Source organism: Quercus robur, chromosome 9 (genome assembly GCF_932294415.1).
Source record: "Quercus robur chromosome 9, dhQueRobu3.1, whole genome shotgun sequence".
NCBI lineage: Eukaryota > Viridiplantae > Streptophyta > Magnoliopsida > Fagales > Fagaceae > Quercus > Quercus robur.
The window spans coordinates 40,084,683-40,156,771 of record NC_065542.1 but is presented as its reverse complement, the minus strand read 5'-3'; the positions used below and the strand labels follow the sequence as shown (position 1 = coordinate 40,156,771).

Sequence of the window (72,089 nt, the reverse complement as noted above, 5' to 3'; positions counted from 1 at the left end):
CCCATCTTTATTTTATCTTTTGTATTGTATCCCTAATTTCATTGGACACTTCATTCTTAGAGCACTAGGACTTCTCGGGAGCCTTAATTTATACGGATCATTTATTGGACCTAGTCAAGGAACTGAGTCCCAGGATAAGATTTACTGGATATATATTAGTCAAATTTGGGGGAGAGTAAGTTGGTGGAAAAAAATTTGTGGACAAATCCCACCAGAAAATAACGGCAACTTTTCTAATTTCAAATCATTGGTAGTTTTCAGATAGGTATTCAATGTTTTTCAAAATATGGATCATTTCATTCACAGTGATGAATTTGATATATGCATAATTTCTTTCATACATTACAAGTCTCGTATACTATGAAAATGAGGAAGCATATATTGTCACATACTGTAAGAGGGTGATGTTGTGATACATACATCTAATGTATGAGGAAGGCAAGGACTAAGAAGCTTAGAGGACAACAGGAAAACAATAAAAAAAGTGATTGCAAAATGGTTTAGCCAAAGATTAAAAAAAAAAAAAAAAAAATTATTGCATAAAAAAATTAATGAATTAAATAAATATTGCCTTATTGTGTTTGATGGGGAAAGATAAATGAGAAAAGTAAAGAGTGGATGAATTCACTGTCGCTATCATGGTCAATCGGCCATCTAATTAGTGAATTTTTATTTGTTTTTAAATTCTAGGGAAAATAGTTTCTGTCAGCCATTTATTTTTAATTTGGTGGACTTCTGTTTTTCTAATCTTTTTGCTGTTTAATTTTGATTTTTGTCACTACACATGTTGGAAAAGTGCCATTTTTCACGACTACGTTGCTCGTTTCTTGCTGCACATCACTTGAGAAAATAAGAAGTGATATCAAAGCAACAAAATAATATATATATATATATATATATATATTTATATATAGAAAGAGAGAGAGAGAGAGATTTGCAGGGGAAGGGGAGTCCTTCGGGATAGCCAAAGGAACTGGATTAATGGATTTTCAATGCGTATTGGTTTTGTCACAAATAATGCTGCAGAACTGTTGGGCAGTTAGAAAAGGTTTATTAATTTCCTGGGAACTTGATTACAAATTTATAAACTTGCAAATTGATTATGAAATTGTGATATGCTGGCTAACATCAAATGAGACAATGACTTCGGGCCTCTGGTTATGACTTCATTAATTTGTGATTGCAGAGCCTATTAAGCAAAGCGTGGATCGTCCTTCTATGTCATGTCTTCTATGAAGCTAACAATATTACAGATAGTCTGGTCAAGAGATAAATAATGCAAAAAAGCACTCGAAGAATATGCACAATTTCAAACTTTTGTAACTAATCCCTGTATAGGGATCTTTTGGAAAAAAGCACTTCTAGAAAGTGTTCCTTAATATTTTTGAACACTACTTTCTTTTTCTTTTTTTCTTTTCTTAAGAGAGGATGGTCATCCAAAATTAAAAGTGATTTCTGCAAGATCAATTGGATTAGGCAGGAAGGCCCAATGGTAACGTTACCTGATGCTGATCTAAAAATCTGTTGCAAGCCCTGGCCCAAAAATACAATATAGAATAGAATTTGTCTGGATCCTATATATTTACTCAGGAATTGGACTGGGAAAAGAAAAATAATTCAACCATCGTTTTAGATTGTAACTTGTAACTTTAACCCGTGTTGGGCTCAGGCAGGAATTTGAATTGATTATCGATGTGTCAGCTTCCTTCCTTCAATTACTTCAGGCCTTGAAAGTATCTCCGGTCAGTGCAGCCTGCTAAAACTTGTATTTTCATGAATGGGCTTCAAGCTGCCTAGCCTATTCTGTTGAATCTTTTTAATCACCACAACTATTGGGCAAAGATACAGCACATTCTTGTTGAGCTTTTCTTGTTACTGGCCCAACCCAGATATACTTTTTTTTTTTTTTTAATATTAATTGCCATTTGCCTTGTAATATATATATATATATATATATATATTTTTTTTTTTTTCGCACTTTTTCTTTGAAGGCATATACAATTTGTCCTAACCTTTCACAATTCATGTTAAGAACAACATAACAGATTGTTACATGTTTCTTGTAGATTATTTTGACAGTGATTTAGCAAGTGTTGGAATCAAATGAAAATTACCAATTGTTTCAAAGTTTTAAATAATTAGACTGATAAATTTAATCATTTAATAAATATTTTAACACTAAAGTTTCCTATAATCTGCTGAAGTATTGGGGGAATCAAAATTCAAAATCCAGATAACATCAACCGTTGCAATTAGAAAAAACTTATTCCAACAAGTTGAGGATAAGACTGAATAAGTTATGAGCATAAGAATTAAGAACCTTTTGCTTTTTCCAACTTTATGTCATCACAAAGTAGTCCCAAAAGAATAATGGACATCCCTTTTTTGCTATATTTATGGAAAGATATGAAGGTAAATGCAAGGACAAGATACAGCACATTCTTGTTGAGCTTTTCTTGTTACTGGTCCAACCCAGATATACCTTTTTTTTTTTTTTTTTTATTAATTGCCATTTGCCTTGTAAGATAAATTTTTTTTTTTCGCACTTTTTCTTTGAAGGCATATACAATTTGTCCTAACCTTTCACAATTCATGTTTTTTTTTTGATAAGCTTTCACAATTCATGTTGAGAACAACATAACAGATTGTTTACATGTTTCTTGTAGATTATTTTGGAAGTGATTCAGCTAGTGTTGGAATCAAATGAAAATTACCAATTGTTCCAAAGTTTTAAATAATTAGACTGACAAATTTAATCATTTAATAAATATTTTAAAACTAAATCCATGGGAAGTTTCCTATAATCTGCTTAAGTATTGGGGGAATCAAAATTCAAAATTCAGGTAACATCAATCGCTGCAATCAGAATAAACTTATTCCAACAAGTTGAGGATAAGACTGAATAAGTTATGAGCATAAGAATTAAGAACCTTTTGCTTTTTCCAACTTTATGTCATCACAAAGTAGTCCCAAAAGAATAATGGACATCCCTTTTTTGCTATATTTGTGGAAAGATATGAAGGTAAATGCAAGGACAAGTTCTGCACTATCTTCTTCTCATGAAAAAAAAAGTTCTGCTCTATCTATAACCTTCAATGGCTCAAGTTGGCTCTATATCTGCACAAACTGAGATACTGAGCCATGTTCTAAGTCTAGTGGAAGCATTTAGAGCTTTTGACTCAGACAATGATGGATCAATAACAGTTGCTGAACTCGGTGGCATCATGGGATCACTTGGGTACAATCCAAGTGAACAAGAGGTAAGGGAAATGATGCAGAAAGGAGACACTGACAATAATGGTTTGCTGAGCATGGAGGAGTTCTTGGAGATGAACACCAAGGATTTGCAAATTGGGTCCTTGGGGAATCTCCTTAAAGCGGCCTTTGAAACTTTGAAGGGTGATGAGGATGAGGTTTTGACAGTAGATGAGCTGTTTCAGGTCATGGGGAGTCTGGGCTTTCACTTAACTCGGGAGGATTGTCAGAGTATTGTTGCTTCCATGGATGGAGATGGAGATGGAGCTGTTAGCTTTGAGGATTTCCAGCTCATAGTTACTTCCCTCCTCTAAATACCAAGTCTTTTATGCTTAATATGCAGCAAGTAATAACTTTATAGGCTTAATGGGGTTTTATTGGGTCAGACTCAGATCAGATTACGTTATTAATTTGCTCTGACCCAAATGATCACACATCAATCAACTTAAGTATGCTTATTATATAGACATGAACATGCCTAAGTATGGATCAAATACCAGCCTGGAGCTCCCTTTAAAATAAATTATGCAAAAAGTTCTTGTTGTATTAGTATCATCATTATTTGTTTTTGGATGCAAATTTTATTTTGAAACATTGTAGAGTGTAGGCTATAGCAAATCATACAAACAGGCCAACAAAACAACCCAACTACAATTTTAAAAAAATAGAAAAATCATTTGACCATATGGACCATATAGTCCTATTCACAAGAAAACAGAATGAGGAATACCGACGTTGTTGGAGAATATGGTAAGATTGTTGGCTTTTTGCATGAATAAATTCTTCCACGGATCACTTCGTTAACATATTATACGTAATTAAGTTCTTTTACTTTGACATCTTTAGCGGTATAAATTCTGGAACTCCTTTTCCACTAAACACTTCAGAGGACTAAGAGAGTACGTATACATCAACTAGTTCTTGGCAATTTCTCTTTGCAAATTCCACAGTGAAAACACTTAATTAGTCTTAGGATTAATTCTATGCATGGTGCCTTTACAGAAAACACGAAATGTGTCTCCAATAAAACCCCATTGGAAGTCTATCTCTTTGTGTAATTAGTCAGTTATGAAAAAATTAGGGCATAAGAGCACTAGCAATAGTGATGCTAAATAGCCATATAGCTATTTTTAGCACCACTAAATATCAAAATGTACCTTACAATAGTAGAGCCAAAGCTATATTTTTTGGCTTCACAGTTACTTTTGGCTGAGCATTGTAGCTGAAAGGTAAAAAAAAAAAAAAAAAAATTGCGTTCACACTATTTTTGTCTCTCTCCTCACTACCTCTCTGTGTCTCTCCTAATGCAAATCACACTCAATTTTCACTCACAGAGCTCAGAGACTCTCTCTCTCTCATGGCGTCCATGGCTTCCCTTCTCCATTGAAAGCTCCAACAGCAACACAATCACAAACCTTCCTTCTTCTTCTTCCAATAGCACTTAGTCTCCGACTCTGCTTCTTCTTCTTCATAGAGCATAGAGAAAATTCTCATGTCGAACATTGGCGAAATCGCTTGCTGAATCATGAGGGCCGGGGTGTACAACAACGCAAATTGTGACGCGCTTCATGTCAAATCAGCTAACGAGGCCATCCTTCTTGGGCATGGGTTTCGGCCTCTCTCTTGTGTTTCGAGCATGGGTTTCAGCTTGGGTTTGTGTTTTGGTCTGATTTTTCTGATTTCTTTTTTTGTTCTTCTTCACTGGTTTTGATGGGCATTGGTTACAATGGCGGGGTTGTTGCTGTGCAGTGATTTCTATGGGTTTGATGGTGGTTTTGGTTGTGTTTTGGTGATTGAATGAAATATTATTTTATTGTAGTATTTATATTATTTTATTGTATTAAAAACTAAAATAAAACAACTGCTGTTGGATGTGAGAAGGTATAATAGATAAAGTGACTTTTTGTAGTGCTAAAAAGCTAAAAATTTGGCTCCACTGCTGTGAATGCTCTACCACTAAAATTAGGTATATATTTAAGATATTAGTCTCTATGCACTTGGTTGTGTCCTTAGAGCAATATTCCAAGTAGCAACCAGAGTCCGTAGTTACTTTATCTATCAACCCTGCCCTGATCAAAGGTACATCTGATCAGGCAAAGTGCCTTGAATATGAACAATGTCATCAAACATGGCCAGCAACAAGCCACCCCCAATTTCCATAAATAACACGAGAAACTTTTGCTCGACAATTACTTGCAAAGTCGAATGATTCCATGCAGTGGTGGAGCCACATTGGGGTCGGGGGGGCCATCCCCCCCTTGCTTTTCAAATTCTCCCTTTATTAGTGTTAAATTTACTTACTAAAAAAAAAATATATATATATATATATATATTATAATATAATCTACTTACAGGCCTTCCTTGCAATTTTGAGAAAGAAAAACATACTACTAATTTAATCCCTCTATAAATTTATTTTAAACTTCTCAAATTTTAGAATTGATACATAAAAATCCAAAAAATCAAAATTGATACAAAGAACCCAAAAACAAAACTATTATTTGGGCCCTAGCCCCTCCAAAGTCCAAATACAGACAAAAGTAATAATTTTTACCAATTTCCAAATAAGCAATATCACCAAAAATAAAAATAATAATAATAATAAAAACCCCAAAACAAATCCCTTCTAGATCATGAATCAGAAGTAGAACCTCCTTAAAAACACACAAAAGACTAGAAAAATCCCTTTACACCACAGATCACTAGCACGGTTGTCTAACTTGCTACCTATATTCGCCCAATGTCATCCGCTCTCCCCTTCAGTCGACGATCTAGGACTAGCTCCGCTTAACCAGATTGGTATCTCCTTCTGACCTCTGTGTAGAAGTAGAATTCTATTGAATATTGATTCCTTTTTCTCTCTCTTCGTGTAATACGTTTGCTGATCATGACTTGATGTCAATGGTGTCCAACTTCTAGGCACTTTAAGTTTTATTATTATTTTTTATTCTAAAAAGTTATAGTATTTTATTCTTGATTTAATTTTTTGATAGAATATTTTTTTAATTGAAATTTGGAAATAGTGATTTGTGATTGTTTCGTACTTTGATAACAGTGACATGACCCAGTTTATGTGATTGTCTCCTAGTTATGTGTTTATATAAAAAATTACAAGATCTCATAGAAAATTAGAATTTTTGTAACAATTGTCCATGTTTCTTTTTTTTGAAACTAATTGTCCATGTGATAGATAGTAACTAGCGAAGAAAAAATGATAAGTTTATATGAAAGTGATAGATAGTCAATAATAGTCTATTGTGTAAAACAGTTATGGCAACCTAAACAATGTGTATGACATACCATATATAAAAGAATTACCATATACCACCTCTGAAAAAAGGCATAGCACAACTTTAATTAGAGTAAATTCTTGGCTCTGCCATTGATTCTATGGCCATAGATAGGGAATAAGAGCATTCACATTGGAAATGACATATATCATATGTAGGGAAATTTTAGCATAAAAGCCCAAAACCCCCCACACATCCGAACTTGTAACAACCAACTATTACAAAAAATTTTGCAATAGTGTTACATTGTAATTCTAAAGGTAGAATTGCATTGTAGCTCAATTCTAAAAAAAAAAAAAAAAAACTAATATTTTAGTCACTTACTTTATCAATTTCTCTCTCTCTCTCTCTCTCTCTCACTGGGTTTTGGGTTTTTGTTTTTATTTGGGTTTTGCAATATATTATTTTATTGTATAAAAATATTATTTTAATGTGTTATATTGTAAAATAAAAGTTGGGATGTTGAAAGTATTGTAAAATGGTATGGTATATAATTAATAAAGTAGCTTTTTAATATGGTAAAATAGGGTGGGATAAAATTTTGAAATGTGAATGCTCTAAATGGTCCATCAATATATGCTTTTTTTTTTTTTTTTTGGAAAAGAAGCACTATATCTATATCACTAAAGAATCAAAATTAATTATCTTATAACAAGTTTGCTCTATGAAGCAGGCACACAACATATTTTCTTCACTAGAATCTATTTTCCATGTGAAGCTTCACAAAAGATTTGACCAAATTCCTTAAAAACAAGACCTTTCACTGCGCACTAGTTTTCATAAAAAAAATCAAAATTAAAATAATTTAAAATGAATAGTAAAACTTATTTTAAATTTCCTCAAACTTTTAATTATTGGGTTTTAATTGAAATGATATTTTAATCTGTTGAAAGTTTGCAATAAATTTTCACTTTAAATATAGTGTGTTAACAATATTAATTACTTATGGTGCACCAAATGGTGAAAGCACATCCTGCATCATGTAATATTATATCATGGTAGCACAAACAAGCACGACATATAATATCCAATTTTTATTATTGAAATTGTTGAAAATTGATTCAATTCTTTTTTTTTTTTTTTGGACTTAGTTACCTGTTTAGTTTTTCTTTGCGTTGAAGGAAAATCTATTTATTATCAAACAAATAACTAATACTTCTTGTCTATCAAGAAATAAGATTTAAAGTCTCACAATTATGCAATATAGCAAAGAGTTTGATGGTTTTAATCTAATGAACCTCTCATTTCAAGAAAGGGAAAAACTCTTAAAAGAACAATTCTCCAGAGAAAAAGAGAAGATTCTTAAAAGAAGGGTTCTACTCTTTTTTCCTTTTTTTCGGGGGAGGGGGTGGGTGGGGCGGGAGCGGGAATTCTCAATGAACCAATTTTAGCGCTTCAAGGGCACATAAAATAACACTCATTTTATATGGTAACTCTCCCTCAATGAGAAATCTACAAGAAATCCTCCTACAAAAATAACACTATAAGTCTATAAAAAAAAAAAAGCTTAGGCTTAAAGAAATCTACAAGAAATCCTCCTACAACTCCCCTTCACCCCTCTGTTTCATCTTCGACTAAGGCTACTTTGCAGCCTTGTGTTTTGGAATGATCATTATTTGTTGAACTTAGGCTACATAATCAATATGACATTTTCATCAAGAATTATATTAGATTTCACGGGTCTATGCACTTGATCCTTTCTCTAGCTATGGAATGTGTTCATATGTTGTTTGAAAACTCAACAATCCAAATTCAAATAAAGGAGATGTGCAAAGCTAGTAATCATTGGTGCATTTTATCAAACAGATGGAGTGCAGAAGGAATGAACACAAGTTGTATAATCAAAAGGACATAAATTCCTAAATACTCAATACAAAAATCGTTCAAGATACATAATTCCATCAAAGACTAACCATAATCATCAAAGAGATCAACATGAGGATCAAAGGAATCAAAAGAAAAAAAAAATCATCAAGAAGGCAGAAAATTTCATGGGCCAAAAAAATCTAGGAATTTCAAGAGATCAATCAAATTGAGTGACTAAGCCTATCAATTTGATCTTCTATTTATAATTTTACACAGATATCAACATTAAATTCATGAAAATACATAATTATACAAGTTAGGTGAAAAAAAAAAAAAGAGGAGAAATAGAGATAATAAAAAACTTGTATCTCCAGTCCCCACAGTTAGGGAAAAAATAAAGCTCCGATCGAGTTTTCTAGAGTTATTGTAGAAGATGATGAAAAAAAATGTAAAAGTTGGTATATCTTGGGGAAAAAAATTACTTACAGGTTTAGAGAAAAGGAAGAAGAGGAAGAGTAACAAAGCTCATGGAATGGTTGAAGCAGACACTGGAGAAGTGTGAGGTTTTTAAATTTTTTTCTTAAATTTTTATGGGAGAGATTGTTTATAAAATAGTGGAGATGCGGATTGTAAAAAATATTGGCGGGTTAGGATTTTTTTTTTAGCTTTCACGCGGATTGATGACCTGGCATTTCACAGAGCCATTGGATGGCTTTAGGCATGGCAATTTTTACCTGATCCATGGGTACCCGATCCGACCCGTGAAACAATAAAGTTGGGTTTGGATTTTTAAAATAATACTCAAAGCAGGTTCAGGTTGGGTGAGGGTTTTTTTGATACCCGCCCCAAACCCAACCCATTTAAATGTAATTTACCAAAAAAAAAAACCCATAAATATATAAACTTATTCTAACCTAATTTCCTAAGTCCTAATCCTACTCTTAAACTCTCCTCAACAACTACCCCTCATCTCCTCGCCTCTCAAACTTATTCATTAGACCCTATCTCTCCCTCACAGCTTCCATGGCCGGACCTTGATCACCTTAGTGTCGTTGCCACCATGGTTTTGCTCATAAAGCCCTTTCCAATCTCACCTAATATTGCTCTCTTTATTTGCTTTGCAGCGAGGTTAGCCATAGTTGAACCACAACGGACCACAACCGCCACCAGTGATAGCGATGGTTTACGGCAATGGTTTATTCACTTTCTTCTTCTATTTTTTTTTCTTGGGTTTGGGCATTTAAATTTGGTTTTTAAGATCTGATGTTATTGCTTGCATGTGCTTTGGTTTGGATTTTGATTTCAAATGTATTTGGATTTTGTGAATCAATGGGTATGGTGGATTTTGGTTTGAGATTTCCTTAGATTTTGTTGTTTGTGTTACTGTGGGTGCAAATTTATGATGGCGTAAATACTCTTTTCGTCCTTACATTTTGGGGTCATTTCTATTTTGGTTTTTACATTTCTATTTTATCACTTTTAGTCCCTAATTCAATTAACGCTTGTTATTTTAGTCCTTTCCGTCACTCAACTAATAGAAAAAGCTGACGTGGCAAACAGATTTCCTTAGATTTTGTTGTTTGTGTTACTGTGGGTGCAAATTTATGATGGCGTAAATGCTCTTTTCGTCCCTACATTTTTGGGTCATTTCTATTTTGGTCCCTACATTTCTATTTTATCACTTTTAGTCCCTAATCCAATTAACGCTTGTTATTTTAGTCCTTTCCGTCACTCAACTTACAGAAAAAGCTGACGTGGCAAACGGAGTGCACTGTTGACACAGTAAATGCTGATGTGGCGAATAAAATAATAATAATAAAATTATTTATTATTTAATAAATGCCAAGTCAGCATAAAATAATAATAATAAAAGATTTTTTCATTTTTTTTCTAAATTCTTTTAAAATAAAATAAGATAATTAAATTAAAAAAATTTATTTCTTTCATTATTTTTTTCTGAAGAACATGTTCATGTTCCTTGGGTTCATCCCCATAAATTTTCTTGAGAAACAAACACACAAAGAAACCCAAAAAATTCAACTCAAAAAAGAAATCATAAGCTCAAAAAAGAAATTCAGTCCTCATTTTCAATCCCAGCAAAATCATCAAATCCCTAAGCCATAAGCCCAGAAAGTTCAAAACCAGAAAATCATCAAATCCCAGAAGTCACAACCCACACTTCTTCAATCACCAAACTCACATTGAAACCCAAATCCCGACCAGGACAACTTCGTCACCGCAAAACCTAGAACCTAGCAGCCACTTCAACAACTTCGTCCTCTCGCACACCATCTCCGCCAACACAGGCTTCACCTCCACCAGATTCTCCACCGTCGTGAGCATGCTATACACCGCAGCCATCTCATCGAGATCGGAAGCCATCTCATCGGGATCGAGATGGTGGGTGCTGGGTTCGACTGGGTTTGCTGGGATTTGGCCTTTCTCTTCAGCTTTGATCAGTGATCGTTGGTGGGTTTGATCGGATCTGGGTTTAAAGAAAGAGATGGCTTCTCCGCCTCTCTCACGCAAAGTGAAGCCGATACGATCGGCGAAAACCCTCAGTCCTCACCATGTTCGAGGCCCGCCGTCGCGAGCTTCACACCACTCGGTGTCCTCAGTTTCTTTGATTATGGTTTGGTTTAGGAGTGGATGAGTTGGGTGCTTTGCTGGGTTTCTATTCTTTGGATGGTTTGGTTTGGGTGTGGTTTCATGTGGGTTTTCCTATGTTTGCTCTTATTGATGCTTTTTGATTTGGTGATGTTCATGTTTTTTTTTTTTCTTTCTCCTGTTGGTTTGATGTTCATGCTCTTTGACTCTGGGTTTGCTCTTTGATTCTGGGTTTGATGTCATTTCTGGGTTTATTTATTGATTTAAGAAGAACATTGAAGAACAAGTTCTTATGTTCATCTGTAATTTTTTGTTTTTAATTTTTTTATTTAATTAAAATTAATTTAGATGCTGATATGGCATTTTTTAATGTCAAAATAGTTTTTTTTAATTATTATTTTAATGTGCCGTTAGCCACGTCAGCTTTTTTTGTTAGTTGAGTGACGGAAAGGACTAAAATAACAAGCGTTAATTGGATTAGGGACTAAAAGTGGTAAAAAAGAAATATAGGGACCAAAATAGAAATTACCCCAAAATGTATCAATATGTCTGATATGCTTGGACCCGAACCTGACATGCTTGGATAGGGCCCACGGGGCCCGACGAGGCGGGTATGGGAGTTAAAACAAAACCCATTTATTAAATGGGTTGGGTTCACCTAACAGGGGTAGGCCCATGGGGCGGGTTTGGGCTTAAAGAAACCCACTCGAACCTGACTAGTTGCCACTCTTAGATGGCTTAAACAGCTCAGATTTGTGCTATTGCACACCGTTCAATACCCTAAGTATTGCACCGGATCTTAATCCATGATCTTCCAGCTTCTTTTAGTAATGAAGTCTAAAAATGCTTGGGCTTGTTTTTTTAAAGCTAGAGTTTAAGCATATTTATAGGTGTAAACAAGTTTAGGATCATACATTCCTACCTCCAGAGTCCACCCACTTCACTGATTGGTGCTACCTCTTGTAACTTTACGTGTTCCCCACTCACCAGTTTAATAAAACGATTTTCACCCCACAATAGTTTTATAATAATTTCACGATAAAATTTAAGTAGCAAATTGTTATTCGTTTTAATCTAGACTTAATACTGATATCATTTATTTACCTATCAATAATAGTTTACCCTTTAGGATCTATTACGTAAATATAGTGAAAATATTTGAAACATAGCATTACTCTTGTTTACAGTAATAGGAGATGAATTAGCAAGTTTCTATTGGTTCTTAATTGGGTCTACGATTAACTTTTTTTTTTTAACATATTAATAACAACTTGCTACATTGGCATGATTGTGAATTTTTTGTGTGACTATAGACTTATATATTGAGTTTAATATTCACAAATCCGTGAATGAACCAAGTTGTATATAAATCGTTCGAGTTCGATTCAAGAAAATACTTATTTATGTCGGTTTATTTAGCAAATAAGTCAAGCCTAAGACTAAGTATAGCCGTGACTATTAAAAAAATCTAAGCTCAAATATAATAATGTGTTTGTAAAATAGTTTGTGAATATGAGACTCAATTTAAGTGTGTTTATACACACACTTGGGATTGGATTGTGTAAGTTTGTAAATATGTTTATAAGATATGAGATTATTATTTAAAATTTATTAATAATATAAATAGTCCATGTCGAAGTAAAATTTATATATAATTTTTTAACAATCAAAGTTGATGAATAATTTTTATAAGTTCATAATAGAAAATCATTCTATCCAATTAACTCAAACAATACAACTTCAACTATTTTTTAGTTATTAATTATTAGTATAGATTTGTAAAGAGGTAACAAATTTTCGTTGTGATCGATTATATATGGGCACAGAATAAGTTAATCGGGTAGTTTGAAAACAAACTCAAGTTTGTTCCACACGAAAATGAACCAACATTGAACATGCAATCTAGTTTAGTGATGAATTCGAATTTGACTCATATTCAAAATTAAATTAAATAAACAATTCTGAACTTATAATACAGATACTCAACTCACTTACAACTTTACATACAAAACATCATTGGTTGGAGTGAAACCTAAAACTTTATTAAAGTGATTTTTCTAAAATGTCTCTTTCTTTATGTTAGAGGTGGCATGGTTTTTGAATAAGAATCTTATTTGGCTTTTTTTTTTTTTTTTTAAAAAGAAAAAAGAAAAAAAAAAGCCTATTATAAGAAATTGAATTTCTATTTTTAGAATATTTATTTTATTTTTAAGTCTGTTAAAAGAAAGTATCACTTATTATAGAAGGGAGAGAGTACAAGTACACTAATTACCCTTCTTTGTAATTACTCATTTATAAAGATAGGATTTGTGTTAATTTTCATGAATGTATTTATGCATATTGGCTTAGATATTAGACTTCCATGGCCAAATTTAATACCATTTAATTACAAAATTTTAATAGATATTTGCGATATTGAATAGTTGTCCAGATAATAAATTTTGAAAATTCATGGTAACTGTTCACACAGATATTTGATTTTTATTAATAAGATGGATTTTAAAAAGAAGTGTAGGAAGGATGAAATCTACGGGAGTCTAATCAACCCCAAGACTTCCAAGAGAAAATACTTATAATAATTTAATCATTCACTTTCACTGTTCACTTTACTTGCAAATTCATGTTCATTTCGTGGAACCCTATGGTAATGTTACTATTGTTGTTGCTGTAATGTCCATATATAGAATTTGATCAACATATTGCCTAGGGTTGAAGAAGTCATCTGTGCGTTGCAAATTGAGATTTTTTTTTTTTTTTTGGGCAGAAATTATTAGTGTTTAACTGTTTTCTTGCTTACTTTGTTAAAGAGGGTCCAACAAAAGCCATCCATATCCTTTTTTTTTTTTTTTTCCCCCAATTTATAGCCAAAGTAATCAGTTTGACTTATGAAAAAGAAGAGAGTAATTGGGAGACCATTTGTAAATTTAAGAAAGTGATGGATGTGAAAACTGTGTCCTCATGCATTGGTCCCAAGACAAGAAAAATATCATGGCTTGAGTTGCAAGCAGGGCAGCCCTTCCACTAGGCCAATTAGGCAATAGCCTAAGGCTCCCTGGTGGAAGGAGGGCCCAAAATTTTGGAAAAAAATGGATAGCATATATATAGCCTGAAAAATTAAACTTTGCCCCAACACATCAACAAATTATTTTTGGTGCCTAGTGAATCTTGGAAAAAGAAAATGAAGAAGTAAATAAAATCTGCTCCATTCTTTTGACCCAAGAACAAGAAGAAAATCCTCTAGTCTAAACAAAATCAGTTGTCCCAAAAATAAAGTCATTTAACCTCTAGACAAACCAACATTAACTATAAGCTATGTCTAAAAAAATTTACACACAAAACAATTACAAATCAAAAATTCCAAAATTTTTTACCCCTACCATTTCTCTCTCTGTCTTGCTCTCTTAGCTCTGCCTTAGTCATTTGCATAATCTCATTCTTCCTCTCCACTAATCACTACTGATCTAATTTGAATCCCTTCCTTTGGTGGCTTGGCATCGCACCTCTACTTCTTCTCTATCTGAGCTATTTTCACACTAACACACTAGTGGAATTGGCTGAGGTATGGTCTTCTCCTCTCTAATATGAGTTTATTTTCCTCTCTCTTCTATGATCTAAGATCTGATATCTCTTTCTTTGACACACTCTCTCTGCTGCTGCTAGTCTTGACTCGTGTTTTGGGTTCATTGCTTTTTTCTTTAATGCAGTATTTTAAATATGGGTTGTTGTTGACATTGCTATTAATAAGACTTGTGGGCTGGCATTTTGGTTTTACTTTTACTGTATATATTTTTTAAACTTGGGTTTTATTATAATTTTTTATGGGATGTGTTTTATTTTTATTCCAAATCCTACATTTTGGACATTTTAGTTGTGTATTACTACAACAAAAGACTTCAATCCACACACACACACACACACACAAAAACAAAAAACAAAAACAAAAGGAAATAATAATACTAAACGATTATTAAAAAAAATTGAAAAAACAAAAAGAAAAATTATCCCTTTTGCATCTCAAAAAAGAGATGTTAGAAAAACTTAAATACAAAAATTTAATTAGATATTTTGTCTTTTAAGAAAAAAAATTTTTAAATAAATATATTATGATATAAAAATATTAATTTTTTTAATATCTAAATATAAAAAAGACCCTTTTTAATTGTTTGCCTAAGGCTCCAAAATGTCTAGTACCGCCCTGTTCAAGAGTATGCTGATACCCAAGTGAATGAACGATGGCTAATGACCGAGTTTGGGTCAAGCATACCTAAACTTGACCCAAAACTTTTACCTATAGATACTCAAGTTTTAATACCCATTAAGTACCCATACCTGATTTTTTATCCATGAATATTCATACTCGACTCAAACCCGATTTTTTTGAGGTTTATTTCTTTATAATAATTTTAGAATAATAGTCGTATCTCATAGAGACCACACCGTGTTTGACTACTAAGAACTGTTGTTCCCCAGAGAGTTCTACGGTAAATTAATGGCACTACTTTGCTAATCATCAAAGTAGTACACTGTTATATTATTGTTCATGGTTCTACTATCAAATGGAGTCACTAATCGAAAGAACTAATGCCATTGTGTCTTGAAAATAAATAAATGAAAAGAAAAGGATTTATAGCATATCATATAGTTAAAGAATGAAATAGAGTCGTCTTGATGAAACTTTGACATGTATCAGATTTTAAATGTTCTATGAAACTGAATGGCGTGGGTTTATTTCGATTGGACATATTTAGCTAAAAGATGCAACAAAATACAATATGATGCCTATATAACTCTCTTCATTCTTTTCTTTGTTACCTTCTTTTCTCTCATTCCTCTGACACTTTCTCGTATATGGTTCAGAGATATATACTGTGGACATGTACATGAGTTTTGTGTTTTGATCCGAGGAGGTTTTTTTTTGTGACTGTGATGTTTGGTCAAAATAAAAGATAAGCCAAACATCAATTTGATCTAACATCAACCAGTGACTTGTAGGTGTAGTGGGAATACTGGTTTGGGTAGCATTGAGAGACGATTGAGAGTATTTTGAAACAAGAATTGCGAAAGTAGTCACTTAAAGCATTCACATCAGTGTTACCAATTTAATATTTCAATAAAAATTTATCTAAACTCAACCGAAGCAAGCTTCTATCCTCACTACATTAAATTTTAATGTTGATAAAGTTTTGAGGTTGATGTATGTGTATGAAAATAATAGATAGCTAAATAAGAAAAAGTAGAGTTTTTTGGATTAGTTTAACTAAATATTTGAGAAGACTAATGTGAATACTCTTACATGGTTGAGAGTCTTGAGACCATCTATTCTTCAAGTGTTGGAAAAAATTTTAACCAAAAAAAGTGAAAAAGTGGGGAGGATAGAAAATTGGTGGGAGGATGGAAAAGTAGGAAGATAGAAAATATTTAATTTTCCATTGTGTGTATTTGGTTGGAAGCGTGGTAAAGTGGGAGGGATGAAAAACATTTTGTTTGGTTGAGGAGAAAAATGAGAAGATAGAAAATGTAATTTATATAAATTTACTCTTATACCCTTATTCCATAATATGTAAGAAGTAATTTACTTGTACTAATCAAATAATATAAAAATTAACACATCATATATATAAATTTATATTATTTTTCTTTGTTATTGTAGATATTATATATATATTTGGACATATTGCTACAAAAAAAAAAAAAAAAAAAAAAAAAAACCTGGGTAGCAAAAACAATTTGGAAAACAGAGAGTAACGAAAACTAGAGGAGAAAACCAAAAAAAGAAAGAAAAGAAAAGATGAGATGAATTACTGTTAAGTTGTGCAGATGAGAGCAAAGAGGAGATACAAACAAAATAAGGAAGACATAAAGGTGTGTAGACACTAGACCATGTGGGGAAAGTGGGTGGGATAAGTGAGATTCTTGAGAAGCATTAAAATTTGAGGGCAATTTTGTCATTGTGCTGCAACAAGAGTTTTCACTTTTGTTTTCTCTCCAATTTGAAGAGATGAATTTTTGATAGGCCAGGGGAGAAAATGCTTGAACCCCACCAAAAAATTTCCATAATTTTTCTTTTTACCAAACAACACATAAACCCATTTTCTCTATTTTATTTTCCATCCTCTCTATTTCACCTCCAACCAAACATACCCAAATCTATGGTAGTCATGGGAATTACAAGTTGCCAAGGTTGTCAATTAAGAAAGGTAAAGTGTTTAGGGAACTTTCTAACTGGAAAAATTTGTATTTTATTTTTGTATGGGTCCTTGAAAAGAGTTGAATTTTTTTTATTTAATCACTCACTAACTTTAAGGGGTAAAATTCAAATTCTAAAACGTCAGGGTGTAAAATCCAAGCACCCCTAAATTTTTAAGGGGTAAAATCCAAAATTTGAAACTTTAAAGTGTAGAATGCAAACACCCCCCAAACTTTAGGAGCGTAATTTGCAATTTACCCTAAATTAAACTTCTTTCAATTAATCTTCTTTTAAACGACATAATTTTTAAAGAGGTTGCCACATGTCCATGATTCATTTCAATTGAATAAATAACCTACAAGCAAGCTAAAATATTCCCCCTCCCCTTCACTAACCATTTTGGTTTGCTGTGCTTATGCATGTGAATGATACTTGGAGAATAAATATGCTTATTGCTTTAAAGTGCATAAGGTGACATCTTTCCTCTCCTCTCTTGTTCCTTTTTATGTTGTAAGTATATATTCACATGCTAGATACATGGTAAATAATACTCACATGCTGGCTATATATACTATATGCTTATTGCTTTAAAATGCATAAGGTGACATCTTTCATCTCCTCTCCTTTTCCTTTTTATGTTGTAAGTATATATTCACATGCTAGATACATAATAAATAATCCTCACATGTTGGCTATATGTACTATTTATTGCAATGTAGTAAATAGTTTCACATGATATTTATGTATATATTCACATGCTTTTTGTACATATTTTTTGCAAATAATATCTCATGCTACTTACATATGTGAATAAGATATTCTCATGTTATGTATATGTATTGCTTGTACAAAAACTCTTTCAAAAAAGAAAAAAAGAAAAAAAAAAAGCCTAGTATCTATTTATTTTCCTAAAATGTGAATGTTGTGATTAAATTAAAATGAGGTACTATCATTTGGATAGGTGGTGTGGGTGCCTAACACCTTCCCCACTTGTAACCACACTTCCAAGTTCAAGAATCTTTGGTTTGAGACTTTGGTTACCTTTAATTAAAGTCAGTTTCTAGTTAATTAGATAATTAAAATAAATTAGATAAATATGTGACTAATCACACCTAAAATAAAACTAATGGTTAGTGATGGCTCCTTAAAATAAAATAAGTAAAAAGACACACACACGTCACCCTAATAACACATACACGCACATCACACATCACCAAGCACTCAATGTGGAAGAACTGAGAGAGTAATGATTATTGTTGAAAAATAATAACGGACCGCAACTCTCCCTTCCACATGAGGATTTCCACATTGAGTACATCAATTCAAGCATAGGCCTAATTTATCCAATTGATACCATGTCAAAATTTGTGATAGGAAAAAAAGAAGAGAGAAAACATGAGAGTATGATGAGAGTTTTATGTGGTTTGGCCATATAGCCTATATTCACGAAACATGAGCTCAAAGGATGACATCTTTATTCGCTTAATTCATAACACATTACAAGGAAACACATATTTATAATGAATTTACAAAATTTAAAAAATGGAATACTAAAACTATCACAAATTTTATAACACTACAAATTAAGGTGTCAATGTCTGTGCCCAATGGATTTTAACAATATAATAAAATGATGCCATATTAGTTTGTAAAGATTATGTTCTAAAATTTGTAATATCTCTAGCATCACTCTTTGAAAATGTCATTTTTCAATTTATTACATGAATATTTTAAATTTGATCAATATGGTTGATTGTTGGAACCTTTTCATTTACTCCCAAGCAATTCATGAAAATCATATTTAAGAAGTACCCATTAGGCAACATTCAAAGAGTTGCAAACTTTCATACCTAAAAGAGTAGCAAACTTCCACGATCTGTTGGTTTGAAATTTGAACTTGAACCAAATTGAAAGTGAAACAGGCCCAACCAGGGACGGATGCAGGATTTTAAGTTGGGGGGGGGGGGGGTCGGAGATAAGCGAAAAAAAAAATTTCAAATACGCATCCATATAGTATTAATAAACTATCAACCAAGACAAATACCCAAAAATCATTGTTTCTTAATATATTAAGATACAATCATCTACAAACAAAAACAAAAGGCACAAAACACTATTGTTTCTTTATACAATCATCTATGAAAAGGGAACTCGATGCCCTTTCAAATCTTCATCACGTTGATTAACATGATATTCCCATATTTGTTTGCATGTTCCGGGATCATAATCCAAAGAATCAAGGTCAATTCTTTGAAATTGTGTTTGAGAGATTGGAACATTGACATTTTCCAGAATTGGAACATCCACATTTTCTAGAATTGGAATAGCAACATTAGTTGTTGGCAATTCCACGTTGACTTTGGAAGAATTTGAAGTTGAACCTTTTCTTTAGAAAAAATAAAGCATTGTAGTTGATTTTTTCATGATCTACAAATAAAATAAGAATCATATAAGAATCACCATTATTTTCTTAAATTTGTGTGACAATTTTCTATATTATATGATTTGTTTTTTTCTTTTTGTGTTTGGTCTGCCTTTATTTATGTCTTTGTGTTGTCTCCCTCTTTCTAACACTGACCCACTAACCCAATGAATCCCACTGGCCACTACCGACACTAATTGACCTTACACGAAAAAAAAAAAAAAAAAAAAAAGACTTTAACTTTTGTCCGTTGCCCAACTCCATTTGTCCCTATTATGCCCAACTACCAGTCAACAAAGAAAAAACTAATCTCTACAACTACAAACTCTACTCTCTCTCTCTCTCTCTCTCTCTCTCTCTCTTATCTATATAGAGAGTCGCAAACACAGAGTCACAAAGCCAAAAAAAAAAAAAAAAAAAAAAAAAAAAAAAAAACACCACAGGCAGCATAGATTCAATTCACAATCAGTCAATCACCAACATCAGTTCAGTTCATCAGTAAAAACACAAACATGAAACACCACCAGTCCACAAGGCACAAGCACAATTTCTGTGAATCTCAGATTCTCAGATCAGATCACAAACATTTTATATTTATTAAGTTTTGAAGGAAAAGATAAGAGTAAATACTTGTGAGCGGTGGCGGCAAATGGGTCTCAAGCAACCGACGACGGCGGCAAGTGGGTCTATGGTAGCAAGATCAACTGATCAAGATGGGTCTCGCTCACGCAAGCGTCATGGCGACATGGCGTGGGCGTCGGTGGCGGCGACGACGTCTCGGGGTGGGTCTCTCTGTCTTGCCTCTCTATCTCTGATCTCTTTGTCTCGCCTCTCAGCTCTCAAGTCTCACTTTCCTTTCTTTTCTTTTTTTTTTCCTTTTTTTTCCTTCATTTTTGTGCTTTCTCTGTTTGGTTTGGTTTTGGACTGTTGAGAGCTGAAGTTTTTTTTTTTTTTTTTTTTTTTTTTTTTTTTTTAAGATTTACATGGGTCATGGGCTAGCCGGATGATGGGCAAGGGTTCATATTTTTGGGAGGGGGCCCGAGCTAAAACTAAGGGGGGCCCAAGCTTTTTTCTCTTTTTTTTGGAAAATTTTAGCTGCTAAATTTTTTTTTTTTTTTTTGGGCCCCGGGGGGGCCGAGCCCCCTTTGGCCCCCTCCTAGGTCCGTCCCTAATACCAAACAATAAAATACACCAACTATGAACACACACAGAGGCAAGCACACTTGTAAACTAAAATGCTATGCTCTGTTAAACTATAATGCCCTATAATTCATTAAATACTAATAATTGAAAGAATAATTGATAATAGAAGTTACTAGTGGAGTAGTGGATTGAACTGACTGAAAATTTGAAGGCAAAGAACAAGCACGGATACAGAGCCTTGGCCACTGACCACCGAAGTCCGAAGCAGAGGCGCAGAGAAGGCAAGAAGCAGAGGCAGTGAGTGAGAGTGAGAGGCACGGAATGGGTTTGCAAAAAATAAGAAATAGATAATAAAAATAGCACAATGGTGTGTATATTAAAGGAAAAAGAATTAAAAAAAATATATAGGAGAAAGATTCTGGGAAGAGCGGAATTAAAAAAAATAAAAATCAAATAGCTAAAAAAGTGTAAAAGCTCATACCTGTCTTGGTTGGAGAGGAAATCAAGAAAGACTCCTTGGCTGGAGAAAAAAACAAACGGAAACTAATGAGTACATGGTAGATAAACAAATGAAAAAAAAAATTGAATGTCATAGGAAACCAAAAAATCAAGAAGAAACAATAGATGAATGAGGAGTATAATGAGGACAAGAAACAATAGATCACGTTGAAAAAAAACAAAAAAAAAAAAAAAAGACGGAAGAGAACCTGGACCACGGTATGCTGTGAAGGTAAGATAAAGAAGAGACAAAAAAGTGATAAGCATTTGTGGGCAAAAGACATCAGGTGGGGTAGGCGAGAAAGTCATGAGTGTTTTTTACCCCAAAAAAAAGAGAAAGTCATGAATGAGGACAGTGGGATAGGGCAGTATGGTAAGAGGCTTATGAGAGCACTTTTCTCTCATAACTTTTCCTCCCGGTTTGGGAGGATGAGATTTGCGGACCGGGAGAGAAAATTTTCTCCCGAGTTTTCCATCCTCAATATTTTCCACCCAATGCCAAACAGTAGAAAACACTATTTTCCACTCTATTTTCTTCCCTATGTTTTCCATCCTTCCTAAATTCCCCCCAACCAAACATAGTCTAAGACTAAAAAAAAAAAAAAGAAGTGTTATTTTAATAGGGTAGGAATTAAAAAATTATTTTAAACTTTTAGCGAAGCTGAAGCCAAAAGTAGCTTCGTACAATTTTGGCTTTACATACATTAATGTAGAGATTTTATTTATTTTTATTTTTTGTGTGTGTGTTTTGGTGATAACTATTTTAGCTTCGTTATTGTAAGTGCTCTTTGATATTAAACATGTATGCATTTAGATATCGTTTATTTTACTAAAAATTAAAAATTATTACTGAAAATATTGTAGCGAAATATTTTTTATTACTACAAATTAGTGTTCATCCATTTTTAGCACTTGAATATTTTTTTTTTTGAAAAATAAAAACAAATAAATAATAATAAGTATTACATTATGTCATTTTTTATTCCTTATAATACTTATTCCTATTCTTATATAATTATCGTCACAGTCTTCCAAACGTGCTCTTATAGGTGAAAATTTGTAATTATAAGACAGATATTATTAATCTATCACTTTTTCTTTTTTCTTTTTTGAGAATTTATTAATCTATTACCTTGGTAAAATGAGAAAAAGGAAAAAAGTACCAAACACCTCTCATGTAAATTTTCCCTTTTTCTTTTACCTTAATATAAATTAAGAGAGTGTTATGTTTACAACATTTTTACAATACTTTCACAACAAATTATATGTGGTAAGTTGTTATTGGTTCTAACTTGAATTCACAACTTTAAATTATTTTTTTTACTCACTTGTAACAACAAACAATAATTTGCCATTTAAAATTTGTTGTAAAAATGTTATAAAATGTACATTTCTCATAAATTTCAATCACCTAAGGTTATGCTGAAATTAAATGGGCAACAAAAGTTAATATAATGATGATTATCACCGTTTTAGTCCATATAAATTATCCTTAATGAGTCTTTCCTTAAGATTAATAAACCTCCACTATGCATAAATAAACCATAACCGTGGAAATACAACCAATCAGAATCAACAAAGAGAAACACTATAGTGTCCCCCACACGATGATGGATGAATTACAAAATTTAAAATATATATATATATATATATATATATTGAGGAATTTTCCCATATTCTCTGGAGTGGAGCCATCAAAAATGTTGAAAATTAAAGTCAAATCTCAACCTTCCTCAAACTTCCACTACCAATCCCTGGATGTTTCCAACAACTTAGGAGGTGTTTGGTAAGGTATTTTATACGTTGGTTTTTAGTGTTTAAACAATATTACACATATTTCTACTCACTTTATCATCCACACATATTTTTAAAAAATACAAACAACGTTATTGGAACAACATTACCAAACGCCTCCTTATTTTCACTTATTAGGGCTTCATTGAAAGATGATGGAGAGTAACCTAAGATAATTTGATAAGAATCAAAGTTGCCTCGCGTTTGAGGTAACAAAATTAATATTAGTATAAATAATTAAAAAAATGACAATCAATTAAATAAATAACAATGTAATATCTAGACCTTTAAAAAAAATTCTTGTATAAAAGAGTGGTTTGGTAATTTTAATATACAGGCAAAAATACATTGTTGCTCCCTAAAGTTTGTCTTAAACCCATTTGGTTCCTAAAGTTTCAAAGCACATTTGGTTCTTAAAGTTTCAAGAGGGCATTATTGAAAATCTCTCTCTCTCTCTCTCTCTCTCTCTCTCAAGTTGAAAACTCTAGCCACCCCTAGGCTCAATAGGTGTTTCTAACTCAAATTAACGCCAAAGAGAAGACTACCTAAGGATTTCAATGAGAACATGCTTGAAAATTCTTAAGATTTTTTCAATATGCATTGAAAGATGTTTCACTAGCCTTTTTCATTACTTATGTGGGCAAGTGATGGATTTGACTCCTGAACTTTATATGAATCATCAAGAAAGCTCAATAAATTCACATGACATGATAATTTCAGCTTATGTGCATGGCAAGAGAGCAAAAAGAACCCCAACATATTGACATGAAAAATTCAGCTTTCGTTTTTTTCTTTTTCATTTTTTTGGTAAAAGAGGGTTGCATTAAGAAAACTAAGAAACAAACATAGTCTTAGGACACTTCTCATTTAAATACGGACTAGTAAACTCAACTAAGAAAACATCAACAACATCCACAGGCGGACAACTAAAAATATTAAACTGATTTTCTTGGGCAACTCCTATCCTGGTCAGCTTGTCAGCAGTCTTGTTCGCTTTTCAAAAGCAATGTGTTAAACCAAATCTAGTGAATTTGGGTAGCTAGTAGCCTACAGTCATCCACCATAGGGGAAGCCAAACTATTAGAGCAATTTGAAGTAGACAAAACATCAATAATCGATTTAGCATCTAACTCAACTTCAACAGCATTAAAATTTCAATTTATGTAGAGTAAGAGCCCATCCCGTGTGAGGAGGCTGAAATAATAAAGCTAACCAGAATGTCATAGAGTTGCTGAAGTGTTAGGAGGCTGGTTATCTCTTCTTCTTCTTTTTTGGATTAGTGTCATAATTTTTTATTTATAACCAAATTTTCTGTAACATCTTTCATATATTTCACGCATCACAAAACGTCACAAAGTTACCAATTTACAATATATATAGTTGATAAAATACAATACACAATATAATTCAATTGAGAAAGTAGTATATAAATTTTGTTCATAGACTTACCAATTTTAACATGAAAACGTTTGACCGCTGAAAAGAATTCTGTATATTAAATAGAGAGTGCAGAAAAATACAGTGTTAGTTAGAAATAGGATGAAAGAATGAAGAAGAAACTAAAGGAGTATAGTGGGTTTAAACTTAGAGGGATTTAATATTATTAGAATTTAATGTGATCATCTTTTTTTTTTAGATAGAATGTGAGATACTTATACACACACACTAGCCTTTGAGCACAGCATACTCTGAAACTCTTCTATTTTTTGGATAAAAGTTCATAATTTGCATCTATTATAATTTAGAAATTTTTTTTTTTTCAAACAAATAAGAAGGATAAAATATAAAGATAAATAGTAACTATAATTTCTTTTTTGAACGTGAAGGGAAAAAAAATTATAAATTTTAAGAGTTCTCTTTTTGAATTTAAAATGAAATTTGTTATTTGACATTTATGACCTTATTTTTAAATGAAGTTACCCTTCATTAATGAAGGTATTTTTGAACCACATAAAAAGCCAATTGAAAGAGGGGAATCCTTGTATATATAGTATAGATAAATGCTATATTCATAATATTTTTACAACAAATTCTAAGTGACAGGTTTTTACAAGTTGTTATTAGTGGACAAAAAAATAATTTCAGTAATAGGTTCAAATTAGAGCCAATAACAACTTAGGGCTTGATTGGTTGGAGGATTTTTGTTTTTGTTTTCAAAACAATGTAAAAACAATTTTCAAAAAATTGAACTTGAAACTAGTTTTCAGATAAAAATTTTTATATATTACATGTTTGGCTCCCATTTTTAAGAACAATTTTCAAAATACTAAAAACAAAAATAATTGTTTGAGAGACCATTTCTACTTTTGAGATTTTAAAAAATATATATTTACAAAAAGTAACGTGTAGAATTTGTAGATTGCTTTTTTTTTTTTTTTGTGTGGATAATAATAAGGGAATAGAGCTCATCATTTTTATTTTTTTTTAAATGATAAGTTTCAAATTTGAAGTGTGATAATTCTTTTTGTGATAAAGATAAACTCCTTAATTTAAGAGATAAAAGAGTTTGGACAAATATGTGGAGTCTACTATTTTCAATTTATTTACAACTATGTCATTAAAAACATTTTCTGTATCCTGAAAACACCCCCTTAGCCATTTTCAAAATCTTGTTTTAAATCAAGAAAATAGGATACAATTTTTTGAAAACTATATTTAGAAAATATTAGCAAAATAATAATTCAAATGTGGGACCCACCATTTTATAGTTTGCAAAACAAAAAACTATATTTAAATACTCTTACCAAACAGCCCCTTACCATCTATGATTTTTTGTAGATATAACACTTCTCTTTTTTTTATAGAACATGGGTCAGTTTTTATTATTGTTATTATTATTATTATTATTTTATAGAAACATGGGGTAGTTTTAGTTGTGTACATGGGTAAAGTTTTTTTATTTTTTTATTTTTTGTATTTACTTTTACTCTATAGGTTTTATGTTTTTAATTTTTGTCTATTTATGTTTTTAACTTCATTTTTTATGTTTTAGGAATAAGGATAAGTTAATAAACTAGGAGTATTCCTCTTAATATATATGATGATGATGATTAATTATTGAGTACTCTCAGAGTACCATAAATGTGTACTCCCCTATTTCACATAACTGTAAGTCCCACTAATTAAATTTATGGTGGGACTCACAATTCATGTGAGAAGAGAGAGTATGTATTTATGGTACTTCTGAAATATTTAATAATTTTGCAATATATATAGATAGATAATAGATAATAATGGTGATGATAATTGATGAGACTTGGGATGTTCAACTCTATGCCAATGTTGCATGCAATTAATCATTATAGAAAAATAATAAATAATTTCTTATTTAAATAAATCATTCAACTTCCTGAAAATATGCCAAGATGAGAGGGTACTAGATACCGGTAAGATATTCTGATAGTTATGTTAGATCTTACAAACTACTCATATATTGAAAGGTGTCGCATTTGTTAATAAAAAACTTTAAGAAAGTTTTAATACTAGCATCAGTTGACTTTTCCCAATATTGAATTGTTTTTATGGTAAATTACTTTACTTACCCTCCTTTTAGGGTTGTCTTCCCTTTTAAAGTGATTTTGTCGGTTACTCTTGACCTGAAACTCCCGTTAGGAATGTTGCAAATATGTTAGATGCTTGCTAACAAGTAACAACTCAATCACAACGGTATTTAGTTAGCAGTTAATGCAACGTTATTTTTGACTAGTCAGGTTGTTGACCTCACATTTAACCGGGTGTCTGACTCTGAGTAGGATTTGTCAAGAACATTTAACTGGGTGTTCTGCACATCAATCATTTATTCATCGAACATTTAAATGAATAAATAATAATTAAATGATTGATGTGCATGTGGTAATGCTAACCCTATTGATCTCTGGATACCTTTTTTAAGAATGTTACTTTTTAATATTTGTTATTTTGGTTGATTCACTATAGCTCAATTATATGTATTTAATCCATAACAAAACATTTTACCACTTTTAGGGAATTACATTGAATAAGAATAATAAGGTATTTAGGCTTTTGTTTAAGATCCCACACAAATGATGCTAGACTTAAAAAAATACTCCGATTCGTATCCAAATAATAATAACTAGTCGCTAACCCGTGCGATGCATGGGAATGCTACCAAATTTTAAAATTAAAAATAAATAAAAATTATATCCATAATAAAAGGACATGAAATATCATTGCTATCCTGAAAGATGAGCATCAACTATAGTAGAAACATTAACTCGTATTATTCATTCCAGCCATCACGTTTTTTTTTTTTTTTTTTTTTTTTTTTTTTTGGAGTGCAAAACTACTTACTCAAACAATTAAACTAAATATATGAGATGGATTTTTGTCCATATCATCTTTGTAGCCGAAGCTCCTAAAGTGAGAAGAAATGTTAAAGAGGAGAACACATTAGTTCACATTTTAACTGTGAAGGAAAAAATAGATCACTGGAACATTAAGATGAACCTCCAAATGATGTGACATTAGAATTGTAACAGCCATCAAATAATAACAAAATATACGTTATGGGTGTTCCTAGCCATTTTTCTCCTTCCAAATATCATTCCCATATTTCTAGATTAAAAAAATGACACAAAAGGAGTGTATATAATGGAAAGAATAAGTTCACCTACCACATCCAAAGGCACATAGTAGGCCATTAAATATTTTTATATTCAAACAAATAGGGTTAATTGTAGAAATCCATCATAAACAAAGGGGAACTTTCACTTTGCACTCCAAAATATAAATAACTTTCCATTAGCATCCCAATTGCACCTAAACATGGAAATTGCACCCCATATTTTGAATGATGATTAAAATTAACGGTCACATGTAATTCACGTGACAATAAAATAATTAACGATGATTCAGCTATATCTAAACCTTCAGTATATTTTAACATCATATCTTTTGATATTTCAAGTGATGTCAAAGCCAGGACTCTACCAGGCAATGATCCAACAGCAAAAGTGCCAAAACCTTTATAGAGGCCAAGGATACCATCAGTCCATCAGTCTTCAATTGGTTCTACAAATACAAAATTTGTATTTAAAGCAACACAAAATACAAATTTGTATTAAAGACACAATTTAAAAGCTATAAACACAGTACTTGATCTGATTTAGATAATAAGGAAGTTAAAGCATGAAGTTGGTGGTTTATAATCTATACAAAATTATAATAAACCAAGTGGGCCTTGGCAAATCTCTCACGTATTATAATAACATACCTTAGATCTTTAGAGCTCAAGCATTACACAATACATTATATACATACATACATATATATATAAAAACAGTAAAGGGATTCATACTTTGATCTCAATCAATTATTATTTAATATTGCATCAATTCGAGGGGATCCTAAGGTAGGAAGCAATTTGACACCCAAATAGAAACAGTCCAGTGTAGATTTTTGTGAAACAGTGCAGTGCAGAGCAGATTTTAGTTGTAAAAAAGTGCAGATTTTAGATGTAAAACACAGATTTTATGTTGATTCAGATTTAAACTCACTAAAAATTGAAAATTCAGATTTAATTTTCCTATAATTTTTACAAAACCATCTCAAGCAAGGTAGTTCCAACAATTTTCCTGACTTTCTCATGAATAAAGCTGCTAAGATAGGATGGTATTAGACATCCAATTAAATGAGCAAAAACCCAAAATCAGTGTCATTGTCAACATGAATTACAAAGAATTAAAAAACTCGCCAAAAAATTAAGATTATCTAAATAGGTAGCCTATTGATATAAATCATGCTCTTAATTGCATATGGTCTCCCAATCAATTTAAACACTCTTATACTTCTTACCCCTAATATCTTATTCTTTATTAGAGAGAAGTGTTTTAGTAAGAGGTAATTACCATAAAGCAATCAAACTAAAAAGAATTTGCAACCTCAATCCATGCTTAAAAATCCAAAAAGAAACCTAAGAAATCCAAACTATTCTAAGTCTGAGGATGGAGATCTGCCGTGGGTCTAAACGTTGGGGGAGCTGGTAAAGGAGGAGCTTTGGGTTGAGGGATTGGTAGAAGGAGCTTAAAGCCTGAATTTTGGAGAAAGAAAACGCAGAGTGTATATCGAGTTCGGGTTTTAAGAAGAGCTCTTGCCGTCTTGCATTTAGGTTTTTTTTTTTTTGGTTTTTGAACAGTTTGTCTTGCGTTTAGGTTTTTTTTTTTTTGGTTTTTGAAAAGTTTTTTTTTTGTTGGGTTTATATATTTTTTTTAAATACTGTGCTGACGTGGAAAATTGTGGGAGCTTCAAAAGCTTTGTTTATATATATATATATATATATAGATAATAATAATATTAATACTCCAAGTAAATGTTGTGCAGTTTGACTGCGTGAGAGTAAAAAATGACCATCCTACCTAAAATTTATTGCTAATTGTCACTTTTTAACTATACTTATACTACGGGTGTCATCACGTGTGGTTTGATATGACTTGAGAAAAATATAAGATTCAACAATTAGGAATCAATATATTCATTTTCTTTTCCTTTATTAATGAGGCTTTGATTGTTTTATTATAAAATATTTTCAAAATTTTTTTGGGTGTGTTTTGTTGCAAAACATTTGTCAACCCTAATAATATATATATATATATATATATATATATAGTTCACTGAAAAAACACAATTTTAATTTTTGTAAAATATTTTTCAAATTTGTCTTGCATATAGACTCCATCTCTCTTTTTTCTGCCATTGATTTTTCACTAATATAATTTGGGGGATATTTTTTGTTGGGTCTGTTTGGTTGAAATGATGGAAAAGTAGGAAAATAAAAAACGCAAAGAGGATAGAAAAGTGGGACGATAGAAAAAATTTTAGTTTCTCTCATTTGTGTTTGGTTGGAAGGGTGGAAAATTGGATAAATGGAAAACTTTTTTGTTTTGTTGAAAATAATATTTGTATAAATTGACCATCGTGTCTCTATTAAATAAAATAAAAGGTAATTTATTATTATTATTATTATTTTTTAACTATGTATAGATAGACACTAATTAAAGTGTGAGGTTATTTTATGCTTGGGATTTTTCCGAACTAAGAGTGAGGTTATCCGTTATTATGATCTTTTCTGCCAATCCTCATTTTGCAAACTCAATTGGTATCCTCCAAACCATGGTTGTCAAAATCCCGATCTGGATCCTACGATCCTACGATTTTACGATCCCACCTACCCAAAACGATCTAAATCTTTCAAGGATCTTTGCGATCGTTCAATATCGGTAGGATCGTACGATTCTAATGATCTCAAACGACCTTGGTTTCTTGTAATCTTCTTTAACTTAACAAAAGGCTCAGTTGGACCCAAATTAAAAATAAAATCCCAATAGACCAAGTTTTTCCACTCTAATGTATAGAGAGTGTCAGTTAGACTCAAATAAAAAATATTCTAATAAAGTATCACATTTTGAGGTTTTTGGCATCTTTAAATAATGCTTACAAATGAATGTAGTGATGTATGGTAATTATATCAATAAATGTATAATTTATGTGATTATTTAACATACCAATGTGTATTTTTTGTTTTTTTCTCAAATAATGTAGGATCTTACGATCCACGATCCGATCCTATGATTCACGATCCTACCTACCTCCCACGATCCTACGTAGAATCCCGATTTTGACAACCTTGCTCCAAACCCAATTCCTCACTTGATTGGTCACCATTATTCCTTTCATCGTCCCCATTAATTGCATGTTGTTGTTCATTACCCTCCTTTATTCTTCATTAATGACATTTTAAAAAGATCTCCATCAACTTGCTGCCCTGTACGTCCACCTCAAATAAGCTAAGGAGTCTCAACAAGATGAATTACGTGAAGTGATTGATCCAACTGCTAACATAAATTTACTTCATCAAACAATAACTCATGTCTTCTCAATTAGTAGCGGTCAGGAGGTCTTCAAACTTGATGTGATCAGAGTCCTACTCTCAATTCCAATATGAAACCAACCCATGATCAAACCTAATCCCAAATTTTAGATTATTCATACGTGTATAATAGAAAAAAAAAAAAGTAAAATTTACACAATTCTGCCTAAAAATGACCCACATCTGTTTATGTATAATTATGTAAATTTACAAGTTTGCTACAATAACCATGAAAATTTATGCTGATACTTGTTGTGTATGAAGAAAGAGAAACAATTAAAAAAATTTGATATTTTAATGAAATGTAGTGTAAAATAAATAATCTAATGTGAGGTGTTTTGGAATGTGAGTATCTAAAATAGAAAAAAAAAAAAAAAAAAGGTTCTTATGCTAAAATACACAAGAATTTTTGTACGATCTAATGTGAATGCTCTAAGCAATCAATTAAACGAGCCATTAACAATAAATAAACACACTAAAAGAAGGGTCCGGTTAATTTATGCCCTTAGGGCATACATATAATCATCTATTTTAGAAACTTAAAAATAAAAAAAAGAAAAAAAAAAAAGTTAGTCACATTTTTTTTCTCATAAAAATTTTATAAAATAGTTTATTAATATTCCTCTAACCCTTAAAAGAAATGTATTTTTTTTTTAATATATATACATATACATATACATATATATATATATATATATATATAAAATACACAACATCCAGGGGGATAGCCAGGAATAATTACTTGGGGGAGCCGGGTTGTAGTAAAGATATACTAAAATATAATTCAACCAATTTTCATGTGATTCAAACCACAAAAATTGAAGACTACAACGATAATTTTTTGGTCCTTTGTATGGATATTCTATGTTTCTAGGTTAATATGGACCTATTATGAGAAAAACAGGTCGAATTTCATCTTGTTTGTTGATAGAGAATTCATATATTTATTTACGTGATCTTGGATCATGGTCTATCCCTTTAGATCAAATTTTTGAACATTTGGAGGGACGCTTATCAGACATTGAAGTATCAACATTTGTTTCTACAGATTTCCTAAGTTTTGAATGACATACAACCTTTTCTTAAAAAATGCATTAATTGTTTGTCATTTGCTCATTATTTGGCATCTAATTTCAATCAAAAAAAAAAAAAATCAATTCAAAAAATGATTGTTGAGGTACAAATTTTCGGGCCTTGATTTTATTAGCCCACTCACAAAATACCCACATGAGCCCACACAATATTCTAAACCCACATAAATATTCCCATATATATGTTACCCAAATATTCTCTATGCTATTGGGCCTTCACAAATACTCCGTACACAAGCCCATAAATTGTCATGGATCCTCTCACAAATATTACCCATTATATCCCACATATCATCCAACTTAAATTCTCCACAAATAATGCTCATCATATCACTACCAAAATTGGGCCACAAAATTACATTATCCCCACACAAAGCCCAACATCATTTGGCTTGTGGGCAAAACCCAAAGAAAGCCCAAACTCCCACAATTCCATAAATTGCCATGGGTCCTCTCACAAATATTACCCATTATATCCCACATATCATCCAACTTAAATTCTCCACAAATAATGCTCATCATATCACTACCAAAATTGGGCCACAAAATTACATTATCTCCACACAAAGCCCAACATCATTTGGCTTGTGGGCAAAACCCAAAGAAAGCCCAAACTCCCTAAAGTCCCACTACGATGTAGCTAATTCAAAAGTCCCACTACGATGTGGTTAATTCCAAAGTCTCACTACGATGTGGCTAATTCCAAAGTTCCACAACGATGTGGCTAATTCAATGTCCACTACGATGTGGCTAATTCAATGTCCCACTACGATGTGGCAAATTCAAAGCCCGCTATGGTGCGGCTCTATTTACAAAGCCCGTTGCTACACGGCACTTCTAAAAACCTGTTGCTACACGGCATCTTAAAACCCGTTATTACACGGCACCTCTAAAGCCCGTTGCTACATGGCAATACTTACAAAATCTCAAAATCATTTTACAAAGCCCAAATACTAATTTGGCACTGTTTCTACAAAGCCTAAATACTAATTTGACACTATTTTATAAAGCCCAAATACTAATTTGGCACTATTTCTACAAAGCCCAAATACTAATTTGGCACTATTTTATAAAGCCCAAATATTATTTTGGCAACTATTTCATAAAGCCCAAGTACTAATTTGACAATTCTCTTTACACTATATTTATAAAAGCCTAAATGCTAATTTGGCATCCATTTTACAAAGCCCAAAATAACATTTTGACAAAAACAATTACTTTATACTTAAAGCCCAAATACTAATTTGGTATCCATTTTACAGAGCCCAAAAATAATGTTTTGGCAAAAACAATTACTTTATACTCAAAACCCAAATGCTACTTTGGCACATATTTACTAAATTCAAATATTATTTTAACATTTGTTAAATCCTTAACTCATGAGAAATACAAATTACTCATCTCTCAAAAGAATATCTCTTTCACAAAATTTTATGGGAACTATGTCTATTATTTCCATAATCAACTAACTATAAAGCCCATGAAAATCATCCATGACAAAGCTACTCATCTTGTAGGGTTAACCAAGCCCAAGCAAGCTTATCAACAAAGCCCAACTGGTTCAGGCCAGCCCACACACGAATCTCAGCAATTGGAAAACACGTGAACTAGTCAGCCAAATTTTAGCAACAATTGAACAGTTGGAGCCCCTTCCCATCAAGTCCCAACTTGTTTAATCAGATCAGAAAGCAGACACGTGTCCACCAGGGGATGAATCATTTCTCCACAAGCTGGGATCCCATCATTTCTCAAGTGACATAAAAGGTGATGTGACAAAAAGCTGGGAAAGCTTCAGCTAGCTATTACTTCCTTCTCCTTTAGCTCATTCAGTCAAGAAACCAAAGCTGCCATGACCAGATCAGTGAAGCTCCTGAAACGACACAAAATCAGCTCATTTTCATACTAAAAATATGTATTTTCGGGTTCATGAACCAAGCACATGAACCTCAAATGGGGGAACTTAGGGAAATGTGGTTTGGAGGGCACCAAAGGGGATCCCAGCAGAGTTCTTAGCAAAGGCTCCAAGGTTGACACCTGGCTTGGGGTGGTCCAATCTGCCCTAGGGAACTCTGATTCTAGTTGCAGCATAACCAAGATCATTAGCCTAAAGCATGCTCTAATCCCATTAGCCAAGGCTAATCAGCATTCAATGCTAAAGCCAAAAACCCAGCTGTTATTACCCAAAACAGCAAGAGTCTTCTAAAGTTGAGCTTACTACTCTTAGCTAAAAATTTTAAGAACGATTCTCTAAGGATTTTCTAAACATTGGGGAAGATTTAGCAAGGATTATTTGCTAATCACCCCCTGAAAACCTTGATATAAAGGGAACTCTCCATTAATGCTTCAAAAAAAAAAAAAAAAAAAACCAACAACACACTAAGACATACACCAGAGAGATTCTTCCTTAACCTCTCTACTTAAGCTTTCTCTAAGCTCTGAAAAAGTCTCTGAGTTCTTAGTTTCAAGCCTAGAAACTAAGTTCCCTAGCTCCTAACTCACAAATATTTTCTCATAGCTCTACTCATAAACACTTACTTGTCCCAGCAGAACATTCCAATAGTACTACTATACATTGTTATTCATTACTCATACTACTCACAAATGATTCTCTCTACTCACTACATATATTATATTCATGAGCATGCCATGGTATCATAATGATCTTGCTGCGCTAGCTAGGATCTCTCTCTCTCCCTTCATCTCACACTAAGTCTTCTCCATTATTTGTCATTATGGAACCCATGATATTTACCTACTCATTTAATATCAATGGTTATGATGTAACTGTTATTATAGAGTTTTTCCCTCATATTGTTGTATTAAAAGACTCCTCTCCAGAGCTAACGGATGATAAGTTCGAAAACATAGATATTTCCCTTAGTCTGTATAGTAACTAACGGTTGGAGACTTATCTTGTTTTATTTTACTTTACTGCTGGGCCTTTTTCTACAGAAACATTTTCTACCGTTGGGCTGTTTTCTATAGAAATACTTTACTGCTGGGTTATTCTTACAGTATGTTTTTCAACCGTGTTGACGTGTTCGCTGTAGGGATTGTTTATGGGCCACTCTTGTCAGTTCCAATCTAAGCGCAAGGCATAAAATATAATGAACTTCTTAGATCTTCATTGATAGTCTTTGGGCCGTGCATCAAGCTTATCGTCGAGTTTCGATTTAGACCCTCCGACCCAACATAAATCTTATTTTTCAAGAAGGAAACTTTTTCGCCCCCGACAATGATAAACTAACTTGGAAGAGAGATATAATAAATTATCATATAAAATTCATTCTTACACAATCTCATGGCCCTCACCTCACCTGGACCCACTTAAGAGACAAACAACACAAAAACCAAAAAGGCCGAGTCATAGAGTTAGTGGGTCAAGAATAAAGAATCCAATAACAATAAACACAAAAAGATAAAGTCAAATAAATATAAATTGCTTTAGTAGCAAAAAATATCACATACACATACTTGATATTTCTATTATGCTATTTAGTATTTAGTTCAGTTCTAGAAAAAGAGAGAGAGAACTGAGATGAGAATGATTGAATGAGATACCTTGAGGAATTGAGGTGAGGGCTTTAGGATTTGAGGTTAAGCGATGAAGGATAGGTCAGGTCAGGTAAGTGGCTAGTGGAGCTACAACGTCATGGCGAGCCGAAAAGGCGTGACCGCATGACGTGAGGACTGGGAATTCAGGTAGCATGAATTGAGGCCGTCAAGCAGAGCGTAGAGGCGTGACTGCATGAAGACTAGGAATTTAGGCAGAAGCGTGAGGTGATGACTGAATAGTTTGTTTTGTTTGATTAGGATTAGCGATTTTAGATTTGGGGTTGGGTTAGGCTAGAAGTGCCTCTAGGTTAGAGGAGAAGAATTTTGTATGATTAAGGATTTTGAACTAGTCGGCTGGGCTGAATGTGGACAAATACTTTTGTTTTATTTGAAGTTGTATCGGACTGGTTGTTGAAATTTTTTTTTTATTTTTTTATTTTTTTAAAATACAAATACCCACCTCGTTTTTTGTCCTCTATGTGAAGAAAGAAAAGTTTTTAAGAACCACAGTCCATTACCATTACCATTGCCATTCGCATTCCTATTACCATTACCAACACGCAAACGACAACCTCACCAATCTTCCCATCAACGATAGATTAGGCTAGATTAGATTAAGGTTCCAAGGTTTCGCTCACAACCATGAGAGCCCACGGCGCAGTGGAGGTGGCGAAGACGGTCATAGAGGTTGCCGACGTAGCCTGGATGGCCTTGGAAAAAACCCACCACCACCAACACGAACACGAACACCAGGAACAGAACACCGCAACTCCAGACGAAGAATTGGAGTCTCTGCGATCGGAGAATTGGCGTCTCAAGAACTTGCTGGGGCAGAATCTCAAGCTCCTTCAGAACCTCTCTGAATCCCCTTCTTTATCACATGACTGCCCTCCAGATGTACGTCTTTGTTCTTTTCAAGCTTGATTGATTTCTTTAGTTGTGTGTTTTTATCGTTTGATGTTGAATTTTGTGGAATTCCTCGTGTGGGTTTTTATGGAAGTTGATAATTTGATTACGAAATTAGCTTCCTTCACATACCCTTTACTTGTCTTTTTCCAAGATCCAATATTTTATCAAATGTAATTAGTTGTCTTTGGCTTTTTTCATTAAAGACTTACCAATTTCATTGTTAAATTTTGCTTCCTACTTGTTTTATTTTTGGGCTTTTATCATTTCAAGCCTACTAAGTTAGAGGGAAAATTTAATAAGTTTGCCATAAGACTAGCTATGCTATATTATTTTGGCTGCTAAGAAGCAACATATCCATAAAAATGAGTGTAGTTGAATTGAGACCGTTAAGATGGATAGGTACAAATTTAAGGAAAAATAAGATTCGAAATGAGGAAATTTGCATAAATATAGGGGTGGCCCCTATTGATGAATAGATGAGAAAGAGTCACTTATGATGGTTTTGGTCATAGAGGAGGAGGGTGATTAATGCACCAATGAAGAAGAGTAATTTGATTTAGGTTGAGGGATCGAAAAGGTAGAGGAAGACATAAAATAACATTGTTAGAAGTAGTAAAAAAGGACATGTCCATTAAGGTGGTAATGAAGAGTATAACTTGGGATAGAATAGAATAACAAAAAATAATTCTTGTGGCTAACCCTGATTAGTCTATTGAGGATCTAGCCGACACCACAATTCTAGAGCTAAGACTTGGTTGTTGTTGTTATAATTTCAAAATTCAAATATCTTTATATTGAAAAGTAATGAAATTGGTCGCTCGTGATAGATTCAATTTTTTATTGATGTGCGGTGTTCAATTTCCAATTGCAGTTGTATGCTCGGCTTGTAGCAACTGTGGATTCTGAACACTTCTTGGCTCGCCTTGAATCCCTTCAGCAAGCATCGGTCAATGGAATTAGCTATGAGTTTCCTTTCAAGGAGGCCACAGGTTTTTTAGTTTATTTCATGGGTTTGAAAACTTCAATGCCACATCCTATCTATACCATAAGTAACACAATTTTGATCTTTCACTGGTTTCTTGGGTTTGTTCTTTGATTAGATGCTGATATGCGTTCAGCTGAAATTTTAATCAAAGTTGATGGTGAAGAACCCAGTTGGAGGGTATGGGTCATAGATGAAATGGTCCCAAGCAATGTTGAGGAATGAAGTGGAATTGATGATGAAAAATATGTAGTTGTTAGTGAGGAGCACGTGGTGGATGGGGTTGCCAACTTTATGGCTAGGTGCATTATGTCAAACCCAAAAGCTCAGGTAAATGGCAACCAAAGCCTATTGCTATTTAACTATTTACAGAATTTGACACCAGAAGAATTGCAAAAAAGTAAGTTTTCAGTCTAAAATTTTTGAGCATGCTTTTTCCATCATGATTTCTTAATCCAAAACTTCATAAATTTCATATAATCTGTTATCATTGTAACCTTTTTATTTTGTAGTATAGGGAGTGAGTAAGGGTTTTTTGGTAATAACTGATTTATCTTGTAATCATCTTCTGTTGCTGGATAAGGAAACCAATTTTCATTGGAATCAACTTTGTTATCTGAATCTCTAGCATTTATTAACAGCCACAAAAGAAAATGAATTGGATAGATGTTTGTATGTGCTTTGTTTGTGTACAACATTAAATTAATGGATTAGTTAAATGTCAAATCCATAGAAACGTTCCTTATACCTTGTGTACAAGTGACTCACTTTCTGAGTTTGATGGGGTAACTTTGAACATTTCGCATTTTTCTCAGTGATATAGTGAATGACAGACCTGGCTCTGGCTACTCCCACGGCATGTAGTCTTGTGTGCCAGGAGTGATTGTCAGTGTTACTTATTTTGTGATATTATGAAATTCCAGCTGTTGCAAAGGTGGTAGGTGGTGTCAGCCAACCGGAGAAGGTTTTAGGCATTTGGCATGCTAGGACTCAGTTTTATACCCTGTCCACCTGGGGACTTGCTCTAGCAGGGTGAGTTTAATTTTTTTTTTAAAGTATACAATAAGGATGCTTTGGTGAATGTTATTTTTGATCCTATTCCAACATGCAGTTATGGTATTACAATTCATATATGCTGTAGTTACATAATTTAAAATATTTTACAAAAAATGCATCTTATGCATCACATTTCATGGAAGATCAAAACACAAGACTAGTATTGGCAAGCAAAAAATATATATATATACTGAAATCATTTGTCCTTCCCTCTTCCCCAATACCGCACCAACCCAACTTCCTAAGTACCTATAGGTATGCAATCAGTTACTTGCAAGACCTTTTCGTACAGTTGTACAATCCATCAACCAATTGAGCAAGAGATCACTTTCATCTTTTGTTACATGTTTGAATGCATTACAATGTGTAGACAGTGAATATGATTTTTATGGCATCTTTACATTTAATCATTTAAATTTTAATGAATAGACCCTTTTAAAGCCAATGAGCTATAGCTCAACTGGCACTTCATCCTCCCATACTGGGTGCATGTATAACTTGGAAACTTGCATGATCTGAATTCCAAGTTGTGGTTAGGAGGCAAAGTTTATTATTAGTACCGCAGGTTAAATATCTGTATTTATAGCCCCGGTGTTTGATAAGTTGCAAGGTTTTGTGTATGTGTCCTAATAACAATAGCTCTCAGCTGTGTTCTAATAGAATTCTTAACCTTTGACTCAGCAAAAAGGACTTGAGTATGTGTTGTCTTTGTGACATCTCTTCATTGACAAGGGATTTGTGTTGCAGGTTATATAAGACTCGTGCTGTGTTCAAACTTGCCGCACTGGGCGTTCACACAACCAACAAAGTGGTTATGAGGGCTCTCTAAATATGGCTATTCCATAGCTGTGAACCATATGATTGCAATTGGACATATTAATGCTAGCCTCTTGCGTGTGTGCAGAAAAATCAACTTTATGATTCAACACTTCTGTCAACTGTGGTTATTTTGTTTGTACATAATTGTGAATAGCATTTGCCTTTGAAACTGGTGTACTCCTTCAATGACTTGCTGTTTCCATTGATCTCTAGCGCAACACAACCACCCCCACCCCACCCCCCCTAAAAAAAAAAAAAAAAAAAAAAAAAAAAAATTGCCATCAAGGTATTGGCATCCATAAAGATTTTATGTCTGTTATTTATTTCTTTCTAGCAACACATTGCAACGTGCCAAGAGTTATTCTAATGTGATTTCTTGTATTTGTGAAGTCAAGTTTGCTCAACACCTCCACTTCCGATGTTTTTCCTAAATGATTGTAAAGGCTAGATAAAAGCCATGCGACCATCTCTCAATTTCTCATGCTCTTTATTATTTTTTTGCTTTTCCTTCTGATTGACATGAAAAAGAAAAAGAAAAAATAGAAGTCAGCCGCTCCTGCAAACTTGATACTAACATTTCCTTAACTATAAATTGCATCCCACACTAATGACATTAACTAAGTATAAATATAGCGTTATTGATAAGGTTCAGAAAAACCCATTGAAAAAAAGATGTAGAATTCATACAAATGTTCATATGCGGCAACATACTTGCCAAGATTAAAATAAAAGACAAGGTGCAACATTGTCAATTACCTTTTGGTACAATCGCTAGCTTTTTAGCACAATTTGTTGAATGCAAAATTAATCATTGCTACATCTCAAAACAAAAGTCTGATATGGTCTACTAGCTATAGGGGCCAAAATTGTGATGTATACAGTATACCTAAATTGTCTCAGCAAATATTTTCTGGTTCCCAAACAGCTCAATTGAAAAAAACCAATTGCTAGGAAATTCGAACCAGACATACCAGTTCAACAACACAAATAATTGAACTGTAATATATGGAAGAGCATCAAAAACAGATCATTTTACTTCTGATGAATCATCAAAAATGAATAATTAAAAATACATCTGCTTGTAGAAGAGTAAGATTATGATTCTGGAGTCTTTCTCTTAAGATTGGAAGCAGAGGCAACATCTGTCTGGGCCTGACCAAATACTGACCTGCATGATGTCCAAAGCCACAACTATAATCAAGAGAGGCAAATCAATGATAGAACTAACCTCTCAGAAATGCAGAGCAATTATTGTTTGTTTTTTACAAAATAACTATTTGGCAAATTAATGATGTCCAAGGCAAAAGTAATTTGATTCATCTAGAGAACTATTTTTTTGACACCAAAGATCAAGAGTAGCAATCTACAGTGACTGTTTTCTCTTTTCCATTCATGTTGTTGTCAACCTTACTTTATCATGCAGTTGCACAGTGGCCTAACTAAATAATATACTAACAAATTCTCCTGTCCCCATCTCAAACTCCTGAAAAAAGCTCAACGTAGAAATTCATCACAAACTGTAATAGGCTTCACCATCCAGCTACTGGCAACCCCCATATCCTATTTGGAGAGCAGAAAAGATTTCTCACTCCCTTCAACCCTCAAGTCTGATGATTCAAGACCATATCTCAGGCTTAATCAGAAAGATAGCCTTTTGTGATAGCATTAAGGATATCCTCATAGCAAAAAATTCTTTTAGTTTCTTTGTGATTTTATACTTAGTCCGGTAAACTATCAATTGTCCAAAAAGTTTAGATTGTTAGGAAATGGTGACTTTAATTACTTAACCATTATTCTAACAACTACCAATAGGTTTAGTTTGATTATAAGCGGTGACACTATTGTAAGCAGCATGTCATAAACATCATAATACAACTTAAAAGATGGTATATCTACTCACCCACAGGTTGAACATTTCTTGTGATGCTTACAGAATATGGACAAGCATACAGAACATATGTAGCCCATGTCTATTGTCTTTTTATGGCAAAAGCACCTGCAAGTTTCATAATCTCAATAAGGTGCAAGGAATTCAAAAGGTGGGTGTGTGAGTGTGCATGTATGTTAAATTATTGCTAATACATATTACATATGGGGAAACAAATTAAGATTTTTACTGCTTCAAAGTGATAGCAAATGAGATTGAAGGCTTTGCTTTGATTAAGAAAACAGCCTATCATGACTGATATTAGTAACCCAAGGGTTGTTTCATCACTTCCTATGGTCTTATGGAAGATGTTATATTGTGACAAAACTACATATTGTGACATTCTAGTACGTTAGCTGTATCCACTATTATTAGACACCCAAACAAAATCATCAATCTAGATCCAAAAGTAAAGTTGAGAACTACCCTCTAATGTTTAGCTTTATGTAAAAAATAATACAGATAATCAATTCATTGCACATAAAAACAATATATTTCTAATCGGTTTGAATTTTCTAACCCCCCTCTTCCCCCCACACACAGAATAATTTATCAAATTAAGGTCAGTTGTAGCGCAGGCAGTATATTCAAGGGATAATCACAGTTGCTAAAAAACAGTAATTGATGCAGCTCCCTTCACCAGTATATAGAGTAGATCAGCAATAAAACATAAAGCTGTGACTTTGGTATTTCAAAAAGTAAAAATCCAGAAGAACAGAGGTCATGAAACAACAACATAAAGAGGCACAAATGAAAGACTAAGAGTTTTGACTTACGAGGCACGGAAGTCAACACCAACAGACTTAGGAAGCTGTAGGAAGGTTCGAGAATGCAAATCAGTTGCAAAAACCGTCTGCATGAAACAACAAACAAAAGTTAGCAAGAGTGACATAATAGGAAAAAGGATAATCATATATATATGACAGGCCAAAGAGATCAAATGCAACAAACAAAATTGTCAGAAAATATATATCACTAATAGTAAAGGCAGATCTTCAATAAGACAAAAGAAAGCCAGCTTCATCAATTCCTTTTTATATAAAATCTGAATGAATTTTGCTTTTCAAAAGCAAAATATCTCAAAGTTATTAAAGGTCCACCAAGTTCTTGCTAGATTTTCTGATTCAAACCAAATCAATTATGTTGAACCTAACAATAAATATTCACTTCTAATCTGAAGAGTTCTATAAATTCTGAACCAAATACCGAAACAGCAGAAAAAAAAAATTTGCCATGGTTGATTTAATATGTACAAGAATATCATTGAGGTATAAGACGCTAACAGGGCTTAAATAATGCTTTTGGTCTGTTCTCGTGCCAATATGTTCGAGATGCTTGATAGCTGTAATTTGTGTGCTTAATGTTGGTGTACATTAAGCACATGGGTAAATATTCTCTTTTGTATACATCTTGTATACATGGGTTGTGCCCCTTTGCATTTAATCACTGGACTATTTACTTATCCGGAAAAGATTAATAAATAAAAATCCCAAACTATCCACAGCACTGATAGAAAAGCGCAGCCAACCGCCCCACATCACAACACAAACAGAACCCCAACCACCACCAGCAATCCAAATAGTCCCAAATGTTGTCAATCAATCAGCCACAAATAGTGGGAATGAACTTGCTGCCATAACCCCAATCCTAGGCATTGGTCACAACAAGTCAAGGCCACCTTAGTTGTGATTGCCATGTTTATTCAGTCCACACTGTTGCTGCCAAACCTCCCTAGCCATGAACATGCTCACCAAACCACCAGCTTGAAGCTCTGTCATCAACCCATCGCTCTGCCTTCAACTTTGACCACAAAGGGTCTTTTCGTCACACATCCCAAACCAGCTTGAAGCTTTGTCATCAACCCATTGCTCTGCCATCAAATTTGACCACAAAGGTTCTTTTCGTCACAAATCCCAAACATCTCCAAGCGCTGTTGAGACAAGCTGGCGCCAACAAAGCCTACAGTGGAGGCCAGCTTGCAGCTGCCACCACCAAGCCTTTCAACCTGGTTTTCTAAAGTTTAAAACAACACCACTTGGTTTTCTAAGGATTACAACCCAACCCATTAAAGAACCCCTACAAGCTCTTCAACCTGACACCTTTACTATTAAAAGAGAGAAGAAGAAAAAAGTCCCAGCCAGTCCAAGGTTCACAATCCATATCGTGCCACCATGAGCTACTCTTGACGAGGTTCCCACCTAGGGTGAGTTGGTGCAAACAATTAATTGGACATATTAATTCTAACTGATTTTGTTGGATCTGATTGATTGTGATTGACATTGATTGATGCTATTAGAGGGATTTGATTTTTATTTTCATATCTTATGTATTTTGAGTTTATTTTCTTTCCATGTTGAATCTAACTATAAGAGTTTATTAAAAAACCCTTGGACTCACTATTGTAAATAGTTGATAAATTGATTTATAAAACTTGGGTTGGAAGTTTTCTTCCAGTGCTTGGTAATGATTCCAATCAACCATAGGTGGTGATTTGTAGGTTATATTTTCTTTTTTCATTACTTGGCGGTGATTCCTAGGTCCTATCTTTTTGTTCCCTCAAACACGAGTCCCTTTTCGAGTGATCATTGTCATGACACCATTATCCTTCAACAGCAACAAAAATCTCAAGATCTCACTCTTGTGCGGGCTTCATACCCCATTGTTATTAAGCCAGATATGAGATATTACCTAGAATTCAAATATCGGTTATCCAAACAACCTATGAAGAACCAAAAAAAGAGCAGGCCACATTGAACAAGAAACAATGTCTGTTTTGAAACATTATCTGAACAAACCATGTCCAAGTCTTTCCCGTTGGAGCTACACAAGTTTGGCCAACCTGAGCTTAAGACATGCACAGGCCAAGTGATATGATAGTAAACTCACTAATTCGGCACCGGTATTAGATTTTATTTCAGGTTTCATGAACCAAGTTATTTGAAAATGCAATGGTTCTTTTGAAATGCTCTCAACAATATACACATCAAGATATAAAATTTTTCAAAGCATTACAGAACGTTATAACCAATGCTGATTTTAAGTTAACCTATGACCAGTTAACCATGTGTAGATCATGTAGCCCCGGTTTTTGATAGACAGGAAAATCAACATAAGCAAGGAATTTTTTTCAAAGCATCACAGAACATTATAACTAGTGCCAATTTTAACCTATGACCAGTTAACGATGTGTAGATCGTGTATCCCCATTTTGATAGACAGGAAAATCAACATAAGCAAGGTAACAGAGTTGTAAAGAACACTGTATATTTGTCATATGTCGTGCCTCCCAATTGGTGGAGTCTAATTTGCATTTGCAGTGACTTTTCTGAGTTGTAATCAGCAATATACATAATCAGGAAAGTAAGCTCTTTCAAATGTTCATCAGATTATTGGAAAATTTAGCAACGGACAGACAGAATTGTAGTGTTTATCTTGAAGATAATGCAATTTGAGCTTCCCCTTTATATATTTCATGTTATAGTCCAAATAGTCTTGAAATTTGCCAAGCATATCACATAATATTTTAAAATAAATTATGAAGTTCGTACAGGACAAGCAAGCTCAATCAGCAGAGAACAAGATACAGGACTACAAATTGAAAGAACTTTGCCAAAATTATACACAACCTACCGAGAGATATTGAAAGAGCCCATCCAGTTGCTGGGGTTTCTGATACACACCACCAGTTATGTAAGAAGCCTGTTGTTCACAAACATTAAAAGCAATCACTGAAGTAAACAGAGGGCTGATGCTAATAATAACTCATGTCTGGCAAAAAATTCATTAAGAATGCGTGCTAAAGACAAAGTACCTGCTGTAGGAAGGCAGAATTGTTAGAACCTATATAACAAGAATCTATAGGAACCTGCAAAAGGAGCACATTGATTTCACATGAGACATCTTTAACTTGAAAACAAAAATGATAATTCAATCTATTAAAAGATGTGAAGGATCAAAAATCTTATAAGAGGACCTTTGTACTCTCCCAATGTACCTAAAGTGATCATAATCTACATGCTACTAGTATGCATACAGTTTAAAAAAGATATCTAAACTTGACATCCAATTGGCATGGCAGTAACCTGTTCAACAAAGCTTGAGTTACTTTGATAGACAGACAATTTAATAAGCCATCATATATCTCACACAGCATTGAAAAAACATGAAATTACATACCCTAATGTTGTTGACACATTTCAGCACTCGCTGATAGTAGTTTTTTCCCACTCAGAGTGTTAGAACATGTCAAAAACAGTTTAACAAAACTGAATGATGACCAACATTTTCCTTTAAAGGCTAAATTGTCAGACAAAGAAGCTGAATGTTTAACAATCAATAGGCCCACTTTTCGACTTTTAGACTCCTGGTTCACACAGCCATATTACGAGTGTATATTTATAGGGGATGTCTCAACCATGGGGTACAATCTTATTTGATAAACCCAATATTTCACATGGACCCAAGAGAACATTGTTATGTGTCAAGATTATCCCGTCTCAAATGCCTAAATCAAATTTATGGCCCTTTTATTTATTTTATTTTATTTTTTTCATTTCAAAATAATGATCAAATTCAAGTCTTCACCACATCGTTAAGATGAGATTTGCAGATACTTCACTTACTATTATGACTACGGAAAAGGAAAGAAAAAAAAAAAAAAAAAAAAAAAACTAAATCTTGTAATAAACTACCATTGGCAGTGAACCTTGCATTTTGGTTGCTTAGCTCCATTCAAAATTAAAGGTTTTGAATAGCGCTTGAATTTGTTCAATTCATCAGCACTGTCAACAGAGCCAAGTTGAAAGTACAAACAGGTTACAAAGAAAATGAACAAAAACCTGAGACAAACAGGGAGAAAGTACACGGTGGTCACAAGTTGGAAATTTTTGAAAGGGAATTAATAAGCAGGTGATCCAAAGAGGATAAAGGCAAAAAAATTGACAAGGGGATAAAACAAAGTAGGCTAACAGGAGAGGTTAGATAACTTGGTGAAAACGAGGTGTTTTGAGGAACTCATGTGAGTCGGAGTTTATTACAAAGCAGTTTAAAACAGTGGATGCCATGTTGGCAGGGAGAAGGACGGGAAATTTAACAATCAAGACCTGGGTGGTTGAAGCACAAACAGAAGATTGTCAAACTTATGTTAGATAGTAAACTGGATGCAACTCTTATTGATGATCATTATTCTCGGAACACACGCCAATTTATGGTACTTGGTAACTAAATATTCTTTAACGAGTATGGCAAAAATGCAAATGCATGGTAATCAGCCACAATTCTCATTCCAAAGTAAGATTTACATATGATGGTAAATCACAATTATTTTATAGAACTATGGCAAAATGAACTACATTTGCCAACTAATTCTTGTCCATCTATAGCAAAATGCATAGTATAGCTTTCATGCTCAACAACCAAACAATAATAACAACTTAGGGACTTTGATTTTGATTATTCCTGAATATGCTCCACATATAATAGCCAATTTTTCATATTAAATGTTTGGGGACCCAAAACCAGAGCCATTTATGGTACAAGTTAACATCATAAGATATCAAACTAGAATTCCTAGAAGCATTCTCAACCTTCATTGGAATTGAAGGGAAATTGAATGAAAGACACCGGACTACTTCCAAATACTGATCCAGCCATTCGCAATCCAAAAATTAGATTGTTGTAAAGAGATTGTTAATAAGACATGTTAAAAGCTTAAACTGCATACCATTGAACGCTGTGCTGAGAATATTGAATTCATGATTGCAACATATCTGGAGAAGGGGAGAAAAACTTTCAGAGTAAAAGCTCAACCAAGCAGTACAAAAAATATAACATAATAATAAAATACTTCCAAAGATTATAAAGAACATACTGTTCTGGCCCATCTGACGATCCCTGCACACATAAAATCTGCTCCCATATGTTAGTAACTTTACCAGAGAAATATACCATTAAGTTCATGAAAATCCTATAAGAATGTGATAAAATGATGAAACATCAAATAAAGATAAAAATAGAAATAGAAATACAAAAAAAAACCCACAGAAGGTTGGCTCTAAGAAACAGAAGCAATGCACATGCATATATATAATTGGCCTTGCCAATTGCTCTGATCAGGCCAGCCACATAAATCAATCTGGATGATAATTCACATGAGTTTGGTAAAATATATGTCAACTTTGGATGATAACAAAAGCTGTTTAAGTATCATATCACCACAGGTAAACATTTGTAATAAATCAAGAGTTTGTAGAACCAAAAAAGAAAAAATTCTGTTTAAGATCTTAATGGCGCTCGCATTCATTGTCAATAATTACACTTTTTAGTGCATCAATGACCAGGATCATCTTTATATAAATTTTTGCAAAGGCAGTAAAGAAGGAAACATAACAAAAACACTATAGGAATCACTAACGGATAACTGTAGTTTTTAGTTTTTACAAACCTGAAAAAGGCTGTAGTAGCTATTAACATATCACATATTTTCTAAAGTTGTATTGTCAAATAACAAGATTATTATAGCACATGCATATCATCTTGGAAAACAAAACCCCACAGCTCCACGATACATGGGCAGTTAAATGAACAAAATAAATATCAGCATCCCAACTTAGCAAAAACCGTAAGAATTAAAAATATGAATAGTAATACTCACTCGAGGATGTGGATGGAGTGGTCCTGAACGAAAAACTCTCTGTATATCTATTCATGGAATGAATGAAGCGAAAACACTCCATTTTATTTGTATTTGTATATACAACACATTTTTTTAATTTATACACACAGAATTGACAAAAGCTGCATCATTATAAGGATTAGGATACAACAAAGAGCCATGGACAAGGAGCCCGATAGCAGCGAAGATGTGGTGATGGGTGGTAGAGACTGTGACTGTTGCTTATTCAATTGCTCATCCCTGGTGACAAAGTCTTCCAATTTCTTCAACAACTCAGAGAAGAGAGCCGGGAGCTTTCCGTTCTCGATGCCGGGGTTGGTCGACAAAGAGGAATCGTAGATGTAGTCGCAGGAATTGCATCCCGTAGCGATCACTGCGATTTGGTTGATTTGGTTGAGAAGCAGAATCGAGTTCAAAAACGAGAGCACCTGCAGAAGAAGACCAATCAAAATTATTTTAGAGAGAGAGAGAGAGAGAGTTAGGGTTTAGGAGAGAGAGAGAGAGAGAGAAAGTACGTGAGAAAGGAACTTGGAGAAAGGGAGAGAGGAAGTGCTCCAGAAGAAAGGGTTTGTGTCCAATAGAACCACTAGCAGGCTGACGTCATCTGCAAATTTAACAAAAACATCAATGAGAAGAAGAAGAAAGTAGAGAGAGAGAGAGAGAGAGAGAGAGAGAGACCTGCGTAGAGCTTTGTAGGAGCGGAGGGCATGACTGATTGTGATTGAGTAAGTAGGAGGAGCTAGGAATTGATTTTCGATTTCGCGGGAAGCTTTGAGGCTACAAATGGGGATTCTCTCTCTGCACTGCAGACCACCCCACCGGACACCACTTCCACTGCCAACCCCTTTCCCTTTCCCACTCAGGATGTTTCGGACAATTTATATTTTCACTTATTTCTGCTTCATCGAAGGATGATGGAGAGTAACCTAAGATAATTCGATAAGAATCAGAGTTGCTTCACGTTTGAGGTAACAAAATTAATATTAGTATAAATAATTAAAAAAAAAAAAGACATATCAATTAAATAAATAACGGTATAATATCAAGACCTTTAAAAACATACCGGGTAGGCTATGTACATGATCTCTATTTTAGGCTGTGTTTGGTTGCTGGAAAACGTTTTCCGGAAAATACATATTTTCCGGAAATGCTAATTTCCGGAAAAGGAAAATGTTTTCATGGTGTTTGGTTGCACTTCAAAAAATTTTCCGGAAAATATTTTCTGCTGTTTGGAAAAGAAAGGAAAACACAAATTCAGAAAAACACAACCCACAACCTAGGAAAAAATCGCGATCCACGGCGACAAATTCAGTCCGACGACCGCGCCGTCGATCGCGATCCACGGCGCGATCGCGATCCGAGATCGCGATCCACGGCGCGATCGCGATCCGAGATCGCGATCCGCCGGCGAGATCGCGATGGCGCGATCTGGGTTGTGGCTTGTGTCTGGATCCGCCCACTGGTCTTCTCCCTCGCGCGCGCGCTCTCTCCCTCTCTCTCTCTCTTTTCCGGAAATCCTTTGAAGTGAAAATAGAGCCGGTAATTGATTTCCGTGGTCAAAGGCTAATTTTTTCGGTCAACGGATTTCAATTTCCGGAAAATAGAATTTTCCGGACCAACCAAACACACCTATTTTCCGGAAAATCATTTCCGGAATGCGTTTGAAGTCGATTCAAACGCACCCTTATAAACCATATTTTAATTTAGTCCTTAATTTTTTAATTGTGTCAATTTAGTTCCTAACTTTTCAATACCGTGTCAATTTAGTCCTTATTATTATTTTTGGATGAAAATTGATAACGCGTTTAATGGTCAAAATAAAAAATTAGATTTCGTTGATGTGACAATATGCTATAATTTTATTTTGACCGTTTGACATGTCTTCAATTTTCATCTAAAATATAACAATAAGGACTAAAATGACTCGACACTAAAAGGTTAGGGACCAAATTGACACAATTAAAAGGTTAAGGACCAAATTGAAATATACTATAAAGGATAAGGACCAAATATGTAGTTTACCCAAAAATATTCTTGTATAAAAAGAGTGGTTTGGTAATTTTACTTTGGGTTAGTAACATACAGGCATTATTGCTTCCTAAAGTTTGCCTTAAACCTATTTGGTTCCTAAAGTTTCAAAGTGCATTTGGTTCTTAAAATTTCAAGGGGGCATTATTGAAAAAAAAAAAATATATATATATATATATATATATATCTCTCTCTCTCTCTCTCTCTCTCTCGCTCTCTCTCTCTCTTAAGTTGAAAACTCTAGCCACCCCTAGGCTCAATAGGTGTTTCCAACTCATATTTACACCAAAGAGAAGACAACCTAAGGATTTTACTGAGAACATGCTTGAAAATTCTTAAGATTTTTTCAATATGCATTGAAAGATGCGTCATTGGCCTTTCTTTTTTTTGAGAAACCACGTTATTGGCCTTTCTCATTGCTTATGTGAGCGAGTAGTGGATTTGACTCCTAAACTTTATATGTATCATCAAGAAAGCTCAATAAATTCACATGACATGATAATTTCAGCTTATGTGCATGGCAAGAGAGCAAAAGGAACCCCAACACATTGACATGAAAAATTCAGCTTTCTTTTTTTTATCATTTGATTATATTTCCCTAATCCCCCATTTTTATGCCTCGTTCTAATAGTTCCCACATCAACCATGAGAAGGCAACATGGCCTGTATTCATTAGATGAACATGAGTTCTAATTTCCGGATTTGGATCCCATGCAAATAAGGGGTGTAATAGCATCCAATGGTCTGCAAAAATTTGAAAAAATCTTTGCCATTGGATCATATTTTTCAAATAACTTTTTACTGTATACTTTGTTTTTAAACTTTTCCAATCTGATCCAATGGAAAAGATTTTTTCAGCTTGTTTTGAACTTTTTGGATGCTATTGCACCCTCCCATTTCCAGTCCCACGCCCATAAATTAGAGTAGTTTGGTCGAAGTGTAAGCTCAAAGTCCATTACTGCACAAAATCTTAGATAGAGTCAAATGAAAGAAGAGAATTGATCCCAACTCCTACTTAGCAAGTCTTCCCAATACAATTTCGTGAACATATTCAGGTCACTGTCACTCTCTTCCCACAGCATTGCTGTTTCCTCAAGTACATGCTTTACTTCCTCAATTTGCCAAAAACTAAACTATCATTAAGATGCCAATAAAAGACAAGCTAGCTACAGCAAAAGATCAAGTGTTTGATACCATGTCTGTTCAACAAACATTACACCAAAATAAGTCGATTACATCAAGTGTTAATGCAACAAAATTAGTATAGTGGTATTAGACATAATATCACATTTAAAAATTAAAAGTCGTTGCAATAGTAACTTAAAAATAGTAAATTATTACATTATTAATAATAATTAGTTGTAATAATTTATAATTTTCAATTGCAATAGAAATTTTAATACTAAATTGAATTTAGAAAATTTTTTGCAATAGTTTAAATTGAAGAAATCAATTTTTTTTTTTAATAACTTAAATTGAAGAAATCAATTTTTTTTAATAACTTAAATTGAAGAAACCATTGTAATAACTTGATACCGATTATATATTTTGCGATATATTATAATAGATCGAAATTTCAAAGAGATGGCTTATTGCAACAAATTTAACATTGCAATAACTAAAATATCAATTATTTTACAATCTATTGCAATGACAAATATGAAGCTGCAATGAATATATTATAACAATGATTTAATTCCAATTATTTTACAATCTATTATAAGAAAAAATATGAAAAATTTAACTATTATAATAAATATACCGTTGCAAAATTTGAACCCAAATTATTTTTGTCAATTCTTTACAATCTATTGTAATAAAATTTATGAAATAATAGTCTATTGCTACAAGATATTCAAAGTAATAAATTTTTTATTGCAATAGCAAATATATTATTACATCAAAATTTTAATTAAAATTGTAGGGGCGGTTTTTGGGGCCTAGGCCCAGCAAGTAAGTGGTTCTGGCCCAAAAGTCCCTAGACAATGAATTTGTAGAGAGCGGGTTACAGAACTAGGACTGGACGAAGTGAATGTTAGTTAGTTGTATGCCATGCAACAGTCTGAACGTGAGAATATTCCATTTAAGTTCGCAGGATACCGGTCCAAGGAGACGTATAAGTGCACCTCTTGCTCTGGTTACAGACTACAGAATTCTTTAACCTCTCTCTCTCTCTCTTTTCTCTAAATTTTCTGATCCCCTCTTCATGGGGATTTCCTTCTCTTATATAGCCTCCTTAAATTGATAAAGACCTTACACTTGTTAACCATCTGGACCTTCACTTGAGTGCCTGTCCTATCAGACATCTTCCTTATCTTTCTGTGAGTTGCACTGGCCAATGTAACACTGTTCGCCTGTCTTCTCCACATTAATGCGGCTGAAAAAGTAGCTTCCTTGCATTTAATGCGGCAATTGTGGCTTCTCCCTGGACGTCTTACATTTTCCTCTTTCCTGCTGTGTGAGGCTCATCCTACTACCCACGTTTGTCTGAGATGGTTCTTCACTGTGGAGGGGACGCACATTGGGCCCATATTTGTGTGTCCGAGGAGACATTCCTCCTCGGACGTCTTTTAAAACAAACTGGGCTCAACAGGATTGGGTCAAAAGCCTTTTGGTCCCCCTTTTCCCTTTGGGTCATGGTTGAGCTTCGTGCGGGGTCTCAGGCCCATTGTTGACTTTGGGAATTTTACCCCTACAATAGCCCCTCAAAATTCCGGCTCCTTCTTTCTTGTCCGAGGAGGAAAGGCGGGATTTTGACATTCATAGGATTATTTATTATGGATTCCTGCTTCACCCGTGCGGAGGTATGCTTCTCACGTGCCTCATTAATGATGGAGGTGTTTAATGACCCATGAGGCTCTAATTATTGCTTTTAGCGGTTTTATATCTTTTTAATCCGACGGTTGGATGCTAGATCAACGGTTGGGATCATTTCCGTTTCTCTAGGCAGGAGTATGTCTGTCCAACTTCTCCCGGATACATAAGATTTTCAAAGGCATTTCCTTCTCATTTTTGGACAAGCACTCAAGCACTCAGAGCACTCCAGTACTTTCCCTTTCAAAGTGTTCAAGCCTTCGCAGTCGTCCCCTTGAAGATTTCCTGCAAGTTCCTCACCCGTAAGTGCACATTCCTTTTCCATTGCCTTTTCCGACGTTATTCCTTAAGTAAATCGTCTTTGCGTCACCTAGGATTAGGGGGATGGGTAAGCTTGAGAAAATGGTAGATTCCCCGGCCGGTATGGAAGGCTTCAGGGCTAAATACCGTATTCCGCCGGAGGTAGGTCTAGAGTATTGTTCTCTGGAGGAAGTCTTAATCAAGAGAAGAACGGGGCAGGTTGCCATTTCAGTGATAGCCTTCGTGGAAGGAGGAATGACCATCCCTATGGGGAGGATAACTAGAGATTATTTGCGTGGTCATAGGTTGGCCCCTCACCAATGCGTCGCGAATATGTTCCGAATTCTGGGGTGCGTAGAGGTCTTGAACAATCAGATGAACCTTGGCCTTACATGGCATGACGTGGTTCATCTATATGAATTGCACAACCTCGGCGACTCATATTACTTGAAGTCCAGGTCCGATGAGGTGAGGTTGATATCCTGTCTTCCCAAGTCCAACAAAGGCTTGAAGGACGACCTTTTGATCGTCTCCGGACAATGGCACGACGGTATTCACTGCCCAGTCAGGGCAGGAAAACCAGGTGGGACACCATAGAGTTAGATCCCTTGGAAGGGATCTTAGTTTTGATCTTTCTTTTTCTTCGTTTCAATTTTGACTTTGCATGTTTGCCTTCTCGGACTAACATAACCCTCTCTTTGGGCTTTGCAGACAAGGCGCATACGACTCCTCGGCTAAGTTTGGTCAACATCCAAGCACTCAATTTCCTTCTAAGATCTGAGATTTACGTGAGTGTAGACGGGCAATTGCGGGCTGTACCTCTGATTTTGGACTACGAGCCCCTTACTCGTGCTCTAGTGGAGGCCGGTCAAGCAATCAAGGCTGGCAGTCCGCGATTAGCACGAATCGACGTCTCCATACTAGGTTTTCTCGCTTCGAGAGATTTACCTCCTTTCTAGCTGCCTGCTCAGCGTGCTTTTCCCGCAGTAGTTGTCCCAGCGGAAGAAGCCGGTTCCTCGCACTCGTCTTTGGAAGATCAGATAGACCAGTTCCATTTCGCCGAGGAGGGAGAGGTGTCGGCCAGGCCAGTAGAGCTCTCGGACTCTGATTCAGATTTAGACCGTGCCTTGGCAGCCCTTGATCTTGGATTAGCAATCGCACAAGTTGATACCAGCCAAGAGGTTGAAGAAGAAGGAATGGACCTGAAATAAAGGTCTGGTCTCAGGGCCCTCCTTTCCAATAGGAACAAAGGGCAGTCCCCCAAGGATGTCCTGAAGGAACAGCTGACCTCCAAGGCTCCTCCTCCTCTTCCTCCCACATCAGATGCGGCACTGCAGCCTATGCTCAATTTGAGGCGAAATAGGCATGTGGAGGAATTGGAGGAGGGCGAGGTTGGCCAAGAAAAAGCTAAGCCTCAGAAGAAAGGCAAAGAGACCAAAGAGCCCAAAGAGAAGAGGACCAGGTCCACTGATAGCTGAGACAAGAAGGCTATTCGGAGGGAACAACGAATATGGTCGCCACGGCTCGAACTGGACGGCGCTCCAATTTCCTGGTATGCGACCCTATGGGAATCCCAGCGAGGGCAGGCATCATTCCTGGTTGAGGCCCTGCAGCAGCCTCTTCTTTTGCCTCGCGATATGAAGGGGCTCCGAGATACTCGGCAACCAGACCTCTTCATGTCGCTGAAGAGGGACATGGCTATGGTAAGTGAAAACTTTTACTATCTCATTCTCTTGTTATGTATCTGTTTATTCATCATTCTCTTTTAATTAGGCCTTTACTTTTTCTGGCGCAGGTCACTCAGCAAATCTTTGTTGCTGAGGAATGGGCCAAAAAGGCACGTGAGGACCTTCACAGTGAGGTTCAGTCCCGCTGTGCTGCCGAGAGGACTGCTGGCGACCTCAGGCAGGAAAATGATAGCCTCAGCAATGAAGTAAAGGAGGCAAAGAAGGGCCGTGCGAGCGCGGAAGCCGGCCTTAAAAACGCCACTAAGCAGGCTGAGGATCTACGCCTACAGCTCTGCCAGTCCGAGGAAAATCTCTTGACAGAGAAGCAGACGGTTTCAGATCTCAAGGCCGAGCTTGCGAAGGTCAAGGGGGAGGCCCGTCTGGCCAGGGAGGCGGCTGAGAAAGCAGTTACAGCCTCTTATGATCGCGGAGTCAGGGACACTGAGGTCAGGTTGACCGAGGAGGTGGCCGCTGTATGCAGGGAATACATCACCCTGTCTTGGGGTGTAGCCTTGGATCAGGCAACAGTCCCAGCGGATTCCGATCTCAGGAAAGCTGAGAATGTCTTTTTTTCGGAGGACATTCATGAGGTTCCCGACGTGGTTGCCCCTGAAGAGCCTCTCCCAACAAAGGCCTTAGCCTCGGACCCCCCTATACCTGAAGCTGAGGACGCGCAGCTGGCCGTGAAGGACAAATTTCCCGAGGACAGTCTTTCAATCAGGGAGGTTGTTGCACAGGCTAAGGAGGCTGTTCCGAGACCCCAGGCAGCAGACGGTCAACCCGGGCCTACTCAGGGTTCAGACTTAGGAAAGTAGTGTAGGATTTTATTTGTTTTGCCCTTCATATTCTGTTTTGTTAATGTTTGTAGAAGGATCGCTTTTGGATTTTAATGAGAAGAGTTGTTTTCCTTTAAATCTTGTTGTTTTACTTTCTCTTCTGTTTTCATCATGAATGGATGTCTATTCCGTCATTAACTGTTGAAAACCAATCATAAGTGAATGAATATGTGGAAAAATGATAGTCGATAATTAGACAAAATAGCTGCGAGGTTAATTTCCCCCAAGTCTGTGGTCCGAGGAGCCAGGCAGGACTTAGGTTTTGTTTAACGCTTAGTGAAAATAGCTGCGAGGTTAATTTCCCCCAAGTCTGTGGTCCGAGGAGTCAAGCAGGACTTGGGTTATGTTTAACGCTTAGTGAAAATAGCTGCGAGATTAATTTCCCCCAAGTCTGTGGTCCGAGGAGCCAGGCAGGACTTGGGTTCTGTTTAACGCTTAGTGAAAATAGCCGCGAGGTTAATTTCCCCCAAGTCTGTGGTCCGAGGAGCCAGGCAGGACTTGGGTTCTGTTTAACGCTTAGTGAAAATAGTTGCGAGGTTAATTTCCCCCAAGTCTGTGGTCCGAAAAGTCAGACAGGACTTGGGTTCTGTTTAACGCTTAGTGAAAATAGCTGCGAGGTTAATTTCCCCCAAGTCTGTGGTCCGAGGAGCCAGGCAGGACTTGGGTTCTGTTTAACACTTAGTGAAAATAATTGCGAGATTAATTTCCCCCAAGTTTGTCGTCTGAGGAGTCAGGCAGGACTTGGGTTCTGTTTAACGCTTAGTGAAGATAGCTGTGAGGTTAATTTCCCCCAAGTCTGTGGTCCGAGGAGCCAGGCAGGACTTGGGTTCTGTTTAACGCTTAGTGAAGATAGCTGCAAGGTTAATTTCCCCCAAGTCTGTGGTCCGAGGAGCCAGGCAGGACTTGGGTTCTGTTTAACACTTAATGAAAATAGCTGCGAGGTTAATTTCCCCTAAGTCTGTGGTCCGAGGAGTCAGGCAGGACTTGGGTTTTGTTTAACGCTTAGTGAAGATAGCTGCGAGGTTAATTTCCCCCAAGTCTGTGGTCCGAGGAGTCAGGCAGGACTTGGGTTTTGTTTAACACTTAGTGAAGATAGCTGCGAGGTTAATTTCCCCCAAGTCTATGGTCCGAGGAGCCAGGCAGGACTTGAGTTCTGTTTAACGCTTAGTGAAGATAGCTGCGAGGTTAATTTCCCCCAAGTCTGTAGTCCAAGGAGCCAAGCAGGACTTGGGTTCTGTTTAACACTTAGTGAAGATAGCTAGTGAAAATAGTTGTACAGTAATACGGCGTCAAGAATGATGTCTTTCATTAATAATAGTACCTTTTCAGGTTATTTACATTCCAAGGGCGTGGCACTACATGTTCATCCAAATCTTCCAAAAAGTAGGCTCCTATGCCGGCTACGGAAGTGATCGGTATGGGCCTTCCTAGTTTGGTCCAAGTTTTCCCCATGCAGGGTTCCTCGTGGTGCCCAGGACCTTCCTCAGTACTAGATCCCCGGGTGCCAATGGCCTTGACTTCACCTTGGCGTCGTAACCCTGTTTGAGCTTTTGCTGATAGTATGCTAGGTGGATCATTGCACTTTCCCTTTTTTCTTCGAGGAGGTCCAAGCTTTTTTCCAGAAGTTTGTTATTAGCAATGGGGCTGAAGGCAGTAGTCATCTGTGTTGGGAAGTTTATCTCAGTGGGATGACAGCCTCGGCTCCGTAGGTCATTGAAAACGGGGTTTCTCCCGTGGACCTGCGAGGCGTGGTGCGGTATGTCCATAAGACGTGGGCTAACTCTTCAACCTACCTCCCTTTCACATCGTCCAACCTCTTTTTCAGCCCATTCACTATGGTTTTATTGATGGCTTCCGCCTGTCCATTACCCTGTGGGTAGGCCGGTGTGGAGTACCGATTGATAATTCCCAGCTCATTACAATATTTTCTGAAGGCTTTGCTGTCAAACTAGAGGCCGTTGTCCGAGATCAGGGTGTGCGGGGTCCCGAACCTAGTGATAATATTTTTCCAAACAAACTTCTTGACATCGACGTCCCTAATGTTTGCCAGCACCTCAGCTTCGACCCACTTTGTGAAGTAATCGGTGTCGACGAGAAGAATTTCTTGTTCCCTGCCACTTTGGGGAATGGTCCTAGTATGTCTAGGCCCCATTGTGCGAATGGCTAAGGGCTGGACAGCGGGTTAAGTTCTCCGCCTGGCTGGTGTATGTTCAGGGCGAACCTTTGGCACTGGTCGCACTTCTTCACATATTCCAGAGCCTCTTTATGCATGCTCGGCCACCAATAACCCAGAGTCATGGCCCTGTGGGACAGGGACCTACCCCCCGTATGACTTCCGCAAATCCCTTCATGTAACTCCTCCAGGATGAGTTCAGTAGCCTCTGGGTGCACACACAGCAGGTATGGCCCCGAGAACGAGCGTCGGTAAAGCTTGGAGTCCTCGAACAGCCAGAATCGAGAAGCTTTCCTCCTGATTTTGTCGGCCTTAACCTTATCATCAGGCAAGGTGTCGTGCTTTAAGAACAGCACCAGAGGATCCATCCAGCTAGGTCCTGCCTCAACGTTGTGTACTCGAATTCCGTTGGCCTTCTCTGTTGTTGGGCGGTAGAGATCTTCAACTAAAATAACCCGCAGAAGGGGCTGAGCCGAGGAGGTGGCCAGCATTGCGATAGAATCAGCATGGGTGTTCCCACTCCTGGGTACATGCGTTAAACGGAAGTGATAGAAATGGGTCTGCAGGTGCTTAGCCCGGGCCAAGTACTCTTGCATTCTTTCATCCTTCGCCTCCAACTCCCCGTTTACTTGTCCCACGATGAGTCTCGAATCCGAGAACATATTTACGAATTTTCCACCCAATTTCCGGATCATTGGCATCCCCTCCAATAGCACCTCATACTCGGCTTCATTATTCGTGACTGAGAATCCGAGCCTCAACGAATTTTCTATGGTTATCCCTTCGGGAGAGACTAGAACGAGCCCCACCCCTGAGCCCCTTTGGTTTGCTGCACCGTCGATGTGTGCTTTCCACCAATTGTGTTCATGCTGAGAGATTGTGCTGATCAGTTTCTCACCAGCACTTGGTGATCTCGACACTTCCATTCCTTCTAAGGTGGGCTCCGCAAATTCAGCGACTAGATCGGCGAGGACCTGACCTTTTATGACAGTGCGAGGCATGTATCTAATGTCGAAGGCGCCGAGGATCGTTCCCCATTTTGCAATTCTACTTGTGTAGTCGGTGCTGCGGAGGACGGTTTTCAACGGAAGTTGAGTTAGCACAACTACTGTTTGTGCCTGAAAATAGTGGGGGAGCTTCCGCGTGGCTTGTACGACGGCCAAGATAGCTTTTTCAAGAGGGAGATACCGGGTCTCTGCCTCCTACAGCGATTTTCTCACGTAATAGACGGGTCACTGCGTGCCATTGTCTTCTCGAATTAGCACTAAGCTCACCGCTTGAGAGGCTACTGCGATGTAGGCGAGCAACACCTCGTCGGCATTGGGACTGGACATAATCGGTGGTCGGGCGAGGTATTCCTTGAGCTGTTGGAAAGCTAAAGCACACTCCTCAGTCCACTCGAAGCCCTTCCACTTGTGCAATAGGAGGAAGAAAGGCCTGCATTTGTCCGCTGAGCGGGAGATGAAACGGTTTAAAGCAGCTATTATGCCGGTGAGCTTCTGGCCCTCTTTGGGATTCCGAGGAGGCTGCAGGCTATGAATGGCTCTTATTTGATCAGGGTTAACTTCTATTCCTCTGTGGGTCACCATATAGCCGAATAATTTTCCTGATCCCACCCCAAATGAACATTTGGATGCGTTCAGTCGTAGCTTGTACTTTCTCAGAATTTGAAAGACTTCGCCGAGGTCTCTGATGTGGTCGACCACCAATTTGCTCTTTACCACCATGTCATCTATATACACTTCAACGCTCTTACCCATCTGCTGTTCAAACATCCTAGTCATCATCCTTTGATAGGTCGACCCGACATTCTTCAAGTTGAAGGGCATCACCTTATAATGATAGTTTCCAACTGGGGTGACAAAAGTAGTTTTTTCTTGGTCTTCGACAGCCAGGGATATCTGATGGTAGCCCTAGAAGGCGTCCAAAAAACTCATTCGGGGGTGTCCGACAGTCGCATCTACCAATCAGTCTATCCGCGGCATTGGAAAAGGATCCTTCGGGCAGGCCTTGTTTAAGTCCGTGAAGTCTATGCAGACCCGCCATTTCCTACTCTTCTTTTTTACCATGACTGTGTTGGCTAACCATTCGGGGTAGAATACTTCCTTGATAGCCCCAGCTTTCTTCAATTTTGCGACCTCTTCTCTCACAGCGTCTGCATGTTCTTTTGATGGCCGTCGAGGAGGTTGCTTCTTAGGCGTTATAGCCGAGTTAACATTAAGGTCATGGCATATGAGATCTGAGTCAACCCCGGGGGCCTCATAGGGATCCCAGGCGAATACGTCCACATTCCGTCGAAGAAAATCAATTAGTGTTGACTTCTCCTGTGGTGGTAATTCTGAGCCGATCTGAAAAAACCTCTCAGGGTCTGATCCGACGAGTACTTTCTCTAGCTCCTCACAGCTCACTTCCGTGGCTGATCCTCCACCACCCGCAGTTGGGACCGGGGTCATTGATTGCTATAAGCCGTTCTCGGCTGAAGTGGAAGGTTCACTATTTGGTCGTCGTGAGATTGCCGACACCATGCATTACCTAGCCATTCCTTGGTTCCCTATTATTTCTTTGACTTGACCTCTTGACGGATACTTCACTTTCTGGTGCAGGGTTAATGGCACAGCCCCTAGTGCATGAAGCCACGGCCGGGCCACGATAGCTGTGTAGGGGGAGTACGCATCTACGACAATGAAGTTCACCTCTACCACGTCTGAGTCTGTTTGCACAGGCAGCCTAATCATGCCTTTCGGGGTGACGATTTTTCCTTCAAAGCTGACCAGAGGGGAATCGTATAGCGACAGGTCTTCTGGCTTCAAGTTCAACCCCTTATACAAATCAGGGTACATTACCTCCACGGCGCTGCCTTGATCAACTAACACCCTTTTCACGTCATAACCTCCAATTCTGAGCGTGACGACTAGGGCATTGTCGTGGGGTTGAAGGGTTCCTTGCTTGTCCTCCTCCAAGAACCCGATTAAGGGAGTGGCACTCACTCTAGCTCTTTTGGATTCCCTTTCGTCCGGCTCAGTTGGGAATCTGCTGACATTACTCTAAAAGGGCTGGAACCGGTCCTTCCAGGTGCGGCAAGAATGACATTTATTGTGCCAATGGGTGGCCTCAATGTGCCTTGTCTGGTTTCGATATTTGACTGTTCCTACCATCCTTCAGGGCGGTACAACAGATGCCTCAACTTCCCTTCCCAGATAAGCCGATCCAAATAGTTTTTCAGATTCCTACAATCATCGATGGTGTGACCTGGCTCCTGGTGGTACGCGCAGTACAGATTCTGATTACGTTTTGAGGGGTCCCCTGCCATCCTGTTCGGCCATTGAAAGAAAGGTTCGCACCTCACCTTCTCTAGGATCTTGTGTAATGGTTCTCGGAACATAGCATGGACTGCCTGAGCCCCAGTAGGTCCAGACTGTTCCGCGTAGTCTCTTCTCGGCCTGTTACTGCTGTTAAAGCAGTTCGACTTGAAGTCCCTCCTCTCCTGAGGGACAACCTTCACTTTACCCTTCCCCATCTACTGGTCCTCCTCAACCCTTTTGTACTTGTCAATTCTGTCCATGAGTTGGCGCACGCTGGTGACTGGCTTCCCAGTGAGGGACTTTCTTAAGCCATGTTCTGTCGGCAGGCCCCTTTTGAACGTACTAATGGCGACGTCATCGTAATTTCCTTCTATCTCATTATACATTTCCCAGTACCTGTCTGAGTAGGCCTTCAACGTCTCTCCTTCCTGCATAGACAAGGATAGGAGGGAATCGAGGGGCCGAGGGGCTCTACTGCTGGTGATGAAGCGGGAACCAAAAGCCTGTGTCAGCTGTTTGAAGGAATCTATGGAATTCGGTTGGAGGACATCAAACCATCTCATCGCCATAGGTCCCAAGCTAGACAGAAACACCTTACACATTAACGCCTTATCCCTGGAGTGGACGGCCATCCTCTGATTAAATTGGCTTACATGCTCTACTGGGTCAGTCCGACCATTGTATATGGCAAACGTTGGTTGATGGAACCGCCGAGGAAGCACTGCCCTCTCTATTCTACGCGTAAACGGCGACTGGAAGATGCGATCCAGGGTCTTGCTCATGGCATCGTTGGCTAGACCTTGGTAAGATGGGCTTTTGTGGCCGCGTTTGCGAGGCCGCGCTTCCTCGTAGGAAAAATTCTCGCTCGGAGGGGTTCTTGATCTTCGCCTGTATTCGTTATCCTCATCACTGCTAGTGTCCGAGCCGGGTGAAGGACATTTTCGCTGCGCTCGGCGCAGCTTCTTCTTCAAATCATCAATCTCTTGCTGTAGAGTCTTTCGATCGCTTTGCTTATGGGATGCATGATCTTTCCCTTTTGAGCGGCTTCTACTCGTGTGAGAGGTGTTCACACTGCCCTCTCGTTGCTTATCTTGGTCATTCTCTCGTTTGAGATTCAAAAAATTGTCCCGCCGTTGAGAATCTGCACTTCTGGTTTGGCGCGGACCTGATCCTTCCATTTCTTACAGATTCACTTGTCGAGACACAAGTTCTCCCCACAGACGGCGCCAATTGTAGGGGCGGTTTTTGGGGCCCAGGCCCAGCAAGTAAGTGGTTCTGGCCCAAAAGTCCCTAGACAATGAATTTGTAGAGAGCGGGTTACAGAACTAGGGCTGAACGAAGTGAATGTTAGTTAGTTGTATGCCATGCAACAGTCTGAACGTGAGAATATTCCATTTAAGTTCGCAGGATACCGGTCCGAGGAGACGTATAAGTGCACCTCTTACTCTGGTTACAGACTACAGAATTCTTTAACCTCTCTCTCTCTCTCTCTTTTCTCTAAATTTTCCAATCCCCTCTTCATGGGGATTTCCTTCTCTTATATAGCCTCCTTAAATTGATAAGGACCTTACACTTGTTAACCATCTGGACCTTCACTTGAGTGCCTGTCCCATCGGACATCTTCCTTATCTTTCTATGAGTTGCACTGGCCAATGTAACACTGTTCGCCTGTCTTCTCCACATTAATGCGGCTGAAAAAGTAGTTTCCTTGCATTTAATGCAGCAGTTGTGGCTTCTCCCTGGACGTCTTACATTTTCCTCTTTCCTGCTGTGTAAGGCTCATCCTACTACCCACGTTTGTCTGAGATGGTTCTTCACTGTGGAGGGGACGCACATTGGGCCCATATTTGTGTGTCCGAGGAGACATTCCTCCTCGGACGTCTTTTAAAACAAACTGGGCTCAACAGGATTGGGCCAAAAGCCTTTTGGTCCCCCTTTTCCCTTTGGATCATGGTTGGGCATCGTGCGGGGCCCCAGGCCCATTGTTGACTTTGGGAATTTTACCCCTACAAAAATATTTAAGATTTATTGCAACAAAATTTTTTTTGTAGCACAAACTTATTACCTCAAATTTTATTGCAACACTTTGCATAAACTATTGCAATGACTTTGATGTTATTGCAACAATTTTTTTTGTTGCAATAAACATTTTTTGTTGTAGTGGAATTTGAAAAAAGCTTCATTTATGGAATCATGATAACAGTACATGTCATAAAGGTGTATTAATCTGGTGGAAGGGACTCATGAATTTGGAACTCTGGTGAGCCACCCTTGACAGTTCTTCTTTTGGCACACTTACAAGCACATGAAGTTCCACAACTATGTCCAGAAGCATGGCATGGGCATCTAATTGTTTTGCAAGAAGAGTTTTTACTGCAAGAGCTACAATAGAGTTTTTTTTCTTCTTCTGACTCTGGCACCCAATCATCATCATCCAAATCATCCAAATATTTTGATTCAGATGTATCCATGTCTTCCGATCTAAAGAAGCTCCTGTAGCCCTAAAATCATGTATAGAATAATTCAGCCAGTAAAATACAAAAAATAAAAATAAGCGAACAGTTTTTGGTTGATGGTAAAAAAAGAAAAGAAAAAAAGAACACCAATAGAAACAATTAACCAATAATATGTGACTGGAAATCATGTATAGCATAATTCAGCAAGTAAAATACCCAAAAAAAAAAAAAAAAAAAAAAGCAAACTATTTTTGGCTAATTGTCAAAAAAGAAGAGAAGGGTGCGCGTACCTGGTTGCACGAGTCATTCCTGTGCCCTTCATTGTTTAGGTTCCCATCCATTGCCATTCTCATTTTCTTCGAGGCATTCTATTACAAAGTAGAATAGAAAAAAAAAATGATAAGAATAATAACAGACAACCATGTCCAAGAAAGTCAAAAGGACAGTTTAACAACGTATGATGTCACTTAATAAGTTTAGCTATATAGATCCAAATCCAATAGATGTTATGTATATATGTAGATTGTATCACTATTTTTTTTTCCCTCTCCAAAGATATATTAGTCATGGCCAGATTAGAGGAACCGTAAAAGGCATGGATCACACTGAGCCATGCACTTACCAGTGAATGTATAAGTTCTGCCTTTTCCATCTCCAACTTCACAACCTTTTCCTTCAAATCTCTTATTTCTAAGTCCTTTTCTCTACAGTCTGCTTTTTCCATCTCCAACTTCACAATAAATATACCGTTGCAATAATTTGAACCCAAATTATTTTTGTCAATTCTTTACAATCTATTGTAATAAAATTTATGAAATAATAGTCTATTGCTACAAGATATTCAAAGTAATAAATTGTTTATTGCAATAGCAAATATATTATTACATCAAAATTTTCATTAAAATATTTAAGATTTATTGCAACAAAATTTTTTTGTAGCACAAACTTATTACCTCAAATTTTATTGCAACACTTCGCATAAACTATCACTACAACAAAAAATGTTTAATACAACAAAAAAAATCATTGCAATAACATTGAAGTCATTACAATAGTTTATGTGAAGTGTTGCAATAAAATTTGAGGTAATAAGTTTGTGCTACAAAAAAATTTTGTTGCAATAAATCTTAAATATTTTAATGAAACTTTTGATGTAATAATATATTTGCTATTGCAATAAACAATTTATTATTTGAATATCTTGTAGCAATAGACTATTATTTCATAAATTTTATTACAATAAATTGTAAAGAATTGACAAAAATAATTTGGGTTCAAATTATTGTAACGGTATATTTATTGTGAAGTTGGAGATGGAAAAAGCAGACTGTAGAGAAAAGGACTCAGAAATAAGAGATTTGAAGGAAAAGGTTGTGAAGTTGGAGATGGAAAAAGCAGAACTTATACATTCACTGGTAAGTGCATGGCTCAGTGTGATCTATGCCTTTTACAGTTCCTCTAATCTAGCCATGATTTGGATCTATATAGCTAAACTTATTAAGTGACATCATACGTTGTTAAACTGTCCTTTTGACTTTCTTGGACATGGTTGTCTGTTATTATTCTTATCATTTTTTTTCTATTCTACTTTGCAATAGAATGCCTCGAAGAAAATGAGAATGGCAATGGATGGGGACCTAAACAATGAAGGGCATAAGAATGACTCGTGCAACCAGGTAGGCGCACCCTTCTCTTCTTTTTGACAATCAGCCAAAAATAGTTTGTTTTTTTTTTTTTGGTATTTTACTTGCTGAATTATGCTATACATGATTTCCAGTCACATATTATTGGTTAATTGTTTCTATTGGTGTTCTTTTTTTCTTTTCTTTTTTTACCATCAGCCAAAAACTGTTCACTTATTTTTATTTTTTGTATTTTACTGGCTGAATTATTCTATACATGATTTTAGGGCTACAGGAGCTTCTTTAGATCGGAAGACATGGATACATCTGAATTAGAATATTTGGATGATTCGGATGATGATGATTGGGTGCCAGAGTCAGAAGAAGAAGAAAAACTCTATTGTAGCTCTTGCAGTAAAAACTCTTCTTGCAAAAGAAGATTGCCATGCTTCTGGACATAGTTGTGGGACTTCATGTGCTTGTAAGTGTGCCAAAAGAAGAACTATCAAGGGTGGCTCACCAGAGTTCCAAATTCATGAGTCCCTTCCACCAGATTAATACACCTTTATGACATGTACTGTTATCATGATTCCATGAATGAAGCTTTTTTCAAATTCCACTACAACAAAAAATGTTTATTACAACAAAAAAAATCGTTGCAATAACATCAAAGTCATTGCAATACACTACAACAAAAAATGTTTATTACAACAAAAAAAATTGTTGCAATAACATTGAAGTCATTGCAATAGTTTATGCGAAATGTTGCAATAAAACTTGAGATAATAAGTTTGTGCTACAAAAAAATTTTATTGCAATAAATCTTAAATATTTTAATGAAAATTTTGATGTAATAATATATTTGCTATTGCAATAAACAATTTATTACTTTGAATATCTTGTAGCAATAGGCTATTATTTCATAAATTTTATTACAATAGATTGTAAAGAATTGACAAAAATAATTTGGGTTCAAATTATTGCAACGGTATATTTATTGTAATAGTTAAATTTTTCATATTTTTTCTTACAATAGATTGTAAAATAATTGGAATTAGTTCATTGTAATAATATATTCATTGCAATTTCATATTTGTCATTACAATAGATTGTAAAATAATTGATATTTAAGTTATTGCAATGTTAAATTTGTTGCAATAAGCTATACAAAATTTTAGTTATTGCAAAGTTAAATTTCCTTTTTTTTTTTTTTGTTGCAACAAAATTTGTTGCAATAAGCAATAAGCTATACAAATTTGTTGCAATAATTGATATTTTAGTCATACAAAATTCTTCTCCTCTAACCTAAAGGCACTTCCAGCCCAACCCAACCCCAAATCTAAAATCCCTAATCCTAATCAAACAAAACAAAATCTTCAGTCATCACCTCACGCTTTTGCCTAAATTCCTAGCCTTCACGCAGTCATGCCTTTGTGCTCTACTTGACGGCCTCAATTCATGCTGCTTGAAATCCTAGTCCTCACGTCATGCGAGCCTTTCCGGCTCGCCATGATGCTGTAGCTCCACTAGCCGCTGACCTGACCTAGCCTTCATCGCTCAACCTCAAATCCTAAAGCCCTCACCTCAATTCCTCAAGGTATCTCATTCAATCATTCTCATCTCAGTTCTCTCTCTCTCTTTTTCTAGAACTGAACTAAATACTAAATAGCATAATAGAAATATCAAGTATGTGTATGTGATATTTTTTGCTAGTAAAGCAATTTATATTTATTTGACTTTATCTTTTTGTGTTTATTGTTATTGGATTCTTTATTCTTGACCCACTAACTCTATGACTTAGCCTTTTTGGCTTTTGTGTTGTTTGTCTCTTAAGTGGGTTTGGGTGAGGTGAGAGCCATGAGACTGTGTAAGAATGAATTTTATATGATAATTTATTATTTCTCTCTTCCAAGTTAGTTTATCATTTTTTGAATTGATTTTTTTTTTTTTTTGGATTGAAATTAGATGTCAAATAATGAGCAAATGACAAACAATTAATGCGTTTTTCAAGAAAAAGTTGTATGTCATTCAAAACTTAGGTAATCTGTAGAAACAAATGTTGATACTTCAATGTTTGATGAGCGTCCCTCCAAATGTTCAAGAATTCGATCTAAAGGGATAGACCATGATCTAGGATCACGTAAATAAATATATGAATTCTGTATCAACAAACAAGATGAAATTCGACTTGCTTATCTCATAATAGGTCCATATTAACCTAGAAACAATGAATATCCATACAAAGGACCAAAAAATTATCGTTGTAGTTTTCAATTTTTGTGGTTTGAATCACATGAAGATTGGTTGAATTATATTTTAGTATATCTTTACTACAACCTGGTCCCCCAAGTAATTATTCCTGGCTATGCCCCTGGATGTCGTGTATTTTATATATATATATATATATATATATATATTAAAAAAATACATTTCTTTTAAGGGTTAGAGGAGTATTAATAAACTATTTTATAAAATCTTTAAGAGAAAAAAAAATGTGACTAACTTTTTTCTTCATTTTTATTTTTATTTTTATTTTTTAGGTTTCTAAAATAGATGATTATATGTATGTCCTAAGGGTATAAATTAACCGGACCCTTCTTTTAATGTGTTTATTTATTGTTAATGGCTCGTTTAATTGATTGCTTAGAGCATTCACATTAGCTCATGCAAAAATTCTTATGTATTTTAGCATAAGAACCTTTTTCTTTTATTTTTTTAAGATACTCACTTTTCAAAACACCTCACATTAGATTATCTATTTTACACTACATTTCATTAAAATACTATTTTTTTTTAATTGTTTCTCTTTCTTCATACACAACAACCATCATTCAATCTCTTCTTTTATCCTCAAGATACATAAAAAAAGAATAAACAACTAAATGCAAAATGAATAGTATCAGTGTAAATTTTCACGGTTATTGTAGCAAACTTGTAAATTTACATAATTATACATAGACAGATGTGGGTCATTTTTAGGCAGAACTATGTAAATTTTACATTTTTTTTTCTATCATACACAGATTAATGTGAATGATCTAAAATTTGGGATTAGGTTTGATCATGGGTTGGTTTCGTATTGGAATTGAGAGTATGACTCTGATCACATCAAGTTTGAAGACCTCCTGACCGCTACTAATCGAGAAGACATGAGTTATTGTTTGATGAAGTAAATTTATGTTAGCAGTTGGATCAATCACTTCACGTAATTCATCTTGTTGAGACTCCTTAGCTTATCTGAGATGGGCGTACAGGGCAGCAAGTTGATGGAGATCTTTTTAAAATGTCATTAATGAAGAATAAAGGAGGGTAATGAACAACAACATGCAATTAATGGGGACGATGAAAGGAATAATGGTGACCAATCAAGTGAGGAATTGGGTTTGGAGGATACCAATTGAGTTTGCAAAGTGAGGATTGGTAGAAAAGATCAAAATAACCTCACACTTAGTTCGGAAAAATCCCAAGCATAAAATAACCTCACAGGCTCACACTTTAATTAGTGTCTATCTACACATAATTTAAAAAAAAAATATATATATATATATATAATGTGTTACCTTCTATTTTATTTAATAGAGATATGATGGTCAATTTATACAAACATTATTTTTAACAAAACAAAAAAGTTTTCCATTTATCTAATTTTCCACCCTTCCAACTAAACACAAATGAGAGAAACCAAAAGGAGGGTAAGTAAAGTAATTTACCATAAAAACAATTCAATATAGGAAAAAGCTAATTGATGCTAGTATTAAAACTTTCTTAAAGTTTTTTATTAACAAATGTGACACCTTTCAATATATGAGTAGTTTGTAAGATCTAACATAACTATCAGAATATCTTACCGGTATCTAGTACCCTCTCATCTTGGCATATTTTCAGGAAGTTGAATGATTTATTTAAATAAGAAATTATTTATTATTTTTCTATAATGATTAATTGCATGCAACATTGGCTTAGAGTTGAACATCCCAAGTCTCATCAATTATCATCACCATTATTATCTATTATCTATCTATATATATTGCAAAATTATTGAATACTTCAGGAGTATCATAAATGCATACTCTCCTCTCTCACATGAATTGTAAGTCCCACCATAATTTTAATTAGTGGGAACTGTAGTTATGTGAAAGGGGGGAGTACGCATTTATGGTACTTCGGGAGTACTCAATAATTAATCATCATCATCATCATCATCATATATATTAAGAGAATTCAGAAAGTTAGTTATTGTCATTTTGACTTTCAAAAATACTCCTAATTTATTAACTTATCCTTATTCCTAAAACATAAAAAATGAAGTTAAAAACATAAATAGACAAAAATTAAAAACATAAAAACTTATAGAGTAAAAACTATGGTAGATAAATACAAAAAATAAATAAATAATAATAAAAAAAAAAAAAAAAAAAACTGCCCCAAGTTCTATAAAAAAAGAGAAGTGTTATATCCACAAAAAAATTATAGATGGTAAAGGGTTGTTTGGTAAGAGTATTTAAATATAGTTTTTTGTTTTGCAAACTATAAAATGGTGGGTCCCACACCTGAATTTATTGTTTGGCTAATATTTTCTAAATACAGTTTTCAAAAAATTGTATCCTATTTTCCTAATTTAAATCAGGATTTTGAAAACGACTAAGGGGGAGTTTTCAGGATATAAAAAATGTTTTTAATGACATAGTTGTAAATAAATTGAAAATAATGGATTCCACATATTTGTTCAAACTCTTTTATCTCTTAAATTAAGAAGTTTATCTTTATCAGAAAAAGAATTCTCACTCTTCAAATTTGAAACTTATCATTTAAAAAAAAAAAAACATGATGAGCTCTATTCCCTTATTATTATCCACAAAAAAAAAAAAAAAAAAAACAATCTATAAATTCTACACGTTACTTTTTGTAAATATATATTTTTTAAATCTCAAAAATAAAAATGGTCTCTCAAACAATTATTTTTGTTTTTAGTATTTTGAAAATTGTTCTTAAAAGTGGGAGCCAGACATGTAATATATAAAAATTGTTATCTGAAAACTAGTTTCAAGTTCAATTTTTTGAAAATTGTTTTCACACTGTTTTGAAAACAAAAACAAAAATCCTCCAACCAATCAACCCTAAGTTGTTATTGGCTCTAATTTGAACCTATTATCGAAATTAGTTTTTTGTCCACTAATAACAACTTGTAAAAACCTGCAACTTAGGATTTGTTGTAAAAATATTATGAACATAGCATTTATCTATACTATGTATAAGAGGATTCCCCTCTTTCAACTGGCTTTTTATGTGGTTCAAAAATACCCTCATTAATGAAGGGTAACTTCATTTAGAAATAAAGTCATAAATGTCAAATAACAATTTTCATTTTAAATTCAAAAAAAGAACTCCTAAAATTTACAATTTTTTTCCTCTTTACGTTCAAAATAGAAATTATAGTTGTTGTTTATCTCTAAAGTTTATCCTTCTTATTTGTTTGAAAAATAAAAAATATATATTTCTAAATTATTATAGATGCAAATTATTAATTTCTATCCAAAAAATAGAAGAGCTTCTGAACATGCGCGTGACGTGCGTGCTCAAAGGCTAGTGTGTGTGTGTATGACCATCTCACATTCCATCTAAAAAAAAGACGATCACATTAAATTCTAATAATATTAAATCCCTCTAAGTTTAAACCCACAATACTCCTTTAGTTTCTTCTTCATTCTTTCATCCTATTTCTAACTAACATTGTCTTTTTCTGCACTCTCTATTTAATATATAGAATTCTTTTCAGTGGTCAAACATTTTCCTGTTAAAATTGGTAAGCCTATGAACAAAATTTATATACTACTTTCTCAATTGAATTATATTGTGTATTGTATTTTATCAACTATATATATATATTGTAAATTGGTGACTCTGTGACGTTCTGTGATGCGTGAAATATATGAAAGATGTTACAGAAAATTTGGTTATAAATAAAAAATTATGACACCAAACCAAAAAAAGAAGTGATAACCAGCCTCCTCACACTTCAGCAACTCTATGACGTTCTAGTTAGCTTTATTATTTCAGGCTTTTCACAATTTTATTTTGGCATGGCTATGCTGTTATTAGGATTACCTGATGCCCATAGGTTCATTAACATAGAATAACGTATTTATTATTAATGGCTGATGAACTACTTGTGTTTGGTTACTGCATTAAAATTTCAATCTCGCCTGCAACCAAGACATATCTTATCTTCTGGATTTGGAAAGATTGTCCTACTTATCCTCTTACGCTTATGCTTCTATTTCAGTGTATTTTAGTCTATGTTTATTCTTCTGCCTTTGACTTCCTTCATTATTTTGTTTGTTTTTTAGATTTGATAAGATCTATCTCAACTTTTGTATCTTTATTCACACTTCAGCAAATATCTTTAGGGTTCGTTTGGTTAGAAGAGTGGAAAAGTGGGAGAATTAAAAATTGGGAGGGGATAGAAAATTGAGAGGATAGAAGAAATTTAGTTTTCTCTCATTTGTGTTTGGTTAGAAGGTTGAAAAAGTGGAGAGATGAAAAACTTATTTATTTAGTTGAGAGGAAAAATGAGAAGATTGAAAATGAAGTTGGTATAAATTTACAATTATGTCCTCATTAAATAAAACAAAAAAGTAACACATTTTTTTAGCAAAAAAATTGCGTATGTGCAAGTGGACGAAGGAAAAAAAAACTGGCAAACAAAGCAACTAAAAAAAAAAGGAAAAAGCTACTGACGTGGACGAAACCCATGTACAAGTGCACATGGACATTTTCGTCCATTAAGCAACTCCATTTTCTCCTCTCAATTTTCTTCCAATTTTGGGGAGAAAACTTTTTGGTGGATCTGGAGAGAAAACACTCGGGCCCCACTACAAAATTTTCCACTCTCCCTCCCAAATTTCTTTCTCTCAACTTTTCTCTCCTAAATT

The 72,089-nt window shown here is 35.3% G+C and overlaps 2 protein-coding genes and 1 pseudogene across 3 annotated transcripts; 2 read left to right on the top strand and 1 right to left on the bottom strand.

The window, feature by feature from the left end:
- The first annotated feature begins 3,021 nt into the window (after window positions 1-3,021).
- LOC126698331 (probable calcium-binding protein CML29) lies at window positions 3,022-3,810 on the top strand. Its single transcript, XM_050395480.1, has one exon. It carries the CDS (start codon window positions 3,096-3,098, stop codon window positions 3,567-3,569), a length of 474 nt encoding a protein of 157 aa, XP_050251437.1. The 5' UTR covers window positions 3,022-3,095; the 3' UTR covers window positions 3,570-3,810.
- A 32,192-nt stretch (window positions 3,811-36,002) lies between these two features.
- On the top strand, window positions 36,003-39,503 carry LOC126698326 (uncharacterized; annotated as a pseudogene).
- A 620-nt stretch (window positions 39,504-40,123) lies between these two features.
- Window positions 40,124-48,866, bottom strand: LOC126698325 (general transcription and DNA repair factor IIH subunit TFB4-like). Of its 2 annotated transcripts, none has more exons than XM_050395475.1 (11): window positions 48,578-48,866; window positions 48,415-48,503; window positions 48,048-48,327; window positions 47,879-47,925; window positions 47,096-47,133; window positions 46,949-46,994; window positions 45,038-45,091; window positions 44,857-44,925; window positions 42,003-42,079; window positions 41,200-41,295; window positions 40,124-40,490 (listed from the first exon to the last, which is right to left on the bottom strand). In XM_050395475.1, the coding sequence occupies exons 1-11, from the start codon at window positions 48,606-48,608 to the stop codon at window positions 40,349-40,351; spliced, it is 969 nt and encodes a 322-aa protein (XP_050251432.1). In that variant the 5' UTR covers window positions 48,609-48,866; the 3' UTR covers window positions 40,124-40,348. The 2 variants fall into 2 exon arrangements, with proteins under 2 accessions (XP_050251432.1, XP_050251433.1); XM_050395476.1 differs by having other exon boundaries at window positions 40,124-40,467; window positions 48,578-48,863.
- Window positions 48,867-72,089: the final 23,223 nt, after the last annotated feature.

What these genes read in the sequence shown, in the direction of transcription:
- LOC126698325 (XM_050395475.1), bottom strand. Translation starts at nt 48,608, where the DNA reads ATGCCCTCCGCTCCTACAAAGCTCTACGCAG. An exon ending in TCCTACAAAGCTCTACGCAG is followed by an intron (nt 48,504 to 48,577) that starts GTCTCTCTCTCT and finishes TTAAATTTGCAG; the next exon opens with ATGACGTCAGCCTGCTAGTG. An exon ending in TCGTCAGATGGGCCAGAACA is followed by an intron (nt 46,995 to 47,095) that starts GTATGTTCTTTA and finishes CCCCTTCTCCAG; the next exon opens with ATATGTTGCAATCATGAATT.
- LOC126698331 (XM_050395480.1), top strand. Translation starts at nt 3,096, where the DNA reads ATGGCTCAAGTTGGCTCTATATCTGCACAAACTGAGATACTGAGCCAT.